The following is a 57,388-nucleotide window of genomic DNA, read 5'->3' on the forward strand; positions in this document are numbered from 1 at the left end:
ACTTCAAGTGAAGAAGATATGCTTCTAAATTGATGTATCATCTTATGGTGAATTAATTCTATGCTTACCTATATTCATACACTAAAGAAAATGTCTCGATTTATTAAATTATGGCATAATAAGATGAATAAATACAATTATCAAGATAGATGTAATCAATCAAACTGAAAAAAAAAAAAAAAATTCAAATTATATAATTAGTATGAAACACAAAGCGGATAAAAATAAAAAGTGAATTTTAAGTTTTACCCTAAAAATTCTAATGATAGTAATTAGTAAAAATTAGTTTGGAATTGTTGTAGCTTTCAGTTTGATTAGTTTTTCTCTAACTAAACACACACTAAGAATATGGATTTTATCAAGCATTCCAATTGGATTTTCCAGATTATGGTAATAAATATGAATGCTGCAGTATATTTGATTTTTTTGTTTTCTGAAAGCTGTTGTATAAAACATTCATGGTTAGTGAAACATGTAATAAATCGAGTGCAGGTTCAGGACCATCCCCAAACTTGTCCCGCACTCGAGAACAGGTATTTTTTTTGGACCCGCACCTGCCGGGGCCCCAACGGGGCAGGTCAAACTCCTATCCCTAGTTTCTATAAAGATTGGCCTTGTCTCAGTCCTGGTAAACAACCCCCTCAACTAATTCTTCTCTTTTTTCGTTTTTTGTTGGTTCGTTATTTCTATGACCAAATAATAACAACTTTTTTATTTGTCTAAAATTTTTCCACTTATAAAGTTGTGGTCCTAAAATAAATAAATAAAACTGAATAATGTCATAAATCTTAGTCTTATATATTTAGTTTCGAATCACAATAATACTTTATTTTATGATAAATATAGTAAAATTGTATTCGCTTTTAATATATTACCCAAAGCAAATGAGCGGACCAATTTTCATTAAAAGTGGAATTATTAATATTTTCTAAAAATCATAAATTTAATTATAGGGTATGAATTTGATAGTAAAATTTGATTAGCATTGATTTTCACGAATGATAAGTATATTATTTCAGTCCATTAGTACTTTATAAGAGATTTATTACAACTATATGATATGTATCATTAATATGATAACATTAAAGTGTTGATTTATTCGAGTATGAATGAAACTATTGACCGTATAATTAACTAAAATAATTTCAATTACAAATCTTATTTGGATTTATGAAAGACTAAAAGCCCAATACAGAAGGACTGATTTGGATTCCAATCCCTCTAGCCCATCAAACTCAGATGTACAAATAGAAATGCCAATTCAGCAAACCTGCAAATGGTGGATATGGGAATCCCATATCTTCCTCTTCCACAAAATACCCCTTTCACAAAAGGCCAGAAGCATGTCACAACGTACAAACTACACATCAACTCCCCTAGCCCTGAACCTTGCAAACCATGACCCGCTTGTGGTTGCAGCCCCAGTAAACTTGTAGCTACCGCAGTCAACTGCACCATTAAAATTGTTGTGCCTGGTACCAACATGGGGGACTCATCGAATGTAAATCCATTGTTATCTCTGTCATTTCCATCAGTAGAAGTAGATTGGTCTTTCTTGGTAACTTCAAATACTGTGTCTGAAAAGCCGAAGGGCTTGAGTATGACACTTGAAAATGCAAATAACCATGCACTAGTTGTGGTTATTCTTGCCATTCTTTGGCTAGTCCACCATGAACGGAGTGAGTAGCCTGTTTGAAGGTATTCTGATAGAGTATGCAGGTTGTAAGTCACAAAAATTGAAACAGGAATGTATATGCCCGGTTCCTGAAAGACACATTTTAAGCAGTTAGAATTACATATATAATTAAAAGCTGCATTGTTGTTCAGATGTATATAGCTTTGCTTGCTAACCTTGGGCAAGAAATTGGAATTGGTGATGATGCAATAGGCCGGTAGAGCTACATAACACACCTCAGGAATAGAGCGTAAGCCCCAAATGGGGACCCACAAATAACCAAAGCACTGCCTGAACTGGAGCTTGCCAGAGAAGGTAGCGAATACCCGGGGTTGTGTTTGCTGAATAATATTTCAAGTAGGCCAGTCGCCCATCTCTTTTGTTGGGTCATTGAAGCCGGTCCGCATGATGGTGCACATCCTAGAAAGGCTGGTATGTTGGGTGAGCAATAGCCAGATCTCCAGCCTCGTTTATGGATCATTAACCCTGTAAGGACATCTTCATTTTTGGACCCATATAGCCATCCCATCTGAAAGTAAAGCAGCCAAAATATGAGGATAAGACATAAAGAGTCTAAAATTACAACATATACGTCAGTGAGTACCCAAAAGAAAGATCTCAATTGCTGCTTAAATGATTGTTTGCAACTAACCTTTTTTCCCCAATTAGTTCCATTCTCATAGGCACAACCAGCAACTTGGAAAGCCGCAACAACAGAATTTGAAAGGTCGCTTGGACTATATATCTTTCCTTGCAGGGCATGAGCAACTGACTTGGTGAACTCCTTCGAATTTCCAAATCCTTTTAGTAGTTCATCGTCTGCTAATTTCCCTGCACAGATTGAAATGACTGTCATCTTAACTCTAAATAACTTCACCATTATATCTTTAAAAAACGTGAACAGAGATCATCCTTATATGTATAAAAATGCGTGTGTGTGTGTGTGTGTGTTTGAAACAAATAATTCTAGATGTACAATTCAGTGTGATGTTAATTTGATATGCTTTACGAAAATGAAGAATCATGGTCTTGACTGTCGATGTGAGTACCAGTCACTGAAGTAAGATCTTTTCCTTCGTTTTCTAAGTCATCCGGCTGTAGCCCATAGATCACTTTACGCCTATGAAAACATCCAGTTCCCTCATAGATTGGTCCTTGAATTCCCACAACTCCTTTAATCATATACTATAACATAAGCATGCAAAACGTGTTGATTAATCAACCAATTAACTACTTAAGTAACCATAGTGACGAAACAAATCAAACACTTGTAAACTTAAGAAAATCCTACTTCATTGGAAATTAATACTTCATCTGCAGGTCCATCGTAGAATAGCTGTGGAAATTGAACAAATCCGCATTCTCTTTCATTCTTGGAACCAAGAAGCAGACACATTGCTTCACGAACAAGAAGTGGGTTGCTGGCAAACATGTCGCAGTCCACATTAAGCATAAACGGAGTATTTGTCATCAACCCGGAAACCCTAGTCTGTTTAATTATAAAAAGCAACTGATAAAGAGTCTTTAAATAGCTAGATAATTCATAAATTGATGATGGTTCAGTTGGAATGCATAGAGTATTACTGTATTAGAAACATCGCTCTTACCAGTACATTCATTGCTTCAGCTTTGTAATTATGCATATGCTGAGGCCGCTTCTCTCTGGATATGTAAACTAAATGCGGTATTCCATCTGAGGAGTGATCCTTGTTCTCCCGAAAAACCTACAGAAAGAACAATCTAATTAAAATTTTTGATAGTTTTTTAAAGCTTCATCGTTAATCGAAGTAATCCATCGTTAATCGTTAAAATTTAATTCTGATAAATGATGATTAAGTGCTTTCTTTTGACAGAAATCATCTACCTTAACTATAATGGAATGGTTTCGGCATTCCATATTAGAGAAAACAGCCAACTCGCCGGTTAGATCACTGCTGGGAAACGACTTACGAGCTGCAGCTTCTATTTTTCGGCTAAGCTCGTCATATTCGTCCTGTAAAATGAAAATGAAATAAGAATTAAAATAAATAAATTCATTTTTAAGACTGAAAAACCGATTAACCAAAAAGGTTAAGCTGTGTGCCTGTGTTATAGTAAGAATCAACATTCAGAAGTAATGTTACAGAATCAACCTTTGTTCATGCTTGATTTTGACACCAACTAATAGCACGTGAGAAATGCTAAGCGGGCTCAGAAGTCACATATGATTATGGAAGTATTTAATTGAATACAAGGTGAAGAGCAATGTTTAAAGTAGTTCGGATGCTCATAAGGTGAATTATACGTCCACTGATATTGTATTAATGAGTGAAATCAGGTCGCGTTCAATGAGCTAAATTACAGTTTAGAGAATACGAGAGAGAGAGAGAGAGAGAGAGAGAGAGAGAGAGAGAGAGAGAGAGAGAGAGAGAGAGAGAGAGAGAGAATGCTATTCCAGGGTGAAATTAGCCAATCCCACAAATGGGAGAGAAATGCCCTATTTATAGTGGGATAAATTAAGGTAATAATTATTAAATCTGCCAGTAGGGTGGATGCCGTGCAAATCCTTCTCTGTATCCCATTGCTCACCTACTCGAGTGATTTCCTCGACTTATGTAGGAATTAGACATATGGACCTTTTTCCAACCATTCGCCAACCTAGCATACACTCACTATACTGGTAGGAGCATGCCACTCACGTTATCACGCGACGTGGCTACATCTGAGCGGTTGCAGAACTGTCTTAAGCTCTGACTGCCCATGCTGACTAATGTTGGAAAAGTAACCTGCCCGGCCCGCGACGGGTTACTGATTTTGGCGGATCGATCCTAACCTGCCCGTCAACAAAGGCAGGTCGGGTTAGGCCTGTCATTTTTTGGGGATTGGCTGGCCCAGCCCGACCCGTCAACCCTCGGGTTAGGTTGCGGGTAGGCGGGTTAACCCCCTTTATTTTTTTTTTTTTGTTTTGCTTAGTTAACTTTTCAAATGAATAATTAACTATTTATAAATGAATAAATGTAATTGGTTTTAGTTAACTTTCTATATATCAATAATTTAATTTAATTATTATTATTATTTTTTTTGTCTACCCAACTTCAGCTTTAACCGGTTAGAATATTTACAATTGTGTAACATTTAATATAGCCAACCTACGTATGGAGAAATGTTCCAGTCAAGATAATAGATTCTGTTTTTTCAAAATTTTCATATTCATAGTAGAAAACACAATAGTTTTCACGACTATATCAAATAACGGGTTATTAGATACTTATTTTAAAAATTAAGAGAAAAAAAAAAATACACAATTTTCTTTTGTATCAATAAAAGAATACTTTTTTATTACTCAAATGAAAGTTTTTAAAGTATGTCAGACACATATCAAATTTGTATTTTTTTTTTTTATTTCTCTTGTGATAGATTAATGATGGAATAATGAGAAACGGGAAGTTGAAAAACTTACACAATCTGATACATATTCCAGAGAACAGAGTAGGAGTGGTAACCTTTGGTTGGGTCAAACCAAAGGTAAATCCTTTGTTCTCTGTTACCCTGACCCCCGGTGAAGACATTTGTCTGCAAAATGTATGGCTGGCCGGTTCTGTTTCCCAAGAACTCAAAATCTATTTCATCATGCTCTGAGTTTTGAGAAGAAAGCTGCGATTGATGATACACAACACAAGATTAATATAAACCATAAATGCTTTGTTTAAAAGAAGATAAAATAAAACAAAAACAAAACTTACATAANCCGTATTCCATCGTCCAAAACCCCTCTCATTCCCGACTCATTTGCCCCTCCAATCGCCGGCACCGTTAGACTTAGGGTTTTGATATTCTTCACCGGATTCTGGTCGATTCCGGCGGTGAAAATCCAATTGGACACCACCAATGAAACCACCGTATCCAGATCTATAAAATCCCCATGTCCCCAGCAGCCGTCTCGTCGTCATTCGCCGGCCGAGAGTTCGTGTTCTTCGGCCGTTTTTCGATGAAGCGGTGGACGGTAAACGGTGAGCTGCCGTGGCTGGAAACGTTAGGGGTTTTGTAGGCGAGGATTGGAGGAGTCAAATGGTGGTGACAAGGGTGATTTTGGGTGGAAAAATCGCCAGAAAAAGAGCGAAAAAGTTTACCGGCGGTGGTCTGCTAACGTGCGCCGGAGGACTGTTACAGGCGGTGGTCTGCTAACGTGCGCCGGAGGACTGTTACAGGCGGTGGTCTGCTAACGTGCGCCGCCCATGTAAAATGACCAATTTACCCCTTTACCGTTATATCAAACGTTTTTCCGTCACTTTAAGGGTGGGAATCTGGAATAAATTGAACCTGTGGTACTCACTTGAGATTTCGTCAAACCTTGGGTGGCAAGATGTCGTTTACTCATGATGGAATAATGAGAAACGGGGAGTTGAAAAACTTACACAATCTGATACATATTCCAGAGAACAGAGTAGGAGTGGTAACCTTTGGTTGGGACAAACCAAAGGTAAATCCTTTGTTCTCTGTTACCCTGACCCCCGGTGAAGACATTTGTCTGCAAAATGTATGGCTGGCCGGTTCTGTTTCCCAAGAACTCAAAATCTATTTCATCATGCTCTGAGTTTTGAGAAGAAAGCTGCAATTGATGATACACAACACAAGATTAATATAAACCATAAATGCTTTGTTTAAAAGAAGATAAAATAAAACAAAAACAAAACTTACATAAAAAGCAGTAACAGTTCCTGCAGAATCCCCAGGAACCAGTTTGATTTGCATACTGAAGTGACCAAACAACTGAACAAGTAAGATCCTTTGGATTGGAAGCCAGTACCTTTATTTCCAAGTTCACATTTTTCAAATGTTAAAATAAACATTAATCAACAAGTCTTCAATGAAATGAAAATTACAAATTGAAGCATACCAGTGTATTTGTCAAGGAGAAGCTGAATCTCAGAGCTGCCATTGAAGTACTTAATGTGATCAAAAGCCCAAGTGGGCGCGTAGTTTCTGCCAAATGGGACATCCATAGGCCTTCTTGGGGGAGCTCCCATTGCCGCTGACACCATAAACGAGATGCCCAGAAGCAGAAACCAAAAGAAGGAAGCCATTATTTCTGCAGAAACACAAAGCATTTTGACTAGTTTAGTTTCTAGAAGAGAAAAAGTAGTAGCAAAAGAAAGAAACGTATGATCTTTGCAGGGTCAAGAGCTTACAGTAGAGAGAGAGAGAAGAAGAAATAGGTCCCGTTGTTGCAACAGCCAACCCGTGGGTCAACCCGGCAGGTTGGCGATCCTTTCTCAAAAAGGACAAAATAGCAACCCGCGGGTCGCTGGGTTGCCATATATCAACCCGGCCTACCCGGGGGTTGCACGCGGGTTGGGTTCAACCCGGCCTGCCTTATTGGCGGTCCGGGTTGAACCCTCTTTAATGCGGGCCAGGTTAGGGTTGACCCTCCTAACCCGGCCCATTTGTTCCATCACTAATGCTGACAAGACTCCATGTTAGCCTTACTTTTCCAAGCATAACGGAAGTCCCCTAATTTTTAAGGTTTGAGAATCGAACCTTGAGAACTTTATAATTATGCCTTAATTTGACAAGTTTCGAATGACGCCCGATTGACCTGACCTGGCTATGAGGAGGTCGCGAGACATTTCCACATAGGCGACCTGAAATGGTCTCCTTCTGCAAGATCTACGACTTGAACCATACTTTATTTAGTGCCGTATTAATGCGCCTCTTATCTTGACCAAAGTCAGCGACTTGGTTATACTTAGCGTATTTTTTGCTGAAGGCGAGGAGTCACATCGTTTCACGACGGACTGTTGCATCGCTTCGCAACAGTCATGCGACGAAGAGTGTTTTATCTAATGACCTCTTCAGATGTTATCCGTTGCGCTTTGGCAGCTAATCCATTAATGAAATACCTTTTGCTCTAACAAACGTGTCCTATGCGCAATAAGTGTCAGCCATGCGCATTAAATGTAAGCCATGCTGAAACGACATTCCTTATCAGAGCATTAAATGCGGATGAGAGCGCATTTAATGTGGAGGAGGGAAACGAGCCGTCGCTCGATTATTTCAACGGAGGGAAGCGACAATTTGATTTCTCGAAGCGTGAAGGTTACTCTTTCTCGTTGATTGATGACACGTGGCCGCGATCAATGGCTAGAGATGATTTCCGTCCAAATGTCACTTGGCTTTGGGAAAACCAAGCGCCACTTCCTTCACTATAAAATCCTAGGCTCTCCTTAAGCAATGTCACAATACTCACTTTTTTAGAAAGAGCAAGAAGCTTTCGTGAGACTAGATTTTCCATCTCTTAGATTGGTGCGCACTTGACGTTTCACAGCAGGAAGTTCAATCTTCATATTCAAGAGGTAAGGATGACTCTTTCATTATTTTCCTTTTTCTGTTTTGATGATAACCATGTGATAACGATGGACGTTTGCGGATGGTTGATCGGAGAAGAGGCTTTCCCCTAGGGTTTGAATCTTTGGGGGTGGCCCCCAAGGATCCTTAGGTTTTTTATAGGGTTTAAAGAAGACAGTGTTTATCTTTTCTTCCATGTCATCGTACAAAACTTTGTACGAAGACTGAGTGATTCTTGCGTGTCGCTCTTTTTCAGATCGTAGAAGAAATGGACCCTTCAGCGACCCGAACAGACCAGGGAACGAGCTTGCTGGTGCAGGATGCCCCAGCGTGTCCCTCACAGGAAATCTTGTCAATAGCCACAGTAGAGGAAATTCAAAAAGCGTAGACCAATATGCGATTAGTGTAGATGTCTACCAGTATAGGACGTATACAGCTCGGAGTCCGCCAAAGGGAATGGCTACGATCTCCGAGAACATCTTCAAATGTGGAGCACTGATCCCTTTCCACCCTTTTATAAGGTCGGTCCTCGATCACTTTGGGATTGCACCGTTACAGTTGACGCCAAATGCGTATATGATAGCCGTGGTTATGTATATCGCATGCAGCGAGAATGGTCTCGACAAGCTGACCGCGCTAGAGCTTGGCTACTCGTATTATTTGAAGAAGAGTAAAGACAATGACTCTTTTTACCTCTCGAAGCGATCAACAATCGAGGGAGGGATACACAGTTACCCCAGCAATGTCGGGGCGTATGAGACGAAATTTTTCTTTTTTCATTACGATAGCATTTGCCAGTTTAGGGAGCCGAGTAGGTCCTCCTTTCTTTTACTTGGCGAATTTTCCCTTTTTTAATCTTTGCTAACGAATTTTTTGCTTCTTCACAGTAAATAAGACGACCAGGTTGTTGGCTCTCGCTAACTTCAACCGAATAACTACTTTCGATCTTCTGCCCAAACAAAGTCGCGACGCGAGGCTGCTCGTGACAACCTCAAACTTGCAAAAATACGACTTCTTCAACCCCGAAGCGACCTTAGAATCTTTACCCAGTAAGTATCCGTATCCTTAGCCAACTTTGTTGTTTGCATGTAGCGAACTGTCTTGCTAACATTGTTCGCATGCAACAACCATGCCACTGAAGGTACCCAGGTCGTTGAGAGTCAAGCAGTTTGCCTTTCCCTGGGTCGGTGCCACGGGACCAGCTGGGGCGACCCCCACCGATGCCCTCGTCGATACCTTCGATAGGGGTGCTAGCTCGAGCAGCGGATGCTCCCCAACCTGCAGCTGCCCGACCCAAGCAAAAAACCGTGGCCCATAAATTGAAGTAGAGGAAGCAGCTTTAGGTCGAGGAGTTAGAGTCTGAGCCGGAGGGCTTGGGCATTCAGCTCGGGAGGTCGCATCCTTACCAGGCCTTCTCGCTCGGGAGGGCCTCCCAAGGGCATGACTGGTACTTTCATTCCCCTTGAGGATTTGCAAAGGGGGCAAGGGGAGGTCGCGGATCTTGGGAGGAGAGCGGGCAATGAACCAGCGGGTGAGGTGCTTCCTGCTGCAGGCACGGGCATGGACTCTATGGGGCAACTCCCAGAACATTTACAGCCGGTGATGTTTACCCTACTAGAGTGCTAGCTCATAGAGGCATTTGAGCAGTTCGTGGCCTTTAACCCCGTGGACCTGATGACCATGACGTTTCAGCATCAAAGCCAGGTAAAAAGGGTTTGTCCTCGTCAGGGACTTTCTTACATTTCCTTACTTTTTTAATGAAAAGGAATTTAACCCCTTGCTTTCTTTGCTACGTAGTCCCTACTCGCCATGCACCTGGCCCAGCAGAAGACTCAATTGGGGGCCATTGAGGGGCTTGTCGAGCTAAGAGAAGAGAAGAGAACGTGCGGTTGAAGCAGGACTTGGAAACCACACAGGTATAGAGGAACTTATCCACCGTTCAGAAGAACCAATATTTGTCTGAGAGGAACGTTGTGCTTGGCACGGTGGATTTCTAGAAAACCGAGCTGGAGAAGAGGGGAGATGAGGTTAAAGAGCTCCAAAGGACAGTGACCAGACTCATTAAGAAGGCTGGAGCTACGAGCGAACTCGGAGCGGGCCTTGCAAGCAGAGCAGGACAGAGCGTAGCTGTGGGAAGCCACTGAGAAGCAGAGGTAGGCACTTGAGGCAGAACTCCAATTGTCCCAGGGTCATGTCGCTTCGCTAACTGAAGAGATGAAGCGACAAGAGCTGGAGATTGAGATGAGGGCTGTCGATTGGTCGATCCAGTCCATCTATGCCCTTCGGCCAAAGAATCCCAATATAGACCTCATTGACCTCTCGAACGACTACCAGAGGATCCTTGCTTCCATGGCGCAGGCCGATGATGAGGAGGAAGGTCAAGTGCCTGATCCGGAGGACAAGCATCCAGAGGAGTACATCCCACAAGATCCAGCGGCCGACCAGGTGATTGGCGACCAACCTGGGGATACTGAGGTCGCACCTCCAGGGCCTAGGGACGAAGGCCAGTGATGGTTTCTGCTTTTTGTTGCTGTTTCTGTGCTCGCGAATCTGTACTTGCCTTTTTTAATTTTGCAATAAATAAAGGAGTTATTTCCTTAATCATTCATGAGTAATTATAATTTTTTGTACCTCATAAACGTTACATATGTGGACACGAGGTCGCTTTCTAACTATTTACAATAGTATTTGTACAAATGATATACGCAAACAAAATTGGCACACATGCGAAGAACGATATTACACAAGAGCTTATCTTATTTACAAGGCTTTTAAAAAGTAAGTCTTTACAAGAAAACTAGAAAATGAATTCGGAATTACTGATAATAGGGGCGAAGATGTTCAGCATTCCAAGCTTGCGGTACGTCAGAACCGTTCAGCCTTTTAAGGTGATAAGTCCCTGGTCTTATTACTTTAGTGATGTAGTATAGGCCTTCCTAATTTGGCCCCAATACTCCCGCACTTGGTTCTCTTGTACCAAGAAGAACTTCTTTCAGAACAAGGTAGCCGACCTGGAAGTCTCTTCTTCTAACCTTAGAGTCGAAGAACCTTTTCGCGCGTTATTGGTAGGCTGCTATCCTCAGCTGAGCCTTGATGCGATGTTCTTCAACTAAATCCAGACTTGCGTGCATAAGCGTTTCATTGTCTGTTTCATTAAACAGGTCTCTCCGAAGTGAACCAGTTCCTACCTTCACATGGATCATCGCCTTGTAGCCATATGCTAGCGAGAAAGGTGTTTATGAAGTAGAGGTTCTCGGAATTGTCCTGTATGCCCGTAGGACTTCAGGGAGGTTGTCGACCCAATTACCCTTAACAGTGCCAAGTTTGGCTTTCAAAGTATGCTTGATGGTTTTGTTAACAGCTTCAACTTGACCATTTGCTTGTGGTCTTGCGACTGAGGCGAACTTTTTGTGAATTCCCAACTCATCGCAAAACTGCTTGAATTCCTCGTTATCGAACTGCTTCCCATTATTAGAGATGAGGGTATGAGGAATTCCATAGCGGCATACTATGTTTTTGAAGACGAAGTCCTTGAGCTTTTTGGTAGTAATTGCGGCCAAAGGTTCGGCCTCGACTCACTTGGTGAAGTAATCCATCGTGACCACCGCATACTTGACCCCTTCCTTACCAACTGGAATGGGTCCAATAAGATCGATTCCCCACATGGAGAATGGCTAAGGGTTGGTCATAGTTATCAGCTGGTGGGAAGGGGCTTGCGATATGTTCGCGAACCGCTGGCACTTGTCACACTTTTTTACAAAGTTGTAGGTATCCTCTTGGAGTAGGGGCTAGTAATACCCTTGACGAACAACTTTGTTGGCGAGGGATCGCACGGCAATGTGATTACCGCAGATCCCTTCATGTATCTCCCTCATGATATAGCCTGTTTTCTCATCGGTTATACATCGGAAGAGAGGGATGCTAAACCCTCGCTTGTATAATTGATCTCCTATAAGCGTGTAACGAGCAACTCTAGTTCACATGGTTTTGGCCTCGATCTTGTCATTGGGCAAGGTCACATCTCGGAGATATTGAATAATTGGGGTCATCTAAGAAACTAACTCGGTCACATTCACGGCTTGTTAGGGCAAGCTGATACTAGGGATCTCTATGAACCGAACAAGAATACTTTTTGGCGCATCTGAGTCCAACGACGAGGCTATCTTTGCCAAGGCATCCGCGATAAAATTACTGTCTCTGGGGATCTACGTGATCGTGAAGTGCTTGAATGGCTCGAGTGCGGCCTTAGCTTTCTTCAGATAACTGATCATGTTTTCTTCCTTGGTTTAATATTCCCCTATGACCTGGTTAACAACCAACATAGAGTCGCTATGGATGCTGATCGTGGTTGATCTCATTTCTCTTGCCAACCGCAGATCAGCGAGCAGAGCTTTATACTCAGCCTCGTTGTTGGTCGCTTTGAACCCAAACCAAAAAATGCCATGAATGCGAGTCCCTTCTGGACTAAGGAGGAGCAGGCCTGCCCCGACCTTTTTCTTGTTCGAGGATCCATCAACATAAAGGCTCCAGGTCTACAAATTCTGAACGATTTCTTGGGTGACTTCATTGGCCTGTTGCTCGGATTCCTTAACCGGTTGATATGAGAATTATGAGATGAAATTGGCAACAGCCTACCCTTTGATGGTTGCTTTCGGCCTGTACTGCAGATCGAACTTACTTAGTTCCATAGCCCACTTGAGCAACTTACCCGAAGCTTATGGTTTCTGGAGGACATACTTGAACGGATAGTTGGTCAATACATGGATTTTGTGGGCGTGGAAATAAGGTCGTAACTTCCTGGAGGCAATCAGTAGGGCATAAGCTAATCGCTCCATTTCTAGATACCACATTTCAGCGTCCAACAGACGCATGCTCATGTAATATACTAGCCATTGGACCCTGTCTTCCTCCTGGATCAGAGCTGCACTGATCGCATACTGAGAGACAGATACAGAAGAAGAATTTCTTGAGGGAGAGGTTTGGATAGAAGATGTGGCTTTCCAAAGTGCTCTTTAATGCTTTGGAATGCCTGTTCGCACTCGGGAGTCCATTCGAATTCCTTGTTGGCCCTGAGTATATTAAAGAATGGCAAACAGCAATCTGTTGCCTTTGATATGAAGCGACTGAGTGCCGCTATTCGCCCATTGAGAATCTAAACCTGTTTTCGGTTGGTCGGGCTTTTCATATCAAGGAGAGCTTGGATCTTTTCGGGGTTGATCTCTATTCCTTCTGGTTAACCATTTACCCTAGGAATTTTCTTGAAGATACTTTGAATGAACACTTAAGAGGATTAAGCTTCATTCTGTATCTCCGGAGTATATCGAACATCTCAGTGGGATGCGCTATGTGATCTGAAGCGACATGCGATTTGACTAGCATATCATCAACATAGACTTTCATTGATTTTTTTATCTGCTCGGAAAACATCCGGTTAACCAGTCGCTGGTAAGTCGCCCCAGCGTTCTTTAGACCGAAGGGCATAACCTTGTTGCAATACATCCTTGATCTGTAACAAATGAGGTATGTTCTTCGTCCGATGCGTACATCGAAATCTGATTGTATCCCGAGTAGGCGTCCATAAAACTTCATAGCTTGTGCCTGGAGGTGACATCAACGAGCTGGTCGATTTTTGGCAAGAGAAAGCTGTCTTTCGAATAAGCTTTGTTGAGGTCGATGATGTCAACGCAAGTTTGCCATTTGCCGTTAGGCTTCTTTACCAAAACCAGGTTGGCAACCCAGCCTGGGTAGAGTGCCTCCTGGATGGATTCGTTTAGGAGGAGATCATCTACCTCAACTTTCAAGGCAGCATATCGCTCTGAATCCATTGCTCTTCTCTTCTGGCGAACTGGCCTGACCTCACTATCGATATTTAGGGCGTGGCATATAATATTCGGACTGATCCTGACTATGTCGGCATGATTCCATGCGAACACATCGATATTTTCCCTAAGGAAGTTGGTCAGGTCGCTGGCGAGCTGGGGGTTGAGATTACTTCCAATTCTCAACACTCAGCTTGGCTCGCTCTGATCGACGGATACTTCAGACAAGTCCTCATCCGGCCCACTACAAGGGCATTCCTGGATACGAGGATCCATGTTATCCTCAGCTGGGCTAGGCTGTGGTTCGATCCTGCTAATCGTCATTTCCTGTTCAGGGATGCCAAGTGGAGTGCATTTTCCTTTGCACGCTATCTGCACTGCCCTTACATAGCAGTCGCGAGATACGCGTTGAGATCCTTTTACTTCCCCTATCCCCATCAGGGTGAGGAACTTCATCTTTAGATGGTAGATCGAGGTGACTGCTTTGAAGTTCCTTAGTAGGGGTCGTCCCAAGATGTCATTGAAAGCGGACGGACAGTCCATTACTGGGAACTCAATAAGTTTGGTCACCTTGTTGGTGTCACCCAACGTGACCGGGAGCGAGATCGTCCCCTTGGGGATCAAGCGATCCCCGGTGAAACCATATAAAGGGATAGAGGTAGGCTTTAGATCGGCCTCATCCAGTTTCATCCTTTCGAAAGCTCGTTGGAACAAGATGTTCACGACGCTTCCATTGTCCACCAGCATTCTGTGAACCTCGTATCGCCCTATTTTGGGCATGATGACGAGAGCATCGTTGTAGGGATGATGCAATCGTACTGCGTCTTTCTCGGAGAAGATGATTTCCTCCTCTCTACGAACCTTTGCTAGTCGCGGTATCGTGCTCATCACACTTATGGGGTCATGATGGGTTGCGCGAGCATACCTTTCATGGGCACCTCGCAAATTCCCTGCGAGATGTGGTCCCCCAAAGATGATCCCTACTCTGCAGAGACCTTTGTGACCATGACGCTTATTGCCTGGTTTCTCTTGATTTTTCTCCCGAACGGGAGCAAAGTCATCGACATACTCTTTGAAGTGTCGTTGCTTAATGAGGTCCTCAATTGCTTGCTTGAGGGCTCGACACTCATCGGTGTGGTACCCATTATCCTGATGGTAGCGATAGTATTTTTTATTGTTTCTGGCTGAAGAAGGATTTTTCATCGGCTTGGGCTCTCCGAGCAGACTGGCCTCCTCTGACTTATCAAGAATAGCCGAGACTGAGGCATTCAGAGGGGTGTACTGACTCTTGTCGCTATCACGACAAGGAATTGGGGCGTAGGATTTCTTGGGCTTATATCGTTGCTTCTTTCCTTTTCGCTGATCGTCATTAGCCTATCGGCGATCAGCCCTCCTATTCTCCCCCCGATCGGGAGCACTGCCCGAAGGACCGGGGTCGTGGCGGTTGAGCGTTACCACGAAGTTTTCAATGCAGAGGTACTTTTCCGTAAGGTTGTAGAATCAGGTGAGGGAAACATCGTCCTCAGATTGTAGCTCCTTGCACAAATCCGTCTGTAGGCGAACTCCCGCAATAATGAGAGTCCGAACAGACTATTTGGGAGTGTGAGCTACTTTGTGGAACTCCTTGTGGAACCTGTCAATATAAGATTGGAGGGGCTTATCCCTCTTTTGCCTTATGTTGCTCAGGTAGCTTAGGGGCATCGAGAACTTCCTGTTTGCTTGGAAGTGTCTTAGAAATGTTGAGCTCATCTGAGGCCACGAGCTGACTGATCCTGCTGGGAGTGACCTAAACCATCGCTTGGCATGGGAGGTAAAAGTTACTGCCAAGCAACAACATTTTGCCAAGTCAAAGATTTGGTAGAGTTCCATGAGGTCGTTGAACTCGTACAGATGATCCTGCGGATCAGAATTCCCATCGAATACTCGCATGTTGGACATTCTGAATCTGGACGGGAGGGGAGCAGCTAATACTGTCGAAGAAAAGGGAGACGCCTCTGCGACCTGCCCTTGCTCATTTCGCTGAGCCTTTAACTGATCCAGAGCTTGCTGTAGCTACTCAATTTGAGGCAGCGGAGCTATCTGGAGATCATTTTTCACAACGTAGGTTCGACCTTCACGGTTGCGATTGAGGAAATACCATAGGTCGGATTCCTCCTTGCCTCGGCCGACAGTTCCAGCCAATCTTGACACACGCTGGCTAGAGCCGTGTGATGGCATTGAATGGTTTGGGGAACCTTTTCGACCTCTGCGGTGGTACGAACCAACCCGCGGACGGTGGGAATCTCCCGCACGACGACGATCAAAGTCGTCATTTTGGCGATAATGAGAATCTCCTCGCCTTGCACTTTTGTGAGAGTGCTTGTGCGATGTAGCGCGGGACGGCTCAAGCCACGACATGTCACCGAGTCGCAATGCCACAGGTATTTTATCGGGGGCACGATCGGTGTTCGCTGGTCCCTCAGAGCCTTTGGGTCCACTGCGTGCCACTTGCTTTCCCTTTCTTTGACGCGCTACAGTGCGTGCGGTATGGGCTTTTTCCCTTTTCCATGCTTTCACGCGACTTGCAGGCGTTTTCGGCGGTGGCACCGCCTCATTTGATTTGGGTGGCATGACCCGATCCAATTGGTCTAGCCTTTGGCTAACCGTTTGGAGGGTATTATTGAACATTTCTAGGTAACTCATGACGGTTGGATCAAGCCGTGAGCTTGAAGGGATATCCCCCATGATATTTTGCTGAGTTGGGGGTACTTCGGGAGAAGTGACCTCCTGTACCTGGGGGATCTCTTCATTGACATAATCGGTTTGCTCAGATTCAAAACCGCGAGCCATTTATTGCAGTGGGACCGATTAGTCAGAGATTCTTCTAATGAAGAACAGGTACTAAATTAGGCCCTTCTTCTAGCGCCAAACTATTGATGCTTGATTTTGACACCAACTAATCGCACGTGAGAAATGCTAAGCGGGCTCAGAAGTCACACGTGATTATGGAAGTATTTAATTAAATAAAAGGTGAAGAACAATGTTTAAAGTGGTTTGGAATCTCATAAGGCGAATCCTACATCTACTGATATTGTATTAATGAGTGAAGTCAGGTCGCGTTTAGCGAGCTGAATTATAGTTTAAAGAGAGAGAGAGAATGCTATTCCAGGGTGAAATTAGTCAATCCCAAAAATGGGAGAGAAGTCCCCTATTTATAATGGGATGAATCAAGGTAATGATTACTAAACCTGCGAGTGGGGTGGATGCCGTGCAAATCCTTCTCTGCGTCCTATTGCTCACTTGGCCAAGCGATTTCCTCGACTTGTGTAGAGATTGGACACGTGGACCTTTTTCCAACAATTCGCCAACCTGGTGTACACCCACTACACTGGAAGGAGCATGCCACTCACGTCATCACGCTGTCTTAAGCTCTGACCGCCCATGCTGACAAGACTGCACTCAGCCCTACATTTCCAGGCATAACAACCTTCATCTTTTTCCATTCTAGTTGGAATTCACTTGAACTTTCATTAGCCGCTGTAGACTCATCCAAGAAGTACCTAAAGGGAGCTCTAACTTGAACATTATACTTCTTACAAAATGGAACCCAAAGCACATCGAACTTTCACGCTTCAACGAGAGAGTAAAATGTGAGAGGGGAACAACCATCATCAGAAACATAGCAGGCTAACTTGTGAGCTGGAATATATTTGAAAAACTTTAGCTAAATATTTTATTTCATCTTAAACCCTTAATATAATATAATATTTTTTTTTTTTGCAATATACATATAATAATTACTATGTGGAGGCAACTTTCCTGAAGACGAGAATTGGAAAAATTATAACTTATTACAATGTGAAGTTTATTTTTATTTATAACTATCACAAATTAGAAATATAATTTTTAATAACTATTTAAAATTTATTCCTATATAGAATATCACTATAGAAAAGTTTTACTGTATTATACTATAATAAAAGACTTATATTTTTCATAAGTTCGAATATTCTTTAATTTCTGAAGGGGTTTTGGGCCTTTGGGCTGGATACATCCACCAATTACCATAGTCCACAAGAGAAGGAACAGAATACTCGATAATTAATCAAATCGAGCAGCTGATTCGGATGCTTCTGTCTAGGTGTGTAAGCCAGTTATATTTGGCAGTCAATTTCAGTGGATTTACATAGTCAAGTTTTTAATGAATTTTGCAACAATTTAAGAAGAATAATATTCATAATTTTAGAACAAATTTTAATAAATTTTAAGATCAAAGAAATATTTATTAATTTAACCAATGAAATGATAGTTTATACGAAAGTTTTCATTAATTCAAAGCCAATCATGCAGTTTCTACAGGGAAAAATATGATGTGATGGTTACAAAACTAGCCATTATAAATTTTGCTTCAAGAAAAATTTGTTTCAGAAGTCCAAGTAACAGACACTGGTACTAAATCAAATCATAATATTTCACCATAGATGAAAAAGTAACAACAATGAATGATGAAGAAATACTGTTTCATGTCAACATTAATAGAAATAATCTCAACCTCTTTTACAGAACTGTACAAAAAACAATGCCAAAGCAGAAGATTTAAATATAATATAGTGCGTAAGGAAATTCTATATTCAACTCGCAATTGATCAGTTCGCATTAGATCAAGTATGACCCATTGTTAGATAGGCAAAACTTATTACAAGTTTATTAATTGTAAACTGACACGTTGCGTTTATGAGAAAAATTAGTGAGATGGATTTGACATGTAATACTACTCTTCCATATTTTTCTTTTCTGAACAGACCTTGCACAAATGACCAGATGGATACCAGCACAGACACACTAACGTATAACAGCAACAAAAGGATTTAAATATACTGCTTGATGATAAAGTAACACTGATATTAAATCAAAATATCTTTTTCACCATTATTTGATGAACAAATAACAACAATGAAGATTTACTATTTCATGTCAACAATAACACAAATCTTCTGAACCTCTTTACATAAATGTATAAAAAGTAAAGCCAAAGCAGCAGATTTGAATATAGTGAATAAGGGAATCCCATATTTTCCTTTCCTGAACAGACCTTGCACAAATGGCCAGAAGGATACCAACACAAACACACTGCCGAACAACTCCCCAAGCCCTGACCCTTGCCCGCTTGATTGTGGTAGTAACCTAAACAAGCTGATAGCCAATGCGGTCAGGTGCACCATTACAACCACCGTGATTGGTACAAAAACCGGTGACTCATCAAAGACAAATTGACCATCATCATCGTCCCCACCATCATCAGAAGTTGATTGGCCTTTTCGTGTAACTTCAAATTCTGTCTCTAATAATCCTAGGAGCTTCAGTACCACATTTATTACTCCAAATAACCATGCACTCAATGTGATAATTCTTGCCATGCATTGGGTAATCCACCATGCCTTAATTGAGAAACCAGTTCGGATGATCTCTGATAGAGTATACAGGTTGTAGCTCACAAAGGAGGCAACAAAAATATATATGCCTGGTTCCTGGATCTGCAATAATTTAAGATATTACATTTAGTAAAATATTAATCTTGGATCTCTTTTATTCTAGTAACACGTGAAGACGCATGTTAATTTGTGGATTGCAATAAATCATCAGTCCTTACACTGGGTAAGAAATTGGAGTTGGTAATGAGGCAATAAGCTGGTAGAAGAGCGTAGCACAGCTCAGGAATTGAGCGTAATCCCCAAAGAAAGATCCACAAATACGCCAAGCACTGCCTAAATTGGAGCTTGCCTTTGAGGGTACCAAAAATGGGGTTGTGTTTGCTGAATAGAATCTCAAGCAGTCCAGTGGCCCACCTCTTTTGTTGGGTCATCGTTGCCGGCCCACCAGGTGGTGCACACCCTAGAAAGGCTGGAGGGTCAGGTGAGCAATACCCTGTTCTCCAGCCTCTATTGTGGATGGTCAACCCTGTTAAGATATCTTCTGTAGTGGATCCATACATCCACCCAAACTGAAACCGCAACCGTATATTACATTAGATGTGATTCTTCTTCAAAATTTGGGTGTTATTTGGACTTGAAATTGAATTTGTTTGCATGAACACTAATGGATCTGGGGATGAAAAACAGTGATGAACTCATGAACATGCTTGCTCAATATTACCTTTGTACCCCAGCTAGTGCCGTACTCATAGCCACAACCTGCAACCTGGTGAGCTGCCTCAAGAGATTCCGATAGGTTGCTAGGATAATAATCTGTCTTCCCTTTCAAAGCATGAGCAGCTGATTTCATGAATTCCCTTGAGATTCCAAAATCCCTTTGTAATTCATTCTCATCTGCAAAAGGAAGACAGAACATTTAAGGCATTGGAGAAAAAAGTTACCCTTGATCCATTTATTTTTGTAGTAATTGTTCATGATCAAAGGCACACCATAGGTGATAATTAGCAGAGCAGACAGAGATATAAACCTGAGTAAACATCTCTTCCTTGAACTTCTACCTCATCCGGCCGTAGACCGTAGATAACTTTTCGTCTATGAAAACATCCTGTACCTTGATAAAAAGCTCCTTGAATTCCCACTATTCCTTTGCCCACATACTATATTATCAATTAGCTACAAAGTTAGGATCTTTAATGCAGCTTAAATATCTTTGGTATCTATTCTTACTCGATTTGTGAGTGAAAAAAAGAAAAGAAACATGACTCACTTCATGCAAAATCAGTAGTTGTTCGGGTCTGTCATAAAATAATTGCGGAGACTGAACAAATCCGCAGTCTCTTTCATTCTTGGAACCCAGCAGGAGACACATTGCCTGACGGAAAATCTGTGCGTTGTTGACAAACATGTCGCAGTCCACATTAAGCATGAATGGAGCGTTTGTCATCGACCCAGAGACTCTAGTCTATTTATCGTACAAAAAGTTAGAAATCAGAATCAGTTAAGATGTTGATTGGAGTTTGTTATTTATTTGGCCTAGAGGAACAAGAACAACTTACAAGCACATTCATAGCTCCTGCTTTGTAATGATGTTGATGTTCTGGCCGCTTCTCCCTGGATATGTAAATTAAATGTGGCACCGCATCTGGAAGACCCTCCTTGTTCTCCCATAGGACCTACAAAATGATTAATCTAATAAATTAAATGTTTGGGTTCTATAGAGGCTTAATCATCAGTTAATTTATATTATAATACTGGTTAAAGTGCCGAATCAAAGAAAAAAAGTTATTAAGTATATGCAAATCAATCAATTGTACGTACCTTGACTATTTCTGGATGGTTTCGGAGCTCTGTATTGGAAAAAACAACTAACTCACCAGTTAGACCAAAGGGAAAAGGCTGTTGCGTTGCATTTTCAATCTTTCTGCAAAGTTGCTCGTACTCATCCTATAAAAAAATGACTTAAAAATATAAATGAGACTCTAAGCCAATAAGGCCCCATAATTACAGCTTACAACTTTTTTATTTATTAATTGTTTGTTGTCTTATATAACTAGATTACAAACGTGAATTAAAAAAAATATTATTCAGACTCCCTATCCCACCAAAACAATATTTTTAGATAAAATTTCATTTACTCCAATAGAGACAAGGCACCGAGGCAGCTTGACCAGACGCTAAGATATGAAAAGCTTTATCTGTATCTCTTAACTTTTCTTTTACCTTCATCTTTTTCCATTCTTGCTGNAACACCCAACCAAGGCCTATTCACTCAAGAATCTCTCAATAATCTGCAAGAAAACAGAGGACAAATACCAGCCTCTAGAAGGAAACGCAACCCTCTCTCACAATCAACCCAGATTACACCCAGAAAGACCCAGCAAAAACAACCCTAGTTTTTCCCTCTTTTGCAAACCCTAATACCCGAATAACAAAAACTCATTCTACGTTTTCATCACTGTTGCTTTCTTTATATATGTCTGCATTCGTAATCCTCAGCCCTTGGATCTGTCTTGATCTGATGGCTAAGTTTCAGTAATGGCTTTAAAAAGAAACGACCCCGTTTTGGCTTCCAATGGACTTAAGTGAAACGAAACCGTTTTGGCTTCATATTATTTTCACTAACTAATTTTATTATTATAAAGAGGTAATAACTTAATAGAAGTATAGTTACAAAAATTTCTTATTTCATAATTTATGTTTTAGTAATACAACATTAGGATTCCAATTCATGTTTTAATAATATTAGGGTTTCAATTCAACACTTCAAATGCTTACTTTTGAAATGGATAGAAGATCGTGTCTTGGAACCAACAAAGATAAGTGTCCTTGATGAAATTGCAAATGTAATTGCTACATGGTCAATTAATGTGAAGCTACAAACAATTGCTAATTGTTTTAAGCATTGCAAAATTAGAACCCACGATATCGATGAATTGCAAGTTATAAATGAAGTGGATGAGGAGAATCAAAGTCATTATAGAATTGAGTGATCAGATTCAACAACTTCACCACACTAATCAAATGGATATTAATGTTTTTCTCAATCATCCAAATGAGCAACAAGTCATGTATGCTTTAATGAAGAAGAAATCATTTCTACAATTAAACAAGAAGAGAAAGGAAATAATCACAAGGACGATAGTATGAAAATACAAAACGTTTCATACCAAGAAGCTCTAAATATATTTGAAAAGCTAGAATATATTTGAAAAACTTTAGCTAAATATTTTATTTCATCTTAAACCCTTAATATAATATAATATTTTTTTTTTTTGCAATATACATATAATAATTACTATGTGGAGGCAACTTTCCTGAAGACGAGAATTGGAAAAATTATAACTTATTACAATGTGAAGTTTATTTTTATTTATAACTATCACAAATTAGAAATATAATTTTTAATAACTATTTAAAATTTATTCCTATATAGAATATCACTATAGAAAAGTTTTACTGTNTAATTTTACATGATGAAAGGTAGCTGGTGTAACTTATAGCGGTAAAAATTTTACATAAGGGGCTTTATGATACTTTACATATTTTCTTATACTACAAACGAAATATGTTTTTATTCCAACTCTTTATGAGAAATAAAAAAACAAAAAAAAAAACAAAAAAAAAAAAAAGAAAGAAAGAGAAAAAACATTCAGTATATATAAATTTATAACTTAAAAATTTTTGATATAAATTTATAATCATCCATATATAATATTATAATTTCAAACGGAGGATTTAAAAAATAACATTTATTAATATCAAAAATTTTAATGTATAAATTTAATTTAAATTACAATAAGTCAACCCATTAGTAAATCAAGGAAACAAATAAAATTGCAACTTAAATGCTAAATTGATTTTCATTGAAAAGTTTATTGGGTAACTAATTTTAACTAAATTAATGACTTAATTAGTCTTCTATTGCATATTTCAAAATTATAATTACTTCTATAATCAAATTATGCTCCACGCTTATAAATAACTTCTAAATCAAGCTACCCTCTCCCCACTATAGTTATTTACTTCTTAATTAATAGTAATGATGTCACTATCGTTACCATTAATTAATCCTTGTTTAAACGTTATGTTCTAATAAATAACATCATTTATTTTAGGGGATTACAAAGTCAACCCCTGTATGAATCTCACCTAGAGGTAGAACAAACTGGCCGGTTAGGCGGGTCAACCCTAGCCCAGCCCGCATTAGAGAGGGTTCAACCTGGACCGCCTTATAGGCAGGTCGGGTTGAGCCCAACCCGACGGGTTGCTATTTGTTTACAATAGCCAACCCGCTGGGTTGGCCCAAAAAAAATTAAAAAAATAACAAATTAATTATTTTTTTTAAGTTTCTCCCATTTTTTTAATTCTTTTAATTAAACTATTATGATTGAACTCTTACAAATAATTTTACACAATAATAATAAACTATACTTCTAAATCATAAATATTAAAATGTATAAAACTTCGTAATATTTGACACATTATTATTATTATTTTTATAGTACGTAAATTATAAAAAAATTAAATACTGAAGTCTTATTCTTAAATTTCCATGTCTTGTATAAAATATAATTCATTCTTATGCTAAAATTTCATCAATTGAATGAATAATCTAATTTTTCTTATATTACAATTTTATTATATTAAAATTGAATTAATATTTGAAAAGTTAATAAAAAAAATTAATTTAATTGAATTATTGATATTTGAAAAGTTAACTAAAAATAATTACATTTATTCATTTATAAATCGTTAATTATTTATTTGAAAAGTTAACTAAATAAAAAAAAAAAATCAAACAATAGGGTTAACCCGGCCCTACTCGCAACCTAACCCGACGGGTTAGGGTTGGCGGGCCGGGTTGGGCCAGCCATTACCCCAAAAATGGCAGGCCTAACCCAGCCTGCCTTTGTTGGCGGGCGGGTTAGGACCAACCCGCCAAAAGAAGTAACGGGTCGGGCCGACAGGGTTACTTTTCCACCTCTAATCTCACCAATGGTTTCATAAACTATTAAAACTAACAACGTTACCCCTGTTATAACTACACCAAAAATGCTCAATTTCGACCAACTTTTTCCGAGGGATATTAAATACTCTCGAGGTGTGTTTAGTTGGGGGTAATAGAGGATTACTGAGATAATGTCATCTTATATTACTTGATTATCACGTTTGGTTGTCAAATAATATAAGATTTTAGTAATATTCTAAAATCAATAATAATTACTATTGATAATATAAGAGGTAATCTAACTACCTCCATTTTCTTAGGTATTTTAATATTACTTGGTAATCTTATTTTTGTTACAATTTTATCCCTTATTAATAAAATTTTAGGACAATAATGCCCTTATTTTAAAAACAATTTACAAAAATACCAATAGACTATTTTATCCTTATATACGAAGTTTTTAGGACATAAATACCCCTAGAATTTAAAAAAATTACCCAAGGGTGGTGGCCAGATTCGATGACTACGCAATAGCGCATTACTAGCCGAATCTGGCCAGTCGTGCGTCACTAAGCCCGTTTTCGGCCAGATCCATGGTAAAAAATAGTCAAATCTAATCGTGAAAAAGCCAGATATTTGGCCGTGAAATGACAACCGTTTCACGACCAAAGATTTGGCCTTTTCACAGCCAGATCTCCACTGTCGCACCCAGCAATGGCTTGGGGCAACCGTTTCACGACCAAAGATCTGGCCTTTTCATGGCCAGATCTCCACTGTTGTCGCCAGCAGTGGCTTGGGGTGAATGAGAGTGTTTTTGTTAAGTTTTAAACTTTTTTTGTTGTTAGGGTGTTTTAGTTAAATCTGAAATGCAGGGAGTTAAAAAAAATAATTCAAAAAAAAATAATAAAAATAATATTATATTAATATTTAAAAAGGAGGGTAATTTAGTAAATTATATAACATACCCACCAATTTATTCCTCCCAACCAAACATATTAATATAATATACCAACTAATTTATTCCAACCAACCAAACACATTTCCCTAAATATTCACGGTAATGTTCAAGGTAATATATCTTTCCATTAATATAATATTTATCATAATACAACATTCTTTGAACCAAATACACTCTCGATGTTAAGTTCAATTCCTACAGCAAGGGTAAGGTTCTCGAACATTGCCAAAAAAATGATACTTGATTCCGATGGCTACATAGCTCTCGGAAAATTCAAATTATTTCGTCTGAATTATTAACAATTCCTACAACATTAAGATTGCCCTCGGTAATGAGTGTTTTTTTTTTTTTTAGTGTTTTATGCTAACTTTATATATTATTGTGAAAACTACCAAACAAGGGGCTGATATATAGGTTTTTGATATCATGGAGGTAAAAAATTTCTTACACCTAAACCCTAAACTCAAATCAAGAATAAGGTATCCTCTTGGTTTCGGAAATTAACAATATTACCCTAATTTTGGAGATAATTAAGATGTTAATTAACGTTATAAGAAGAAAATGTGACCATTTTAATGGTTAATGAATATGTTGCAGCCTTGCAATTGCTCCACCTATATATAAAAGAGATCAGTTTTGTGTAGTAACTCTTGATTTTGCTGTTTTATCAATGTGTTTAAGAATGAATATCTTGGTTAATTAAGCTATAATTGAACCCGGTTGAGCTCGGTCTACGAAAGATTTTTAAAATTCTTATAACATAATTATTATATAAAATGTAATTAAGTAATTAACTTCCATTTGTACCAGTTCGATTTTTATTTTATTGAAGATTTGGAGACAAATAGCTCGATTTCTAATACAAGCTTCAATGGACAAAGCTTCTTCTTCCATGTTGTAAGTATTTTTGTCGTATTATGAATTCTGTGTGATGACTGATTTTTTATGTCGTAACATTACTCTGTTTATATACAATCGTTTTATGGTATTCTGATGTCATGACACGCAATGTCCGTGTGATGAACTCGCTCAACAAGAATTCATTTACACCAGTTGTGTCTTTATTTGATGTTAAGATTTTATCCTTATATGAGACATGTGTAAATGGTCTATGTACAAATGTAATTAGCTCATTTAGTGTATTAGAAAATTCCGTTTAGCTTTATAGTAGTCCCAAGAAAGTTTGGTGAAAACTTTCCCAAAAGGGCTAAACATGAAAAGTGCTTGTTGGCTAGTTGTCCTCTTGCATTGGTAAAGTTTCTTTATATTTGTCTTCAACAATGCATTTTAGATTAAGCCTGAATATACTTCTGAAAGTTCTCTGAATATCCTTTGAGGTTTTCTTTGTTTTTAATCAGGTTTCATATGCTTTGGTAGACTTACAAATACTTTTGTTAAACCTTATTTGTTCGTGTTTGGAACGTGGTTCCATTGGTGATGCTTGATGGGAATTTAAGCTATTGGAGCTGAAGTGCGTCTTTAGTGTTGATCCTTGAGAGGAGCTCAAGGTTGTCCAGGAGGTCTCTTGGCATAAAGCTTGCTGTGGTAGTTCGAAGTTCAACCAAAGTGTGACGTTTGAAGTGTTGTGAAATCAGAGAGTGTTCTTGAACTATAAATGTTTATCATAATAGATTAGTTTCATCTAGACATAGTCCCATGGATGTAGGTAGGTTGTCGAACCATGTAAAATTGTCTTGTGTGCTTTACATTTTGCCTTGGATGTTTAGTTTATGTTGTGATGAACAAGCTAACCCAAATGCACAAATCAACATGTTTAACTCATTCCGCTTAAGTTTAATCAACTTGGTAAAGTGATAAAACTTTCACATGTCGAAGCCTCTTATTTTAGATACAGAACAAAGAGAAATGAAATAATCAAATAATAATTTCAATACAAATCATTATTATTATTATAAAAGGAAGAAGGATTCCTTTTTATTTCCAAGAACACTCTTATTTCAGAAATTTTATTCTCAACATTATTATCATTTGTATTATCAAAGAGCTTGACAATCCTGACAGCAGAATTATCTTCAAACCCTGCAAATCACAAGAAAACAAAATTGTTATACCCTCAAATATAACGTAATTTTATATTTGAAAAAACGTGACAATAATTTGATACAACAATATCATCTATCATATGACTGTCGATTATATGATATTGTCAAATCAACTGTATCGTTGGTTAAAACATAAAACAATGTATACTTACTGAGTGTAATCGATGTTTATTATTCCAGCGACAAGGTTAGCAATCTGAGCGAAGGCTTGTTGGGAGAGATCTAGGGTTCCTTGACACCCTGGACAATAATCAACAATTTTGACAGTAACATTTGCGCCTGTGCAAGGCTCAGGTACACCATTTGTAGCTCCGGTGCATGTCACCCTGTACATTCTTCCACATGCAGCCCCGTTCTCCCACAATACGTCACTTGCGGCGGCGATCATCACCCCTTGGTCTTCATTGCCGTAGCATGCAGATGCTAGCCACGCAGAACAAATTCACAAAACAACCAATAAGTTAATATTCCATTGATTTTCATTTGCAATGTCTTTAATTAGGTTTAACTCATGCATACGTTGTTTTAAATTATATACGAAAACAGTTTTAAAAAACATTCAAAAAAAAAAAAAAAAAAAGTTAAATTTGGTTTTGGGATTGATCAAAATACTCACGAACATAAGTTGTATAGTAAGTGGCAGTGCCAGAGACTGCGAATGCCACAGAGAAAAAGCAGCTGCTAATGACAAGCCCTATAATAAGAAGAACACTTCTCTGAGTTGCCATTTTTGTTATATTTTTTCTTTGTAAATTGTAATAGAAAAAGCTTGCATGAAACCATGAGGATTTCCATCAATTTATAGAGGAAAACTAATCAGCAATTCTTTCTTCTCACGTTTTCCCGAATTCCGAAAAATCTAATTGATGATGACATTCATTCGCTCCCTAATTCATATGGTCTACGTTAGCATAATCTCTATAACTTTAAAATCCAAATTTCAAACTTCGGAATAATTTAAGAAAATATGTATATAGTCAACCCCTAAAGTATAAGCCGTGGCGTTTTTAACATGCAGATCGAAAGATGGTTGCAAGAACCATGGCCAATGTCTAACTGGCAATTTCTAGCTTTTGATCAGCACTTTAAAAACTTTAGGATTTTCTTATCTAAAAATTTTCGTATGTATATAATTACTAACAAAACGTTTTGACATGCAATATTGATACTAATATCATTTTAACGGTTGGTTTTTTACTAGCAATAATAGCTAAGAAGTTATTTAAATTAATGTTGACATAAACTTAATCATGTTTGAGCTTAAACTAGTAGATTAATTTGAATGAATTTGAATATGTATTTAATTTTAATTAAGATTAAATATTAGTGCAATCTTATGAAAGATAATTTCCCAGTTTATTATAAAAACAAAGAAATAATGTTCTATATGTACAAAATTGATTATATAAACCTCAGATTAATTAACTAATAGTCGAAAATTACATTCATTAAGAAAAAAACAAAAATTAGATATTGTAAACTGGTCAATATAAGAAAAAGATTTAATCCAATCGCCCCAAATTTCGCCCATAAATGCTAGACTTTAAGCATTTGAAGAGAGGAAGCAACAAAAATTGATTGAAAAAAATTAAATTAAAGAATGACTATTAATGAAAGTGAACAAGATACGTGATCCAACTGCACATGATAATTTATAAATCCAGTCTAATTAAATATAAATTTTGTCTTAATCAATGATCGAATTATCAATTTAATCAAGTTATCTCCCAGTATCAATCTTGACTACGTACCTTCAAAAGTTCTAGACATGTAATTTGGATACATTTGTGCTTATAATAAATTTATTTATTTTATAAACCCTATGAGATCTATAAATATTAAGCGTATTAACGATTTTCAAAAACTATTTAACACCTTTCTTAGAGGACTTTAGATATTTTTATAAGAGATTTTTAATAATTCTGGACAAGTATTTAATAACTTTCGAAAACTATTAGACAGTTGATATTAATCGATCTCTTAAAAATGGATGAAATTAATCCTATAAATTTACGTGTACTTTTTTTTTTATCTGTTTTGACCCACAATTTAAGCATAGGTGATTATGGCATGATTATAGCGTTATATAATTTTTAAATTTTGACCCATAATTTAAGCATAGGAAATTGCGGCATTAAAATATTGATTAATTTTTAAATTAAAATCATTTGACTTATTAGTTTCAACAATCAAGAGTTACTGTAGTTTTTTTTTTTTTTTTTTAAATTCCCCTGAAAACGATAATTTTATCTCTCAATTGGCATGTGCATATGGCATGCATTAGATTTGTAATATATAATTGATGTAAGTGAGGAGTATACAACGATGAAAATCGGATGTCCCAAATAATCAAACCGATCTAATAATTAATTAATGTCGTAGCTTATTGGTAGTAATCAACATCAATAAATCGATCCAACCACCTGTTTATAATATGAAGTAAATATAATATCGTTTTTCTTTTTATGACTGAGGGTGTTCGAATCAGTTTACACGCACCTCAAGTAATCCTTGAGACATTGATATTATAGACTAGGTAAGCCCTTAATAGTTATCTCTATTAGCAACTGAGGTGAATTGAGCTCAAGAATTCTTTGAGTAATACATTTAAAAATTGACTGCTCGACTACCAAATGATGGTTATAAAACGTAATATCAATAACATCGTAGCTATGAACAATTGTAGTTTAACGGACCAAATTAGTGTAAATGTTTAATTAGTAGATAAAAGGGCAAAAAATAAAGAGGGTAATGGGCTCAAACTATTGCCATATCACACTATAGCAAAGGGTATATTAAAAAGAAAAAAATCTTTAACAGAACCAAAATGAAAATACAAATATCTGATTGATTTTATTAATAAAATACAAAAAGGGCATGTCTCAATCTTATGATTCTTATCCTTTCTTATTTTAAAGTCAATTTAAACACCAATAGCTTTCTACTCTTTTAAAGGCATCTTCTCTGAAATTGATTACAAAATGACAAAAAAAAAAAAAAAAGGAAACTACATACGAAAGTTAATATTTATTTGTAATTAGTTAATTAACCTTCTCTCTTTCTACCATATTTCTTTTCTGTCTATATAATAAATGTCATATAGGATCAAAATTCGATCTTTGACCCTTCAAATAAATAAATTAAAAAAATATTAAAAAATTCACATTCAAGATTGTGGGTATTTTTTTTTTCCGTCACACATCTTTAATACGATCAAATTTTTCACGATACAAGTTTTTTTTGCTTTGCCCTAGTACAAGGAAACCCACATATTTTAAAATGGAACACTTACACCCTTATAATTTCATAATAGAAACATATACCTTTGTAATTGAATGTTGTTTGTGAAAAGCAACTATCACAAGTAAGGATGAAATCGAGTCAAGTTGAATATCTGGTAAATCAAACTCGACTCGATTGCTACAGTACTGAGTTCTTAAGAAATTAAGTTCGAACTCGAATTCGTAACTTGAAATTGGAAATCGAGTTTGAATTCGAGTTCATATAATCGAGTTTTAGTCGAGTTTGAGTTTGAACTCGATTTTGAGCTCATCTAATAGGAGTGGATTTGCAAATTTTAGAACTTTTAAATTACATATGACCCCAGTACTTTAAAAACTCTCAACTTAACCATCGAGCTTGGAAATACTCGCGAATATATCGAGTCGAGTTCTATTGTGATCGAACTCGACTCGATTAACTAATTGAACTCGAACTCGACTCGATTAATGCCGAATCGAGTTTTAGCCAACATCGAGTCGAGCTCGAGTTCGAATAACTCGCAAGCAGCTCGACTCGATTTTCAACCCTAATCACAAAGGTAAAATCATTGTTTTAAAACCCGGCCCGGCCCGGCCGGTTGAACCGGTTGAACCAGGACCCGGAGGCTTCAACAGGTCGGGTTTCTACTTTTCCTATTCACCCAAAACCCTAGGATTTGGGTGGATGATCGGCGAGCAATTGACGGTCGGAACCTTAGGGCTTTTGAAGATAAAGCGCCGATGAATGTAATGGTGGTGAGATCGTTGATTTCCGGTGAGTAAATCGACCGGAAATTGAACAAATCTGGCAGGGCAACGATGGGATTTCGCCGGCGATTGGAGAGGCTAACGGGGGTGGGGTGAGGTGGGTTTTGGTCGGGAGAAGGAGAGGAGTGATTCCTGAGTGATGGGGAGGGTTGTCGACGCCGGCGTGGATGAGATCTGGCCTGGAATACCCACGCCGGTGTCGGTGAGATCTGACCGAAATCAAACCTATTTCGGTCAGATCTTGGGTAGGTTTTAGTGAAAATGGGCTCAGGGGACGATTGGGTTGCATCTGGGCTGTCGCCGCCGTCAATCGGTCGCCGGTCGATTTGCATTTAGGGTGTGTTTGATAAAGTTTAAACATATAGGGACTTATAGGTAATTTTTAGGGGTGTATTTGCTGAATTTTAAAATTTTTGTCAACCGATTTAACCAGCGGTCAACCCGGGACCCGGAGACTTTGCCGGGTTGTACCCCGGGTTGGGTTTTAAAACATTGGGTAAAATATACGACATAGTAGAAAAAAGTTTTTTATTTCTTGAATATCTTAACAAATTGTCAAAGTTTAATATTTTTATATTATTTAATCTATTTAATATTTTGATCAAGTGACAAATGTTAAATATTAGTTTCTTTTTTACTATAAAGAAAAACAAAATAAAGTTATGTTAGTCATTGTACTAAAATTATGCGTTTGAATTAACTCCTCATAAAGTATTTGCCAAATTAGGTGTAAACGTTTAATTCCTAAACTATAAAGAGTGTAAGTGTTTCATTCTAAAACATTTGATTCTCCTTGTTTGTCACTAAAATCTCAGGGGTGTTTGAAAAACTAACAATATATATATTATTATTTTTATTTTTATTTATTTTTATTATTATTTTTTTTTTTAAAGTGACAATATATTACTATTAATCTTCTATTTAGTATTTACCCATATTATAGTTCGAAAACCTATAAATAAATAAATATCAAAACCGCCATTTATATTACATAAATTTGTGGTCCACAACAAACGATACACGCAATTGCATAAAACACGAGACGCTTTTTTATTTTCTTCGATTTTCTCTTGAGCTTTTTATCGAACGCGTTATCTGCGATTTAAAGAAACCGCCACCATGCCTACGTCGCACCGCCGCCAAGACCTGCGGCCGCGGCCGCAGTCGCCGCCACCGAAACCCAACACGGCTCTCCTCTCTATCCTTTTGAAGGCTATAATTATGACTCTCATTACCTCCTTCTTCTTCCTCCTCCTCGGCCTTGCTTCTCTCCTCCTAATTCCTCTCCTGTTGACCTCTCTCCACCGTCACCACCACCATCACCGCCACCTCGCCGATCTCTCTGATGGGTTCTCCCCCAGCGGCCTCAAGAGGCTCCCCCAGTTCAGGTTTTCGAAACGATCGGAGGTTGAGAGCGACGGCGAATGCGTGGTTTGTTTGGAGGGGTTTAAACAAGGTCAGTGGTGTCGGGCTCTCGTCGACTGTGGGCATGTTTTTCATAGGAAGTGTGTGGACACGTGGCTCGTTAAGGTGGCTGCGTGTCCGACTTGTCGTACGAGGGTTTGCTAGATTTTGTAAGTTTAATGAAAATTTTGAGCTTTTTTTTTTAATTATTATTATTAGTATTATTATTATCAATAAATGGTACGGGATTTAGGTTTTGCAATGTATAGTTTCAACATTTTTAAAATAATGAATAATTGCCCGAGTTGTTGATTAGATTTAAAGCTCTAAACTTGTTCTCCCTGAATGTTTAATTTGATTTTTACTTGTTTTTCTTGTGTTTTAATTTTTATTATTATTATTATTATTTTTTGCGCCCTTTAATTGTTAGAAATAAAAGTAATGGCAATATATAGGGTGTTTTCGCTGATGCTTGGTGGGTTAGATTTATTGATAATATATACCTTTTGATTGTTAGGAAGAATAAATAATCATGTTTATGTGGGAATGGAGTTGGATTCTGCCTCTTAAATGGTTCGGTGTCGGTGTGTTGGTCATCGGTATAGAAAATGAAATGATGGTAGATGGCCTGAGATTAATGCGGTTGGACATGGTCTTGCATCAAGTATTTTTTAAACGCTTTAAGTTGACACCAATTAGTTATTAATGATGGTTTTGTATCTTTTTGGGGATTCGAATTTATAGGTAAGTATGGAGGATTATTTATTTTTTTATCTTACAAGGCTGATGTGCCTTTGTACATAGGGGGAAAAATCATGTTAGACCTTTCTATTCTGAGTATGGAAGACTTGAGAATATTAACCTTGAATTAAGATAGCGTCATGTCGTGATGGATCTGTTAATGGTTCTGCTGTATTCTAATATAGCCATGGGAAGTATTGGTAATTTATGGTTGATTGAGCAAGAGGTTTTCTAGATTAGCAGGGATCTTTGTTTGATATTAAGTTGGTCTTCTGCCTGTCTGGAATATTGTTGGCTTTGTAGTCTGGAAACTTCTTTTGTGAATGGGTTGACCATATGGTAACTTAAAAAGTCTGTGAGTATCATTTTTCAAATAATTTATGTTCATAAATAATTCATTGCCTTTACTGCAAGTAATAGCCAGTGTGAACTAGTGTCCAGTTTTAATAGAGGTTAGAGTTGCCTAGTGGATGGACCAAACTCCAAGTCTCATTTCATTGCTCTAAAAATGTGGCTAATAGGATTAATACGCTACCACAAAACTAGATTCATACTGAATAAAGTCTCGTCTTTTTGGATTGTGGAATTGCAAGAAATTGCTTTTGTTAACCCATTTCGGCATGTTGTATCTTTTAAGAGTGTTTTCTTTTTTCCCTTTACCTTTCTTATTATCCGATCAGAGTTTAATTTGATTATGAGTTGTTGTATTAACCAAGTGGATTCCATTCTTGGGGATCGTTTGGTCGATATGTTTCTTTAGGAACTTTGATGGATAATGATGGGGAAGGAAAGTACTAAGAAATTTCCAGTCAAGGCAGTGTAGTTATGAGATGAAATTATTCCAATGTCCATAATTTGTAGATACAGACACAAGTGTCAAGTTAGGACATGGACATGTCAACTGTTCAAAATATAGACATGATGAAACGGCTTTAGATGTGTATGTTTGTTCATTTATAATATTAGACATATATACTAAACTATGACTACATGTTATTCTTCTGGTATAACAACCACAGGATCTACTTAGCGTGTGAAAACTATATAGGATCTACTTAGCACTCTTAAGGTGATGCATATATTTTAAGTTAACGTTGGTGTATCTTCAAATTGTTTATATGATGTGTGACTAGGGATGAAAATCGAGTCGAGCCGCTCGCGAGCTACTCGAACTCAACTCGATGTTGGCTCGAACTCGACTTGGCATTAGTCGAGTCGAGTTAAATCACAGTAGAACTCGACTTGATATGATCACGAGTATTTCTAAGCTCGATGGTTAAGTTGATGGTTTTTAAAGTGATAGGGGTCATATATAATTTAAAAGTTATAAAATTTGCAAATCCACCCTTGTTAGATGAGCTCGAAATCGAGTTTGAACTCGAACTTGATTAAAACTCGAATAAAACTCGATTATACGAACTCGAATTGGAACTCGATTTCCAATTTCAAGTATCGAGTGCAAGTTCGAACTTGATTTCTTAGGCTCAATCTCGAACTTGAACTCGAACTTGGTACTGTAGCGATCGAGTCAAGTTCGATTTATCAGATACTCGACTCAACTCAACTTAATTTCACCCCTATGTGTGACATTGTAACCACAGATGTTGTGCCTTTATGTATTTGACATGCCAAATTTCATTAGGAGAAGTTTTCGCAAACTTTACTTATATTTTTGTCCATTTAAAGCCGATATGACACATATAGAAATTAGAACAATTTTATCTATTTCAGAGGTTCAGGTGTATTGCTATCCTTTTCCCTGACCCTGAACCTTACATCAGCAAAGAATTTTGGGAAGATGCTTTGAGTTGCTTTGGATTTTCCATAGTTTTTTGAAAACTTAACTTTGAGATGCTACACTTTTCTGCAAAGAAAGTATATTTGGTAATTGAGGTGTATTTCTGTCCTCTGATAAACTCCTATATTACCAATCAAGGGTGCATTTTGGTATTACTTTTTACTTTTAAGACATATAGTTTCATCAAGCTGGAAAATTGCATGTTTTTTAACTAAACATTTCCACACTGATAATTTGTCTGCGCTCCTAATCTTGTTCTGGCTTGATTGGTTTAGTCTGGTATAGCTTTTTAGTCTTTTAATACATTAAGGTTATCCGCTGCATGGATCTCGTTGATGTCTCTTGTTTGTTGATGTTGTTATTAGAACATTGAAAGATTGGATTAATTGCTTGATAGGATAAACAGTGCTTAATAAAATAAAGTAAAAAAGAAAACTAATACAGGCTAGTGCGACAAGGGTGTTTAAGAACGTGTTGAGGGGCGACTATAGAGATAGTGCTTTTTTTGATAGATGGCAAAATTTGCCCCTTCAATCCTCCCATAGGCATGCAAATGGAAAATTGAAAAAATGCTAAAACTGGACTACTAATAGCTGAAATAGATCTTTTGCTTCAGAAATCTAACTTGTAACTTTTGTAGGTCTGGCAGAGAGTTTGTCTATCAGCTCAATCATGCTGTCATAAGAAGTCCCACCTTCTTTTACAGACCTCCTTGCTGCTCTGCCCAACTCCTCAGCCTTCGCCCATCACTTTCTTCCCACTTTCTCCAATTAATTCTCTCACTCCATTGCTTATTGTCTGCCGTCGTATCGATCATGTTGCCCATCCTGATGATCCTCTTATTTCAACCCTCAATCCTGCATTCAACTCATCTACAACGTGTTTTGCGTTCAGTGGTCGTTTGGCATTCAAGGGTAATGCAAGAACTCCCATTGATAGGCTCTACAAAACCTAGTTCCAACCACAATGGCTCAGGAAATCTCCAACTGCAGGGTGAGCTAATACCTGTCTCTGCTCCGCCCAATCCTTTACAATCAACCCGTTTCCTTTCACTTTCTCTTCCAGCCCATTTGGAAGGCGCCATGTTTTTGACTTGACCACCCACAAAAAATCATGACCAGACAGCTCCAACCCATAACCAATTTCATCAATGTCAGCATTACACAAGTGTGCTTGTGGACCAAATGATATATAGATTACTGATGCTGGTTTTGTAACACGGTCATCAGGCCAATCTAAGTAATCAATAAATGATAAGGATTTGGAACGGTTGCCATTGATCTCATCATATAGGAAGGCAGGTCCTACACAGTACACACCATGCTTTAGCTCTATTTTTGTAGAAGTGCTCAAAAAAAAAGTGACAGTCCTCCAATTCAGCAAAACTGTTCAGCATTACACCCCAACTTTCAACATCAGATTCCCAGAGTCAGCCAAGAATTGTGAGAAAGGACTATCATCATCTAAGAATCTGTAGTGTTCTGGCAAGTCTGATTGGGTCAATGTAAATTTTAGTTGTGCCTCTGGCAATTGAATTGGGTCACAATCAACGTCTAGGAGGCGGTGTAGCTTATGCCTTTGATAATGCTCCCATCCCATGGAAGACAACTCTAGGACTGTCAAATTCATAAGAGTCCAACCTAAGAAAAAGTCTGAGATTACCCAAATTGGGCGACAATGACTCCCATTCATTTCCTAAAGGACATTTTTGAATGATTGCTGGAGTTCCTTTGTCACGTTTAAAAAGGGAACTAGAAAATCCACTGAAGGGAGTTAGGCGGTGTTCTCACGACCTTCTGGGAGACCATTGATTGATGGAAATGGGATTCTGGCGAGATGGATTTGTGGGTAATCAGCTATGTGAGGGAGGATAGAGGGTGTATTTGATGGAGTGCTGAGATGGTAATTTTAACACCATGGTGTGTAAGAGCCTTTGAGATTTTTAATAACGGTCGAATATGACCTTGCAACATGAAGGGAAAGATAACAGTGTGGGGTTCTATTGCACAGCCATTGCAGCTCTTTCTTTTGGGATGCTCCCAGAGTTTAGTGTCATTTACTCTTTATTAAAAACTTAGGTTTTACCAATATAAGCATTATCTTGCTATTGTTAGGATTGATCATTTTAGTCATGCACTGCAAACTTCATCTGAAATTATCTATGTATTGTTATCCCTTTTGAGGACAACACCGGTATGCTGGCTCGCTTTCTGTCATTTTGAAGTAAACTGAATATGAATTGTTATCTGTGATTGCAACTGTTCTTGATTTTGCATATGGTCAAACTATCCTTTATCTTGGAGCCTTGGACTATACCAGTTGATGCTATTGATGAATATAAGAGCATCCCGGAATCTCCTGTTTACTTTTATCGTTCAGGTATAAGTACAAGCTGCCAAGAAACCCGGCAACATTCTGCAAGCATTGCAAAAATTGTTAATGGGTTCCATGCACCAAATGATTTGGTTGATAGTGCCTTGTTTTTATCGTATATTAAAGTGTTTGACATTTTTGTGTCTCTTGTTTGGGCTTCTGCCAAAAAGGGTTCAAGCTTTGTTCTGCAAGGCCCTCTTTGTAAATATCGCAGGATTACTAGGTAGATGGGTTGGATGAGCCGAAACTGAACAGTAATTTTAAATAGAGGTCATATTTAGCAAGTCAGCAATGGTCTTTTTTTTTTTTTTTTTAAGGAAAATAATTTTTCGTCCAATATAATTTTTAGTAACACTATAGTCCTTGTCAAGCGACAACCAATAAATTTAACGATATTTGATATATAAGCGTGATCTTGATAAAATTTATGGGACGTTTTGATTAAAGAATTATCTTTTTTGTTTTTGAAAAAAAGTTAAACCAATAAAACAAATGAAAGAGAATTTTATGAGAAAAGAAAAAACCACAATGGCTAAAGGGTTTTTTCATCCAATCCACACAGGTTAAATAGCAATTGATAACATTTAACGTGAAACTTGTAATAAACGAATTTTTCCTAACACTTAACGTGAAATTTATAATAAATAAAGATAAATTTTGGACTTTTATAAGTTTTTTCTTACTATACAAGTTTGACGTTCTATATTAAGTTAGGTTTTCGGTTACAAATTCTATTTTGCTTTTACATCAAAATTTCAACATTTTTATCAAGAAAATGCCTCTGTATGTGACTTATTGTGTTAACCATTCATTGTATGCAATCAGACAATGAAGATAAAGTCTTTTTACCATAAATTGGATTGACAGCAAAATGAAAGGTTTATATTAACTCATGTGATGAATTGACAAATAGACTAACGTTTGACATTAATTATGTGGGGTGTTTATAGTAAACTTTGGTGTGCTTGGCTTTTTTTAGTAAGCATCTGTTAGTTTCAAAAATACTCCTTAACCCCCGTGTGTTTGGCTTTTTTTGTAGTGAACATCCGCTGATCTTAGAAATGTGATCCTAACTCTTGTGAATTTGACAATTTTTGTACTAAGCACCCGTTTCTTTTGAAAATATCATCAATTCAACCTTCAAATATATCAACAACTCATTAATTTAACCTAAAAAAATATATTAGTTTCTCAACATTGTTGACAGATTTTGAATGTTAGATTGATTAATTTAGATAACTAGTAAAGACATCGTTTCTTTACAAACTTAAATATTGTAAAATGATCTAATGTTACATAAAAAAAATGAAGGTTACGATCGTATTTCTGAAACCAGAATGTGCTTACTACAAAAAAGACCAAACATACGGCTAAGGCCAAACATAGGGGGTCCTGCTAAAAAAAAGAAAATTAAATTAAGAGAAGAATTCTTCAAAAGGTCACAAGCTCAAGTCAACAAGTATTAATTAAAGATTGTTGCCCAAATCTAATGTTTTCATAAAGGGTCAAAAAATAAAATGTGGTGGCTAATTAATGCTTCAATAAAGTATATATTTAATGAAACTAAAAGTATTCCAAGTGTCTACTATATCAATGGTTTTAACAAGTAGAGATACTAAATTTAAACATTCCCAAATTAATAAAGTCATAATTCCTATTATACAAATTGAAATTTTAAGGGTCTGTTTGTTTTTCACTGGTTTTGAGGAATTTTTAATTAGACTAGTTTTAAGGTGTTTAAAAACTATTATTTGCCAGATTTTTTATGGACCAGTTTTGACAAGTTTAAAAACTCCTCAAAACCAGTATAATGCATTTTTGAGGTGTTTATAAAACACCCAAAATTAGGGTGTTTTGACTGGTTTAAAAATTTTATCCCAAAAAAACCTTTTTCCACTATTATTCATAAATAATAATCTCTTTGCTGGTTTAAAAATTTCTTCAAACCCCATTCAATCTTCAACTTTTAGATGACTGTTATAATGCTTTTGAATCTTTCATCTTAGGCTTTCTAATCCTTCATTAGAGATATGAAGGTTTTTCTTTCTTTCTTCTTCATTTTCCCCTTAAACTTTTTGTTCTTTTAATCTGGTAAACTCCTCTACATGCTGTATACAATTTAATTGCATTTTTTTATCGGTTGTTTTATAAAATTAGATGGTTTTTCCTCTATTTGATTCTTTCTATTTGCGTTTAGGTGATTGATTGAATCCTTATTAGTTTGTTAAATAAAGATTATTTTTTATGGCTTTGCTTCACTGATTGAAGAAAAGAACAAAAAACTATTTTTTAGAAATGATGTTGCGGCTGTTATATTGATAATTTGCGAAGTTCAATATTGTGGCAGCATATTTATTCTCTTAAAATGACAGATTTCGAATCATTGTGTGATGAATTAAATAATATACAATGAAAGAACTTACAAATAAATTAAACTCGGAAGGAACTTTGATACTAAGTATTGGTAATTGAAAAAAAAAAAACTCTCAAATATTGGTTGAAGTTGGGGTATTTTTATAGGTATATCTGTAAATTTATCATTTTGAAAACTGTCAGAACCGTTAGAAAATAAACTCCTAAGCATAGGTTGGGTGTTTTAAAAACCGCTACTAAAAACTCCTCAAAACTGCTACGAACCTATGATGGTTTACCCTCATAACCGTTACCATAAAACTCTTAAACAGACCCTAGGTAGTTTATATTAATATACTAATACGAATCATAGGTAGACTTGGATAACTGATTATAAACAAGACAATATTTAAAATATATATATTATACATACGTTGTCGTGGCATCCTCTCATTGACGGGTTATATATGCGTCGATTATACTAAAAACATTTTCCTATTTAACATATACATATAAACGCGTGTCGTGATTAATTGATGGCATGCGAATAAGCATAAATGTTGATTGACAAAGAATTTAATCATGCAATAAAAAAGGGCATTTTGGGGAATTCCAATTATGGAACAAAACAAATTCAGAACGAGACGACCCAGTTTCCCAGGTTAGCATAACTTTAAAAAATTCAAAAATAACTTGAGATATACACCATCGTCACCACCACGGCACCAACAACTCAATCCAACTAAAATACCCACCACCAAAAAGGAAGGACGATCATTCATTGCTATCATCAAAGGAGGATGTCCGAACGAGGCGAAGACGACAACGACAACAACAACAACATCAATTTACTTTCCCAAGAAAATAACACCCTCTTGTTTTGCCTCAAGATTCTCTTCAATTCCTTCGAAATTTTTCCGGTAAACAAACAGATCTTTCTTTCCATTTTTACCCTCACCACCCTCCCCCTCTCCTTCCTCCTCTTCTCCGCCTCCGTTTCCGCCCAACCCATCAAGGCCCATGTCTACAATCTCGAAGCGCTGGCCCAGTTAGCCCCCACGCGCTTCGAGGGGCGTCATCTCTGGAAGGAGTCACGCGCCGACGCTTTGTCTCTTCTACACCTCCGATTGTCTTATTTCCTCCCGTGCTATGTCCTCTCTCTCATTGCAGCTGTGTCCGCCGTCCACTCCGCGCATTCCTCTGTTCACGGCAAGCGCTTCAGCCTCCTCACAGCCGGTTCCCACATTAAGCTGACGTGGAAACGGCCGTTGGTCACGTCGATTTGCATCTACGCTGTGTTGGTGTTGTACTCGCAGGTGATCTTTTATCTAATCATCATGATGGGTACCACACCCCGGTCGGGTTTTTTAATATGGGTAATCGGGTCAGTTTTCGAGGTTTACTTAATGGCAATTTCGGGTGTCGGGTTGGTCGCATCGATATTGGAAGAAAGATTCGGGTTCGACGCTATCAGAGTCGGGTCGGATCTTATGAAGGGGAGGAGAGCATGCGGGTGGTTGTTGTCGGGTTGGTTTATTTTTGTTTCGGGTTTGATCGGGTGGGGATGGCAGAGGTTAATAATGGACGAGCAGAATTTGAGTAAGATGAAGTGGACGGTGTTGATGGGGAGTTGGGAGAAAATGGGGTTAATTTGTTTGTACGGGATTGAGATGCTGTGGAGTTTTACGGTAACCACGATTTTTTACTGCGAGTGTAGAAAACGACATTCAATTAGAACAGAAAATGGCATTGACATGCAGGAAGTTACAGTTTAATAATTGTAATTTTTTTTTTTTAATTTTTTACACACACACATATATATATTATACCATTTTGTGTTGAATATAGTAGAATCAGAATAACATTTCATATTATTATTATTTTTAAAAATTTTGAGATTTTAAGATGAAATTTTTATTTTTAATAATTTGGGTTAAAGTTTAAGTGGGGTTTTTTTAACAATGGGTGTGTTGAATTCCACTATATATGAAAGTTGGATGGTGACATATTAGGTATTTTTAATTAATGAGATTCTTTTTTTTTTATATATATATTTTATTGCCCCTCATTATTATAAGGTTTCATTACCATAACAAGGTTGGTGATAGCGAGGAAAGGTCAGTTGAAAGAATCAAAGCATTAGATGCCTTTATCACATTATATATTTTAAATTTGATCTATTTAAGTTGCTAATAATAGTGACTACTAAGAGAATTTATTCGACTGTTAACTTCAGGATTTCGATAGATTAGTCGAGGTATGCGCAAACTGACTTGGACACCTTAGTCATCAAAAGAAAAAAAATCACTAATATTTATCTGTTTGAATTATATCTAAATTCTTTAAAATGTTTATGGTTCAAGAATTGATCCCAACTTTGAAAATGGTGGAATATTAACCCTAATGGGGGAATATTTTATTTTTTTATTAAAAAAAAAAAGAATAAAAATGAGAACATTTTAAAGAAGTGGTATATTAATAATTTTAATATTCCCTTCGAAGAGATAAAAAGCTAGTAACTAGTAAGTGGGAAATGAGCCCATTTTAGTCTTTTACTTTCTTGGAAAATGGTAGAGAAAAGCAAGTGTGTTCATCAATCACTAACTTTAATTAAATATAAAATAATTATTGGATTTAATTTCAAAAGTGGGTTAGAAACTCAGAACCAGGTTGAGTTTAACATAATTAAATTGGGTTGAAAATTTAAATTTATCATACTGTAATAAATCATAATTAAATTGGAGCATATAATTAAAAAAAAAAGTTGCGTGCCTTTTGAACTTGTTTAAAATGTGTTTTTAGTGTTTTTTATAAAATAATAAATAAATAAATAAAAGTTTCTAAAAGTACATAATATTTTATAAAGTATGTGGGTAGTATATATGATCTGAATAAGAGCACATTTTAAACAAGTTCAAAAATGAGATCACATTTTAAGTGTTTTCTGAAACAAAAATGAGCAATTTTATTCGAACACTTAAATATAAAATCAATTTTTTATTATCTAAAAGGCTTTTTAAAAGTTTAAAGCACTCACGTTTTGACTTGATCCGTCTTGACAATTTAAAAAAAAAAAATATTGCCAAAAATCCAATAATATTATTGATTGTTTGACCCTATCAAAGTCTGACATCAATTAAATTGTAATTAGATCTGGATCTTTAGCAGTTGATAAAAATATTATTTAAATAATGACACTGACAGCGAGACCGAGACCGAGACCAAGACCAAGACCAAGACCAAACATATTTAATTATTTCGTATACATTTTATAAACAAGTTTTTATAATTGTACTTTTAACATGAGAGCTATATTAACCGTAACTTGTATTTGTCAATAATCTATATACTCTATAATCCTTAAGGACTTGCTATTTGGACACCACATATAACTTTATAATTACGGCAAGTGTCAGCATGTTATTGGTTTAGACTATAATTAATGCATGTTATTGGTCTAGGCTATTTGATATAACTACATGCATTCAATGTTTTGTAGAAACACTTTCCATTCACATTAAATGTTTTGATGGTTATACATTTGTTTAATGTTTAATGGGATAAATATAAACACTTCACATTCATATTTATTGTTTTTAATGAATTTAGATGCATGAATAGATATGAATATAAACGGATTGATAAAGTGTATTATTGATTTTCGTGAATGTGAAAAAATACATTGTATTAGTTATAATATATATATATATATATATATATTTTGTTACATAATTTATCTGCCAAAAAGAGGTACTCAATTTTTAATTCTTATTTGTAATTGTTTTCTTTTGATTTTTCCAATTTATTGTTAAACTTTTTATTTTGATTTCATGTAGTTATAAACTTTTGGTTGGAACATAAAATTAGTTGTTGTAGTTGGAAATTAGGTGCTATTGAAGGTAATATATTCATTTGACTACGCTTATTTAATTGCTTGGAATTTATTCGCTATTGTATTGTTATATTCCTGTTCAATTGCTTATCATGTTTGGTATATAGTTTTGTTTTCTTTTGTTTTTTTGTTTTTTTTTAAAGGGTATGTAAGTTATTGTATGTTTTTGACTATTTCATTGTTTTAGTCCAAATGGTGAATTGTACATCCCCTTACAAAATTGTTAGATCAATTTGCCAAATCGGTAATTTTGTTATTCAATTATAACAAGTTATAAGGAGACATAGGCGGACCATTATGAACAATTTATTTGTCAACTGTTGTACTGAAAAAATTTATGTGGTGAACAATTATGATCAATGGTTTTGTTGCTATTTGCTGATGCTTGTGCCGAAACATTTTTATCATAATGTTGTTGACGATTGTATTCTATAACTGTAGTCACTTGCCAAACCATTCTGTTTAATTATAAGAGTCGAGATGCAAAGCTATTTAGATTATACAATACAATTACAATAGACCATTTGTCGAACATTATCCATTAACAATTGTAATAATGTAATGTCCTTTTTAGTTAATACTATATGAAAAGTTTATTTCATGCTATTTATCATAATTGCTACAAGGAACTTGCCGAACAAAGTACGGTCAATAAACATATCAAAGGAAGATTGTACTATAGAATTACAAGAGACCAGATGCTGAACCATTATTCATTTTACTATAGAATTGTAACAGTTAGTAATAAATTGGTCATAATTTGCTCAATAAAAATCTAATAGACGAGTGGTTTGAATCTTAGTAAACTAGACAGACAAGGCTTGATTGATATATTATATGCTAAATTTCGATAATCGTAGACCCACTGTCGAACCATTCATTTTATCATCACACACATTTCGGTTTCCCCTATTTCTCGGTTTCCACTGAACAGTTAGTAGTAAATTGACCATAACTTGCTCAATAAAAATCTAATTGACGAGCAGTTTAAATATTTGAAAACTAGACAGGCAGTGCTTTAATTTGATATATTATACGTTAAATTTGGATAACTGTAGACCCACTGCTGAACCATTCATTTTATCATCACACACATTTTGATTTCCCCTGTTTCTCAGTTTCTACTAAACAGTCAATAGTAATTTTGCTATAACTTGCTCAATAAAAATCTAATTGACGAACGATTTGAATATTTGGAAACTAAACAGACAAGACTTTAATTTGATATATTATACGCTAAATTTGCATAATTGTAGACCCACTGCCGAACCATTAATTTTATCATCACTCACATTTTAGTTTCTCCCATTTCTCAGTTTTCACTGAATAGACAGTAGTAAATTGACCAACTTTCTCAATAAAACTCCAATTGATGAGCGATTTGAATATTTGGAAACTAGACAGACAAGACTTTAATTTGATATATTATATGCTAAATTTGAATAACTATAGACCCACATCCGAATCATTCATTTTATCATCACACACACTTCGGTTTCCTCAATTTTTCGGTTTCCACTGAACAATCAGTAGTAAATTGACCATAACTTGCTCAATAAAAATCCAATTGATGAGTGGTTTGAATCTTTGAAAACTAGACAGACAGGGTTCTAATTTGATATATTATATGTTGAATTTGGATAATTGTAAACCCATTGCCGAACCATTCATTTTATTATCACACATATTTCGGTTTCTCCTGTTTCTCAGTTTCCACTGAACAATTAGTAGTAAATTTGCTATAACTTGCTCAATAAAAATCAAATTCATGAACTATTTGAATATTTGGAAACTAAACAAATAGGACTTTAATTTGATATATTATACGCTGAATTTGGACAATTGTATACCTACTGTCGAACCATTAATTTTATCATCACTCACATTTTGGTTTCTCTCGTTTCTCAATTTCTACTGAGCAGTCGGTAGTAAATTGACCAACTATCTCAATAAAACTCCAATCGATAAACAATTTGAAACTAGACAGATAGGGCTTTAATTTAATATATTATACGCTAAATTTGGATAACTGTAGACCTACATCTGAACCATTCATTTTATCATCACGCACATTTTGGTTTCCCCCATTTCTCGATTTTCACTGAACAGTCAGTAGTAAATTGAACATAACTTGCTCAATAAAAATCTAATTGATGAGCGGTTTGAATCTTTGGAAACTAGACAGATGTGATTTTAATTTGATATATTATACACTAAATTTGGATAACTATAGACCCATTTCTGAACCATTCATTTTATCATCACACACATTTCGATTTTCCCTGTTTCTCAGTTTCCACATAACAGTTAGTAGTAAATTGGCCATAATTTGCTCAATAAAAATCAAATTGACGAACGTTTGAATCTTTGGAAATTAGACAAGCAGGGCTTGATTTGACATATTATACACTGAATTTGGATAATTGTAGACCCATTATCTAACCATTCATTTGATCATCACACACATTTCGGTTTCCCTAGTTTCTTGATTTCCACTAAACAGTTAGCAGTAAATCTATTATAACTTGCTCAATAAAAATTCAATTAAAGAGCAGTTTGAATATTTGGAAACTAGACAGACAGGGCTTTAATTTGATATAGTATACAATGGATTTGGATAATTGTAGAGCCCCTGCCGAACCATTTATTTTATCATCACACATATTTTAGTTTCCCCTGTTCCTCAGTTCCCACTGAATAATCAGTAGTAAATGAGCCTTAACTTACTCAATAAAAATCTAATTGATGAGAAGTTTAAATATTTGAAAACTAGACAGACAAAGCTTTAATTTCATATATTATACGCTAAATTTGTATAATTATAGACCTGCTATCGAATCATTTATTTTATCATCACACACATTTTGGTTTCCTTTGTTTCTCAGTTTCCACTAAATAGTCAGTAATAAATGGGCCATAATTTGTTCAATAAAAATCCAATTGATGATTGGTTTGAATCTTTGGAAACTAGACATATAGAGCTTTAATTTGATATAGTATACAATGAATTTGGATAACTGTAGGCCCATTTAATTATGGTCAAACCACACTTAAAAGAAATGACAAGTTATTTAAAACAATGTATGAAATGACATTATTTTAAAACGTTATACATTTTGATGCTAAAAAAATGACACCACACAATAAAATCATAATGTAAAACTATATGTGTTGATACATAAATCTACACCAACCAGAGTGATCCAATCGACCTTGGCGGGATCGGAATTGATGTGTGTGATTACGGGTAATCAGCAATGAAAAATAATGAATGCAATAATGTAAATAACAAAGAGATTTTTAAAGTGGTTTGGCAAGTTAGAACTTGAGCCTACGTCCACTGTTATCTTATTACTTTTGAGAGCTTACAAAGAACAGTATAATTCCTAGGAAAACTTGCTTAGAACAATTGCCCCGCCCCCTTGAAAACAAATTATGATGGGTTTATATAGCACTCATTTACATGATAGAGTTGAGATAAGATTCGAATACGTAGAATTAGGAAGTTGCATAATCTTCGGCTACCTTAACTGGAGTCTAAGTCAATTTAAATATCTTCCTTCCAAATTGAGCCAATCTAATATCTTCTTTCCTAATAGGGAATTATCTTCTTCGAATTGACCTCACAACAGTAGCCCCCTATTTTTTGGAGTGCGTAATCGCATTTCAAAGACTCATGTCTTTGATCTGGATGGCTATCGCACTACAGGTTGCAACCTCGAACTGAAGAACTTGAGTTATACTTGGCTCGATCTGAGAGATCTTGAACATGTGATCTCAAGCGAATGAGCGAGCTTATGAGCTTAATCAGGGAGCATAAAGAGCTCGATCTAAGAGTGCGAGGAGTTCAATTAGAAAACGTGAAGAGCTTGATTTGAGAGCATAGCTCGATCAGAAAGCATGGAGAGCTTGATCTGATTTGAGAGCATTGCTCAATCAGAAAGCATAGAGACATTGATCCGAGAGCGTTGTTCGAGCAGAAAGCATGGAGAGCCTGATCTGAGAGCGTAGCTCTATCAGAAAGCATATAGAGCTTGATGTGAGAGCGTAGCTCGATCAAAAAGCATAGAGAGCTTGATTTGAGAGCATAACTCGATCAGAAAGCATGGAGAGCTTGATCTGAAAGCGTAGCTCGATCTGAAAGCATGGAGAGCTTGATCTGAGAGCATAGCTCAATCAGAAAGCATGGAAAGCTTGATCTGATATGAGAGCATTGCTTGATTAGAAAGCATGAAGACCTTGATCTAGGAGCATTGCTAGATCAGAAAGCATTAAGAGCTTGATCTGAGAGCGTTGCTTGATCAGAAAGCATGGAGAGTTTGATATGAGAGTGTAGCTCGATCAGAAAACATGGAGAGCTTGATCTGAGAGTGTAGCTCGATCAGAAAGCATGGAGAGCTTGATCTGAGAGCGTAGCTTGATCAGAAAGCATGGATAACTTGATCTGAGAGCGTAGCTCGATAAAAAAGCACAAAGAGCTTGATTTGAGAGCATAGCTCAATCAGAAAGCATGGAGAGCTTTATTTGAGAGCTTAGCTCAATCAAAAAGCATGGAGAGCTTGAGAGCTCGATAGCTTGGGAGCTCGGGAGCTTGAGAGCTCAATAGCTTGGGAGCTCAAGAGCTTTAGAGCTCGACAGCTTGGGAGCTTAAGAGCTTGAGAGCTAAAGAGCTAGTTTGAGAGCTCGATAGCTTGGGAGCTAGAGAGCTAGCTTGAGAGTTCGATAGCTTGGGAGCTTGAGAGCTAAAGAGCTATAAAGCTAGCGAGCTCTTTCTACTCTAAGAGATCCGAGCACGCGATCTAAGTGATCTGGCCACACGTTCTGAAGCTGAAGATCAAAGTGATCTAAGCGCACAATCTGAGCGATCTGGCCACTCGATCTGAGAGCTCTGATTCAGAATAGACTTCAGTATTTAAATGATAACTTGAGCTGTAGACCTTAGATTTGGATGATTCTTAGACTTTCGGAAAGATAATTCAAAGGGCTACAATTCTTGTGTTTACCACTTAGCCAGATTCAAACTTTATCTAGCTCATATTTTTACATTTGATAACGTGATTCTAGGAAAAGAAGCTGGGATTTGCTGAAGAAGTTGAGACTTGCTGGAAATCCATGGAGAGTTGGTGTAAATCAAACCCTCCTTCTAGCGCCAAAACGTTGATATAAAAATCTGCACTAACCAGAGTGATCCGATCGACCTTGCCAGGATCGAAACCGATATGTGCGTGGTTACAGGTAATCAAAATGGGTGCTATATAAACCCATCATAACTTGTTTTCAGGGGGGTGGGCCAATTGTTCTAACCCAATTTTCCTAGGAATTATATTGTTCTTCTCAAAAGCAATAAGATAACAGTGGACATAGGCTCAAGTTCTAACTTGCCGAACCACTTTAAAAATCTCTTTGTTATTTACATTATTGCATTCATTATTTTTCATCGTTGATTACCCGTAATCATGCACATATTGGTTCCGATCCTGCCAAGGTTGATCGGATCACTTTGGTTGGTGCAAATTTATGTATCAACAATATGTAATTAAAATCTTTAATTTGATATACCTATACAATGTATGTACCTCAATAGTAGATATCAACTAATTGAAACATCCAATTATTCAAACAAACGTGGTGTCAAAACCAATATTATAAGCAACCAGCGTAACGCACGAGACTTTCAACTAGTGTATAATATTTTGGAGATTTTTATTAATTAAATTAATTATTTAAATTTTGTTTATTCGTGTGTGACTACATAATAATCTAGATAGTATTCTGGAAAATTTTGGTCTCTACCCCATCTCTGGAAACATGGCGTAGTCCTTCGTTACATACAAGCTTGTACACATACTTTTACAGCTACCCAACACAATTCCCTCGATTGTCCTACAGTTCTTCCACATAATCATAATACAAAGTCATATCCAGTCAAACATGAATACCAAGCCATTAATAGAACACGAGACCCAATCTTGAGTGAAATAAATACTAGGTCTTCGATTTATAATGGCAATTTCATAATTGTTGTTATGAAAACTTGTAACAACCAGAGATATATACCCAGTCGATCACGGCGAGATTGGGTAGGATGTACACGTGATTATAAGTAACCAACTAGGAATAGATTGAAAAATCCATAATGCAAGAACCCAAGAGGTTTTTAAAGTGATTCGACGAATTCAAATCAAACCTATGTCCACTGTTATCTTATTGTTAGTATTTGTTTTACAATCAAACTGGTTACAAAGGAGAATATGATGAACCAATATGAACTCTCTTCTCTCAATGAGATATGTGTGTAGAAGAAAAAAAAAAGGTCTCGGCATGGATGAGAGAAAAGAGAGAGAGTCCCAAAAGAGAGAGAGTCCCCTCCTTCAGATAAAAAATGAGTTTATATAAGTTGTGAGTGTAACAAACTTGTAAGTGAAGTCTAACTTGTTGCGGACCTTTAACTTGTGTTTAACTTAAAAACAACATTTAACTTTTAAATGAAATTAGCTCAAGATAGGCTAACACCTGACATAGGACCGTTGAGCAATAGCAAATCCTTGGAGCACGTGGTATAAATCCATGCTCATTGGATTTACCACACAACAATAATTATTTAGGTTGCATGTGTATATTGTGATGACACATAGTTTTTTCCAATACCTTAATAAGTTAATATGAAGTTTAAATATTTCAAATCTAAATATAAATTTTATAGCTAAAAGATTGAATGAATGAGATTTGTGTTTGATAGTTAAAATTGGTCACGTAAAATAAATTGTTGATTTTTTAACAATCATATAAAACTTATCGCTATTTGGATATTATAACTTTAAATTACTATACAAATACAATAATATATTCCTATTCTTATATTACAAATTATTATGAATAGGAAGATTACACAATTTTTTTTTTAATAATTTTTAAGTTATGGCTTAATATTATGAAAATGAAAAATGTCACTATACATCAAAGACCAAACAAGGATTCACAGTCACAAGACCAAAACTAAAAAAAATATTTCTCAGCAGACAATAAAAAGAAAAGAAAAACAAAATTAACAACATTAATCTCTCGTTCATATGTCATACCCTATAAGTATTATGGACAAATATTATAACAAAAATTAGGAAAATTCTGACAACAAATATTATGAACACTTTTTTTTATTAAGAAATTTAATTATTTTATCCACTATTCATAGTATTATTAGAACGATTTTTGAAAAAGATAAAAGAAGTATTAATTTAAATTATTAATTAAAAAGATTATTGTTTCCTCACATATCTTATATCTTGAAGCTCTTGAAGAGTATCCATGGACCCAGCATACTTAATGAAATATCTTATATCCTTATAATTGTCTTAAAAAATCTTATTAGATGGCTTTTAATTTGTACAAACAAAGAGAAGGTATGGCCTAGAGTATTAGAATTTCTTACATTGGTACAAATTAACCAACCCTATATATTAATGAAAACAGTTTATAAGTTAAAGTAGAGGTGTGCATGGGTAGGTTTGGTTCAGGTTTTGGCAACCCNAGTAAGGCTGCAAACAGACCTGATTTTATTAAAGCCATGGCAAATGTCAAGGATGTAGATGAGGGTGCATACAAATGGTTGCTTGAAAATGAACCAAACCAATGGTCCAAACATGCGTTTGACACAACAACAAAGTCAGATCACATAACAAACAATATGAGTGAGTGCTTCAACTCATGGCTTGGTGAAGACAGGGAACTTCCTATACTCAGTCTACTGGAACTTTACCGACGTAGGGTAATGAAGCGGTTACAATGTAGATTGAAAGTGGTTACAATGTAGATTGAAAGCTGGTACAAAGTGGATTACACCTCTTCCACCAGTAGTTCACAGAAAGATAAACAAGATGATTGAGGCAGCTAGAAATGTCAAAGTCCGATACCCTGGTTCTGATGAGTTTGAAGTAGATGATGAGAATGTAAATCCAAGTAAAACTCATGTTCTGGTTTTGGGTAAGCAACTGTGTGATTGTGGGATGTGGCAACTATCGGGAATTCCTTGTGTTCATGATATTGCCTGTTTATTACACAAAAACATTTCCAACTATGACCATTATGTTGATCCGAAGCTTAGAATTCCGATGTACCTACAAACTTATGCATACATGGTCCACCCTGTTCCCGACAAGACTAGTTGGCCAGAGGTAAGTGATGAATATATTTGGCCACCATACAGGCAGCCCAAGGTTGGCAGACCTTCGAAATCAAGAAGGAGAGATCTAAATGAAGAGCCAAAATCTAAAAAGGTCTCCACACTTAGGTGTAGTGTCTGCAGTGTCTTGGGGCATAACAAAAGGTCCTGCAAAAAATATCCAGCAAATGCAGATAAAAGGAAGAAGCAGAAGGTAATAGAAAAAATGTCAATTTCATCATATTTTCTCTTATAAAACTGATTTCTATTTTTTTATTTGCAGCGAACCTTTGTGTCCAAAATGACTGAACCCTCTTCAAGAGCTCGATTTGCAACAAACTTGTCCCAAGCTTCAAGTTCAAGGGGTACTGACAACTATTTTAAACCATATAATATTTATGTCTATTACTTTTTACCTTTGCTAAAGTTATTCTTACTTCTCTTAATAGGTCAACCAAGTCAATAATGCAATGGGGAAGTTCTTTTGTTTGCTGTAGCAGTANCGTCGTCTAACGACGAGAACAACAATAAAGAGATGAACGACGGCTGCAGCTTACGGAATTAAAGGTACATGTGGTGTTGGTGTCTTCTGACGGCGAGAACAATGACTGATTTAGGAATTTCTGATTTAGCTAAATGGAGATTACAAGAACGATGGGGTTGTCAAGTGTTTGGGTTAAATCAATTTTGAATTTCTGATTCAGGAATCGTGTTTTACCAATTTTAATATTGGGGTCTGATTTGTTAGTTTTATAAATGTCTATAGTTAGAAAAAAAAAATTTAGATCCCCTATAGTTTCTAAAAGCATCTAAAAGCACCTTAGTTATGCGAGTCAACTTTGGCTTGCGAGCCTATCGAGCCAAGGTGAATACTAATCGAACTTGAATTGATTATTTCAATGAGCCCAGTCAAGCTTCAAACGAGTTTTAATCGAGCCGGCTCGCAAGTTGCTCGGCTCGGTTGACAGCCTTAGTTGGATTTGTTCTGGTAAATTATATCTGCCTGGTTAAGGTGTTTATTCATGGCGTACACAATTTTGTACTTCCAGTGCAAGAAAACCATGGAGAAGAAGTGGAATTGTAGTAGGGTTTAGGCTATAGTAAAGTGCCAACAGTTCCTTTTATTAATGAGAGTTTAGTATGATTAAAATAAGTTCTTGTTTGTGGAATTTGGTCCTGAATTTATGTATTTTAACAATGAGTCTTTTTGAATTTTCTCATGTTATGAAGTTACAAATGGGAAGTATGTAACCACCACTGGGTGGTTTGATGGTAAAAGAGCAAAGAATGATTTAACATGGTCTCCTAAGTTAAAAGAGCAAGAGGAGGGTCTAGTATGGTCTCTCAAGTTTGAGTCCTCACGACCCTTAGTAGGAGTGGAGCTCTTACCCGACCAATAGTTCCAAGATCTCGGAAGAATAGTTGAGGTGTGTGCAAGCTGGTCCAAGGAAAAAAAAAAAAAAAGTTTATTAGAATACCTTTAAAATTCAGGGTAAAAGCAATTGCCTTTTTTTTTTTTTTAAACTCAAAATGATGTTTAATTTGAGGTCTATAATAAAAGAACAAGAGGAGGATCTAACATAGTTTCCCGAATTCGAGTCCCCACGACTCTTAATAGGGGTGGCCACTAGAGCTTTGACCCAGTCGGTAGTTCTAAGGTGCCAGAGGATTAGTTAAGGTGCACACAAGCTAGTCCATGGAAAAAAAGGGAAGTCTATTAGAATACCCTTAAAATTCAGGGTAAAAGCAAGTGGCTTTATTTTTTTTTTTTCCTCAAAATGATGTTTAATTTGGGATCTATAAATAGCTATGAGCCTGTAACTCAATGATGTAAAATTCTACTTAAGTGGGAAATATAACGCTTCACAACAAGGATCCATATTCATCTCTTGTATTGTTTCTTTATGTAAATTGTAATTTTCCTTAGGGTTAATAACATTAATCTCCCTAAGGTGTGATAAAAAATCAAAAGTCCCCTTGAAGTTTTAAAAATAACAGAGATTTTCCTGTCGTTAGGTTTTAGGTGTTAAAATAAATGGTATAAGGGTAATTTGATAATATTTATGAACTCATACGAGTATAAACTTTAACAGCTCATTAACAGTTCAATAATGGCAGTGAAATTTTTGTTATTTCAAAAACATCAGGGGAATTTTTTATTGTATTTCTCTTAGCTACTTGTAGGAAATAAATTTACTTGAAATAGTTCATTTTTTTTTTTTTTTTTACCATGAAAGATATATGATTTTAATTGATACCCACAAAATTAAACTAAGTTCTTAGTGTAATTTAGAGTATAGTTTCTCATTGCAAGTCCATTCTTTTAGTCTAATATGCTAATAACCAAATTTGATTGCAGCTTGTGCCCTGTTTGTTAGGTATAAACATATACTAGTTTTCTAGTGTTTTCCTGTTCTGGATGGAAAAGTAGGACATTGGATGAATGTGCATTCAACCAATAAGAGAGTGCATATCAACTCATGTTACTTGCACATATATCCTTATTGGACTAATGCATATACATCTTATGCATGCAAGATTTTCTCAAATGCAAGATATAAAACGTGTGCATTGACCATAGAGAAGCAATTAATAGTCTAGCTCTAATCTTCTCTGCTACACTTTGACAAAACGAAAGCAACCCAGTCAATAAGCCAATTGCCTAGACTTCTAATCCATCTTTTAATTTATGTCACTTAATCGTCAGGTATTTTTCTTTAAGGGTTAATAAATTTAAAATAAACAAAAATCCCTTCAAGTTTGAAAAATAATATAATTTTTTCTCAAATGCAAGGATATAAAACGTGTGCATTGACCATAGTGAGGAAGCATTAATAGACTAGTTCTAATTCTCTGGTATACTTTACAAACAAAGCAACCCAGTCAATACTCTAATTGCCTTGACTTCTAATCCATCTTTTAATTTATGTCACTTAATTTCGTCCTCAGGTACATGCTGTTGGTAGCCCCATCACTTGGACAACAATTTCACCAAGACTGTTCTTCCTCAGGTAATACCAAGACTTTTCCTCATGCACACAGTGTAGGAGTAGATTCATTCAAACACTAACAGTATAATTAGCTCATTGTGTGTGCAAAAAGTTTCAGAGAATTTCAATACTCAGAAATGGCATCACATTTTCTTCTTGGTTTTGTAGATATTCTCAGAGAAGCCCTCAAAATCTTCCACAAAAATGGGAAGCTCATGGCCTCTTTCACCTTGCTCACCCTCCAGTCACTCTCTCCTTTTCTGTTCATATTTTTCTCCATGAAACCGTTGCTCTCAAAATGGATAACTGACCAAAGCCTCGTCCTTTTCGCTAGGCCCAACACCCCAAATGCAAACCTTCTTGTTGCAGCACATAAAGATATAAGAATCCTTGTTGGCACTGAATGGATTTTCCTTGTCATCAGCTCCTTCATCTCCTTCTTCTTCTCATCCGCCACAATCTTAGCATCAGCAACAACACACAGTGGCAAAAATTTCTCCTTAAAGGACTTGTTTTCGACCGCGGCAAGTTCATTCAAAAGACCATTTCTTACTTTGCTTTACCTGACACTCTTTGGTGTTGGCTACATTTCCTTGCATTAGTTCTGCTTCCTCTTCCTCTCGCGATGAGTTTTCAGAGTCCTTTTGCTTTGAAAGTTTTTAATTTTGCTATCGGTTTCGGCTGCAGCTTTGATGATTACTTGGCTGTTGTGTGGACTTTAGCTCTTGCTGTTCGGTGCTTGAAGAAAGCTATGGATCGAGGCGCTTGGAAAGGCGGCTAGATTGTTAAGGGCATGGAAATGCATGGATTTCTTGTTAATCTTGTGATGACAATTCTCTCTTTTATATTCTACTGGGGTTTAAGTTTCTCAATTCAAAGATTTTGCAGCAGTTGAAGTGATAATTGGATTGCTTATATTGAATTCTCTCTGGCTAGTTAAGATGTTGGGGTGATGGCATATACAGTTTTGTACTATCAGTGCAAGAAAAGTCATGGAGAGGAAGTTGAATTGCAAGGGGACTGGAAATAGTAAAATACCCAATTTTCAATTATCACTGAAAGTATTCCTGATGAGAAGATCTTTTTTCTGTTTTCCTTCTGTTTGATGGTAATTTCGATAATTAAATATGTGTTTTATCTGTATAACCCCAAGAATTATTATTTGTTGTGCCCAACACATTCTATCAGATTTGTTATTATATGTTTACTTCCAGTAAGGCCAGTGAGGGAAATTTCAGAATCAATAAGATGTGCTGTCAAAACTCAATAGTGCTTTATTTGATAATTTTTAATATATGTTTCTTTCATGCTTAGATTCACGTCCTCATAATGTGAATTTTTTCTTCTCCACGAGGTTTAATATCAATATACTTAAACGTCAATTTGTTACCAGTTTATACTCTATTGAGATGTAAGGGAATGTGTTTTTTTTTTTTCTGAATCTCGTGTGTACAATATTGCTCATAATGCCTCGTGGCATTAATTTGATGATGGGCAGTAAAAAATTATCTGCCAATTCCGATAATTGTTGGATAAGTTGTAATCGAGCCAAGCCGAGCCAAGTTTTCGGCTAAACGAGCTCGGCTTGATTACAATAGGGCGATTTGAGTTCAAGCCGAGCCGCTGAGCGCAGAAATTTTCTAGCTCGACTCGAACTCGATTAGTGATTAGGGGCAAACAAGTGCTGATGCTACTATACAAATAGATGAACTACTTCACACCAAATATAAGCATATCAATGGCCCTGCCAAAAAAATCTCCCTCTTCTTTGATTTGATTTAAAGTTGTTAGGATCCCATATTGGAAAGGAAAAGGGTGGGCATATGGGTTATAAAGGGTTTGGACACCCTCCCTTGGCAAGCCATTTCCAATGAGAGCTCTACTCAAGTCACAAAAGGCCCACTGCTCAACCCAATTGTTTGAGTTTTAGATGGGTCTTTATCAAATGGTATCAAAGCCAAACTCTGCCCAAGCCCATGTTCTAGAAGGGGCAACCTAGGAAAGGGCTACCTGGGAAAGGGCGACCTCTAAAGTAGGTCATTAGAGTGAAGTCGTCAAAATGGGCCAACGATGTTTTAGAAGGGGCGGCCTAGGAAGGGGCAACCTAAAGAGTAGGCTGCCCAAGTGAAGGCATCCAGAGTGGGCCAATGAGTTTCGGAAGGGGCGACCTAGGAAAGGGTTACCTATGAAGGGGCAACCTAGAGAGTAGGCCACCCAGAGTGAAGCCGTCTAGAGGGGTCAATGTGGACGTTGGGTCTCGAAGCGTGGGAGAATGTTAGGATCCCACATTGAAAGGGAAAATGGTGGCATATGGGTATTAAAGGGCTTAGACACCTCCCTTGGCAAGTGGTTTTTAAGGAGGGTTCTATCCAAGCCCATAAAAGGCCTACTACCCAGCCCAATGTTTGAGTGTAGATGGGTCTTCAAAGCTTAAGCAAAATGGTTTTTTTCTTT

The 57,388-nt window shown here is 36.7% G+C and overlaps 4 protein-coding genes and 1 pseudogene across 4 annotated transcripts; all 5 read right to left on the reverse strand.

Annotated features, from left to right (window-relative positions):
* Positions 1–1,190: 1,190 nt before the first annotated feature.
* On the reverse strand, positions 1,191–17,865 carry LOC116113205 (cellulose synthase-like protein B3). The gene is given in 10 exon segments (XM_031399358.1): positions 1,191–1,764; positions 1,852–2,001; positions 2,004–2,204; positions 2,328–2,506; positions 2,725–2,860; positions 2,967–3,164; positions 3,283–3,399; positions 3,540–3,668; positions 17,285–17,496; positions 17,850–17,865. Coding segments are annotated over 10 exon segments (1,881 nt in total). The 3' UTR covers positions 1,191–1,221.
* Positions 6,052–6,851, reverse strand: LOC116113204 (annotated as a pseudogene).
* Positions 17,866–18,761: 896 nt separating the features above from the next.
* On the reverse strand, positions 18,762–21,467 carry LOC116113191 (cellulose synthase-like protein B4). Its single transcript, XM_031399344.1, has 8 exons — positions 21,450–21,467; positions 21,048–21,173; positions 20,786–20,902; positions 20,497–20,691; positions 20,257–20,386; positions 19,951–20,123; positions 19,448–19,798; positions 18,762–19,331 (listed from the first exon to the last, which is right to left on the reverse strand). Exons 1-8 carry the CDS (start codon positions 21,453–21,455, stop codon positions 18,762–18,764), a joined length of 1,668 nt encoding a protein of 555 aa, XP_031255204.1. The 5' UTR covers positions 21,456–21,467.
* A 5,551-nt stretch (positions 21,468–27,018) lies between these two features.
* Positions 27,019–27,957, reverse strand: LOC116113208 (putative EG45-like domain containing protein 1). The gene is made up of 3 exons (XM_031399360.1): positions 27,815–27,957; positions 27,351–27,621; positions 27,019–27,175 (listed from the first exon to the last, which is right to left on the reverse strand). The coding sequence occupies exons 1-3, from the start codon at positions 27,924–27,926 to the stop codon at positions 27,169–27,171; spliced, it is 390 nt and encodes a 129-aa protein (XP_031255220.1). The 5' UTR covers positions 27,927–27,957; the 3' UTR covers positions 27,019–27,168.
* Positions 27,958–36,120: 8,163 nt separating this feature from the next.
* Positions 36,121–40,916, reverse strand: LOC116113192 (UDP-glucose flavonoid 3-O-glucosyltransferase 7-like). The gene is made up of 2 exons (XM_031399345.1): positions 40,766–40,916; positions 36,121–36,473 (listed from the first exon to the last, which is right to left on the reverse strand). The coding sequence occupies exons 1-2, from the start codon at positions 40,914–40,916 to the stop codon at positions 36,121–36,123; spliced, it is 504 nt and encodes a 167-aa protein (XP_031255205.1).
* Positions 40,917–57,388: the final 16,472 nt, after the last annotated feature.

Source organism: Pistacia vera, unplaced genomic scaffold, assembly GCF_008641045.1.
Source record: "Pistacia vera cultivar Batoury unplaced genomic scaffold, PisVer_v2 Contig674, whole genome shotgun sequence".
Classification (NCBI taxonomy): domain Eukaryota; kingdom Viridiplantae; phylum Streptophyta; class Magnoliopsida; order Sapindales; family Anacardiaceae; genus Pistacia; species Pistacia vera.

Bases quoted from the DNA above. Each gene is read 5' to 3' on its own strand.
- LOC116113192 (XM_031399345.1), bottom strand. From the start codon at position 40,916: ATGGGCCTTGATGGGTTGGGCGGAAACGGAGGCGGAGAAGAGGAGGAA. The intron at 36,474-40,765 runs GTGTTATTTTCT...TGTACTGTGTAG, and splicing joins TCTTGAGGCAAAACAAGAGG to GACCTGCCTTCCTATATGAT.
- LOC116113208 (XM_031399360.1), bottom strand. From the start codon at position 27,926: ATGGCAACTCAGAGAAGTGTTCTTCTTATTATAGGGCTTGTCATTAGC. The intron at 27,622-27,814 runs GTGAGTATTTTG...CTGCGTGGCTAG, and splicing joins TTACTATACAACTTATGTTC to CATCTGCATGCTACGGCAAT.
- LOC116113191 (XM_031399344.1), bottom strand. The intron at 20,903-21,047 runs GTACGTACAATT...ATCATTTTGTAG, and splicing joins ACCATCCAGAAATAGTCAAG to GTCCTATGGGAGAACAAGGA. The intron at 20,692-20,785 runs GTAAGTTGTTCT...TACGATAAATAG, and splicing joins CAGGAGCTATGAATGTGCTT to ACTAGAGTCTCTGGGTCGAT.